This window comes from Notamacropus eugenii, chromosome 1 (assembly GCF_028372415.1).
Source record: "Notamacropus eugenii isolate mMacEug1 chromosome 1, mMacEug1.pri_v2, whole genome shotgun sequence".
NCBI classification, from domain to species: Eukaryota; Metazoa; Chordata; class Mammalia; order Diprotodontia; family Macropodidae; genus Notamacropus; species Notamacropus eugenii.
Genome location: NC_092872.1, coordinates 220516738 through 220588826, shown reverse-complemented (window position 1 = coordinate 220588826; position 72089 = coordinate 220516738). Strand labels below are relative to the sequence as shown.

Here is a 72089-nt window from a genome sequence, read left to right as displayed (position 1 = left end):
TGGGATCTTCCCTTTTTAGACTGATTTTTTTTGAGTAGGTAAAAGAGGCCATCTTTTTCCTCATTTCTTACCTAGACTTAATCATAGAATGGGTATTGCCTCAGACAAACTGAGACCTGGGAAAGACCTTAGCTTACAAAGGCCAAAGTTACCTACTACATCTGGGGGCATTTCGAGTTGTCCTGATCTATACCTTGCCACTGAATCCAGATGGTTCTAGGGGGAAGAGTAAGGCTGGTGACTTTGCCCAGTCCTACCTCACTTAAAGCCAATTCACTTGGAAGTCAAGACATCACTTTCCTGATGTCAATGGTCCTTTTCGAGAGGGAAAGACAAATAACAACAAAGATTGGAAGAGATATAGTTAGACTTGTATCTCCTAACTCAAGGAGGCTAAAGATGTTCAGTCTCAGGGGTCTTTCTAGGAAAAAAAAAATGTGCCCTTCACAGCAGAAGTATGAGAGACCACATAGTGAGGGGGTAAGCCAGAGACAAATGACTAGGAATATATGAACAAAGGCTGAAAGAAAAACAATAACCTAAGAAAGAAAGATTGACCATAAACCCAATTCCCAAATGGGTAAACAGAGAGACTGACTCATAAGACAGAATGAGTAAATGGGTAAGAATTTAAAAAGATGTCATACCATGTTAAAGAAAAGGTAAGAAAACTAATCCCAATAAAAAAAGAGAATTCTGTAGGTTAATGGATTGGGATGAAAGAATAAACTCCAAAATGGCTTGAAAGAAAAATCAGAAATTTTAAAAGAGGCTGTGAGGACAGGAATTATGTTGGAAATCAGAGATCTCCAAGCAGAAATAACCAAGACAAACAACAGAGTAAATAAATCAGAACACGAGAAAGAGAATATCTCTAAAGAAGTAGTAGCTGAAAAAGGGACGGAAAAGACCACAGATGGTCAAGATGGCTGCCTGAATGGAAATAGACCTCTCACATACCTATAGGAGCCAAACCCTGAAATTTGAACAAGGCTACGATGACTGAGAAATTCAATGAGAAATATATGGTAAGTGGTTGCTCCCATCTCATCAATAAGTCATTCAGAAGGAAGTGGACAATATGAAAGGTGAAAACTAAGGGAGTTAGTTTGCTAAGCATGGCATATGAGTATAGTGGAGCATTATTGTGCCATAAGAAATGGTGAAACTTTCAGTGTATATTAGGTGGTATGAAATGATGCAGAATGAGGCAAGCAGAACCAGAAGAACAATTTATAGAAGGATAATATTGTTTAAAGAAAAACTGCTTTGAAAAATTTAATAACCCTGATCAAAGCAATGACCAAGCAATCTGTCTCTGGAGGATCTATAATGAAGTATGCTATCCACCTTATGCCAGAAAAGAGATGAAGAAATTAAGATGAAGAAATTTTTGACTATGGCTACTGTGTGCATCAATTAGTTTTCTTAACTATGCTTATTTTTTTAAACAAGTTGTTTTCTTTTTACCTGTGATGGTGAGAAAAGAGGGCTGTTGACCCATTTAAAAAATGTGTGTAGGAGAACAGAAGAATGTAAAAATAAGATATTTTTGAAAGTAGTATGGAATTTATTACATGATTCAAAGGTGTTATAAAATGAGGATTCATGGTTTCATATGCAAACCTCTTTTCTGTTCTTCTGTGAAAATGTAAATGCTGTTTTCATTGTATTAAAGTTTGAAATAAAAATTTATATGAAGAAGGATGAAAGATTTGGACCTCAAATATATGTGGAGAAAATTAGGCAGAAGGGGAGCAGAAGACAAAACTTTTAAAGTTCACATGAATTGTACAAAAGGTAAAGTAGCTAATTTTGAAAACAGGATGCCAGATAATTTAAAGATCAAAGGTGTTTTAGAAAAACAAGATAAATTAAAAACAAAAAACAAACCTCTGAATATAATGCTATAAAAATAGTACAACACAGCTTGAAAAACACTTTAATACTGATGAAAAAGAACTAACAGATTGAAGCCAAAGACTGCCAACAGAGAAAAAAATTAAAAATTTGAGATTTCAAGGCATATATTCAAGGTTAAATTTCAGAATTTTGATATGAAATGACAAACTTTGCAAGCATCTAAGAGAAAGACCTTCAGTTACAAAGTGATACTAATTTGAATACTACTGTATTTCTTTCCAATCATGAGAAATCAGAGAAAAGATTGAAAGAATATTCCAAAACACAAAGGAGCTCAAAAACACACCAAAATATTCTTCAAAGTCAAGTCTCATTCTCATTAAAATGATTGGCCTTCAACAAAAGAAAGGCATCTCTGGCATTAATATTTTTTAAAAACAAAAAGTTAATTATATTAAATGGAGAAATAGATAGATAATAATTGGGGACCTTAATGAAGTCTTTCAGAGATAGAAAAATCTAACAAATTGATAAATGATGAAAAAGTTGAGGACCTTAAGAAAATGTGAAAAGAGTGAGATATGATAATTATTGACTAAGAATTAAAAGAAATATACACACATCTCAGATACACACAGTATCTTTAAAGCTGAACAAGTGTTAGAGGGCTTAAACTTCTTATAAAAATACAGAAAACTACAAATGTTAATTATATCCCATAGTGATGACAATTAATAAAATTATAATCAATAAAGGACTTTTAAAGAAAGGATTCAAACTTAAATGTAGCTTCAATATTCTAATGCTAAATAATTGGTGGATCAAAGAACAAATCAGAGAAATAATAGGTAATTTCATCAAAGATATTGAAAGCAATGAGACATGTCAAAACTTTTGGGACACTTCAAAAGCAATATGTAGGGGGAAATGCACATTTCAAAATACTAACATCAAAGAACAAGTCACTGAATTGATCACATAACTAAAAAATCAAGAAAAGAAATTACAAATGAGCAAAAAAGTAGAAATTTTGGAGATCAAAGAAGAAATAAAACAAAACAAAAAATTCAGTTTTTTCTTTCGAAAAATAACAGCAGCAACAACTATGACTACTAAAATAGGTATGCAGTTAGGTAACCTATTAACAAAAAGGAAACTAGATAGAGAGGTGAGAAACTCATGAGGCATACTTTTTTGGACATCACCACTGGCTTTTTTTGTTGTTCCACTATTTAAGTTTTTAATGGGGTTTTGCTTTTATTGCTTTCTAGATGGAGGGGAGAGGAATTGGGAGGAAGTGAAGAAAGTTTCATTAATTGAAAAAAATTAAATTTAATTAAAAAAGAGAAAAAAAAGAGGAGAAACCCAACTCCAATGTCAAAAATAAAAAAGGATTCACATCTGAAGTGGAAATAAAATAAATTTCTAGAAATTATTTTGCTTAATCATATGGTTACAAACTAATAAATTTTCAATGAAATGAATGTTTGCACAAATATAAAACAGCTGATTAACAGAACAATGATCAGAAAGCTTAACACAGTCTCAGAAAAAAAAAGAAATTGAACAAACCATAAAGGAATTCTCCATGGAAAAGGAAAGAAATCAAAATTCCATCAAATATTCAAGGAACAATTAGTTCCAATATTACATGGATTGTTTGCAACAAAAGGAAAGAAAGCTTCATATTGAATAGAAACAAGACTCTCTCTGTGAAATAAATATGGTTCTGTTACTTAACCAAGAAAGATATAAATCAGAGAAAGAAAACTATTTACCAATATCTTTAATGAATTTTGGTCAAAAAATGCCAAGTAAAATAATATCACTACAACATAATTAAAATATTATGGATTATGATCAGGTTGACTTTATCAGGAAACTGGATTGTTCCTCTCATATAAAAGTTATAAATATAACAGATAATATTAATTTTTGGAAATCTGATCATATCAATGGGTACAGAAAAAACTTTTGAAAAAATACTTTTAAAATATTTTTTAGCATAGGAATAAATTGCCTATTCTTTAATAAGCTAAATAGCATCTATATAAAACCAAGAGCTAACTATTTTTAATGAAGTAGGGCTGAAGATTTTACCAGAAAGATCAGTGGTAAAGTAAGGATGTGTATTGTCGCTATTATTATTTGATAGTATTATAGAAATCTTCTCTATATCTGTAAGATAAGTAACAAGAAACTGAGGAAATAAGCATAAGTGAAATGGAAACAAAATTTATTACTTTTTGCAGATGATATGATGGTTAGCTTAGAGAACCCTAGAGGCACAACTAAATATTTGAAATAATTAACATCTTCTGTTATATCCAAGTAAAGAGTCAGGTTAGAAACAACACAAACACACAAAAAAACTTCACTAGGTATCACCCTTTCTGTGTCGTCTTTATCACCCTTTCTGTATCATCTCAACACAAAATACTTGGAAATCACTTTAGTTAGAAAGAGGAGAAGCAATTGTAAGAGGAAAGCTAGGGATTTTTATCTTAGCCTGGAGGTGAGTAGAGAAGGGAAAGAATTCCACAGACGTATGGGGTTATAGGAGAATAAGATAAGAGAGAGTAAGTTAAGAACTGTAAAGTGGAAGTCCCCCACAGGAAAATGAAAGGATGGCATTAAGTAATTTTCTTATGTATGTCTGTGATGAGAGACAGGGATCACATAATGAATTCTGACTGGAGACCAATCTGACCTAAGCAAGATGTCTATGCCTTAAGTTTCTCTTTGGGAAAGGAGCATATGGTTTTCTTGGGACTAGGATAGATCAGAGTGACTCTTATTACACTTCACTGTATCCTTCATGAATTAGTATCACTAGGAGTAAAACATAGTAGAAGGTCTCACCAAAAAAAAGAAAAACAAAAGGAAGGGAGGATTGTGTTGACATCTACAAAAGCATTAACATAGAAATGGGTTACAGAAGGTAGTTCACATTTGGTATTTTATAACTTTAGTGAAGAATGTAGAATAAAGAAAGAATATATAAGTATATACAATAAGTGCTAGATTAGGTGAACAACTTTGAAAGATTTAAGAACTTTGATGAACACAATGGCCAAACATTATTACAGAGGACTGATGAAGTGTGCCACCCACTTCTTTTTTTTTCAATTCCAAACCTTTTTTTATTAGACTATATATGCTTTTTGTTTATGTACATACAAAAGAACATATGTTCTTTTGAATTCTATGCACTTTCAATAGCACAGATTATTAACAGCTGACTATAAGGTATTATGTTATACATGTTCATGCTGTTAGAGTTGGAGTGTTGGGAGATCCACCACAGAGAAAATTTTAAAAGTCTAACAAAGATGGATATCAAAGATGACTTTAATTCTGTGAATTAGATATGATTATTGGGGAAACAAGATTCTTCTGCCACCTCTCCCATGAGACTTAGCAAAACCAACTAACTTCCCTAATCATTTGCAGGCTTCCACTTGGATAATAGGTAGTGTTTCTCGTTCTCTTAGGCAACATTTTTTAAAACTTGTATTTTACCATTAGGCTTCTTTGCAGCAGATGAGACAGATCACAAGTGGAGTATAATTGAGAATATTCACCTATTCACATAGGTGAGTTAGTTCTTGTTGGGGAGAGATACCACTTACCTCTAAAGAGAAGTGTGATACACTCAGGTTGAAGATTGGGGTACATATTTTTTGGACATGGTCAATGAAGAAATTTGTTTGTCATGGTTATGGATCTACATGGTTACCATGTTTTGCTTTTCTTTTCTTTTTCCAATGAGAGGAGGAGTAGGAGGGAGAGAAAATATATTTTGTTAATTGAAAAAATAAAATTAAAAAATTTTTTTCAGACCAAAAGGAGACAGAAATAAGAAGTATGACAAAGTAAATTAACACTTCTTTATAGAGTATACTGGAAAAGAAAATTATCAAAATTAAGAAGCTGGACGGGGAAAAGCATAATTCAGAATGGTGGTTGGGAATGAATCAACAAGTAGACTTTTTAGAAAAGTTTTTTTAAATAATGTTTTGTTTTCCCCCAATTACATGTGAAAGCAATTTTTTAGCATTTGTTTTGGAAATTTTGAGTTCCTAATTCTCTACTTCCCTCCTTTCTTTCCCCACCCTCTAACTGAGATGGTAAGCAATTTGATACAGGTTATACATGTGCAAGCATGCAAAACATATTTCTGTATTAGTCATGTTGTGAAAGAAAACACAGACAAAAAAACCCCACACAAAATTAAAGAAAATGAAAAATAGGATGCTTTGATTTGCATTCAGGCTCCATCAGTTTTTTCTCTGGAGGTGGGTAGCATTTTTCATCATGAGTCCTTTGGAATGGTCTTGGGTTATTATATTGCTAAGAATACCTAAGTCATTCAGAGTTACAATAATACTGTTATTGTGTACAATGTTCTCTTACTTCTCCTCACTTTATTTTGCATCAGTTCATGTAGGTCTTTTAAGGTTTTTCTGAAATCATCCTGCTTATCATTTCTTAATGCACCATAGTATCCCATTCAATCATATACCACAACTTGTCCTAATTGGTGGACATCCCCTCAATTTCTAATTCTTTGTCACCACAAAAAGACCTGCCATAAATATTTTTGCACAAATAGGTCCTTTTTCCTTTTTGGAGGATCTCTTTGGGATACAGACCTAATAGTATTTCTGGGTCAATGGTTATACACAGTCTTTACAGCCTTTTGGGAATAGTTCCAAATTGTTCTCTAGAAAGGTTGTTTTAGTTTGCTTCACCAACAGTGCACTAGTGTTTCAATATCCCTATATCCCCTCTAACATTTATCATTTTCCCTTTTGGTCATTTTAGCCAATCTGATAGGTATGAGGTGGCACCTCTGAATTGTTTTAATTTGCAGGTAAATAGACTTTTCTAAAAAGAAGAGAAATGGGGGGGCAGAGCCAAGATGGAGGAGTAGAAAGACACATATGCAGGGTCTCCCCACACAGCCCATAAAATACCTGTAGAGAGGGAGGGAGCTGGTCTTTGTCTCGCACTGAATGGCAGCCCTGCCCTTCCAGCTTATCTGAAAATCAGCCCCCAGCACTGACTTGGCAGAACTGGAGGCCAGGTGGCCGTGGAGATTCTGGAGCTAAGATTTTGGCCACAAAAATCTCTTCCTGCTTCCAGATCAGCGTACACTCTGGATTGTGCCACCTTGGAGGAACTGAGATCTTAGAGATTCCCAGAGTATACCCTACTCTTGACAAAGGACCCAAAAGTCAAGTAACTGGTTGAGAAAATGCCCAAAAAAGGGAAAAAAAATAAGACTAAAAAGAAGAGAAATGAACAATTTAAGTAAATTCAAGGAACTTGGGATAAGGCAGGTAAACTGGATGGGAGGGAGAGCCTATGGGAATAAACTAATTTCAAGTTAATGCATGCAAAAGTAATTGCAGGGGCAAGTTGTTGTCTTAAAAGAGGGATGGGGGAAAATAAATTCAAAAGATATAATTGAAAGAAAAAAATAAATTTATAACCAATATTGACATCAAGCAAGAAATAGAGAAATACAACTCTCTCCTTGTATTGGAGAACTGGACAACTATAGGTTTAGTATGTGCATACACTTAAGACATAGTTGTTCTGTCAATCAATTTTGCTCGACTATTATTCTTTATTAAAAGGTAAGAGTTACTGAAAGAGAAGGAAGAGAGGACAGTTGTACCCTGAAAAAAAAAGAACTGCAATGTAAAAAAAGGCATCAATATAATAAAGTAGAAGAAATAACTAGAAATAATCTCCCAATCACCATGAGACCACTGAGAAACAAGGCTTATGTGTTTGACTTTGAAAGAGAGAATCAGAGGAGAAAATATTTGAATTTTCAAGGTCTGATAACTCCACTTTGCGTCTGCTGTCCTGCCTGGTTCCAACTCCAGGGAATCAGATGCCTCTCCCAGAATAAGCTCATCATTATTATGCAGTTAACTCGAGCCTTGATTGGCACCATCTCCCTCAGCCTCTTCTCCCCTCTGTTTGGAGGGTTGGAGGGGAAGAATATCAGACTCCTTAAAATACCTTTTTTTTTATAGTTGGCAGAAACTGGACTCTCAGATCACTCCACTTTGCATCTGCTGCCCTGTCTGGTTTCAACTCAATGGCAGAAGAGGAAGGTACCCCGCTGTTGTTCCATCCTTCTCCCACACCCTTTCCTGACTCCTTTTATGTATTATTTCTACCTTTAGATTGTAAGTTCCTTAATAGCCAGGACTGTCTTTCCTTCTTATAAATGAATCAATTAATCCCCAGTGCTTAGCGCAGTGTCTGGAATATAATAGGGACTTAATAAGTGCTTTTGGATTGGATCAGATTGATAGAATGAGACTGACTCTAAACTATATGAAGCACTGATCTATTGGCAGAGAATGGTTTCTTTCCTTGCTTTTCAACAATTTTTTTGAGGCAGCTGGTGGTGCAATGCACAGAAGTGTTATGTTTAGAGTCAAGAAGACTTGTATTCAAATCCTGTTTCATCTTGTTCCTAGCTGTGTGACTCCCAGTAAAGACTCTTAACTTCTCAACCTCATTATCCTCATCTGCAAAATGAGGGTAATACTAGCATCAACCTTAGTAGTTATTTTTTAGGAACCAGTGAAATAACACATGTAAAGCACTATAGATTCTTCTCTTTTCTACCATAGAATCACCTCTTGAAAATAGATCATTCATAAATCGAAGTATTTTAATAGGGTTCCAGGGCTTATTGAAAACAAATGAAAGATACAGGGTTTGCTAGCAAGTGAATCAATAAAAAAATCAAGACAGTAAAACTGTAACTACTAAAAAGAGGTACATGGAGAGATGTTTGTAATATTGGAAGCCAGGAGCCTATATCAGCAATAAAGGATAATTTGACTATGGCTATGATTGTGACTATGACTATGAAACCAGCAGTTGATCATAGACTGTGAGGGTAAAAAGGTAATATCTACTTCTGGTCTTGAGTCTAGCTCCTCTCTCTGAGGATGGTAGACCTGTTTTCATAAGAAAGACAGGTCCTTCTGGCAAGAAGCATGATTTTTATAAACTTGCTTTGATTTATGGTCTTATCAATGGGGTTACTCTGTTCTCTGATAGAGATTGGAATCTCTTCTCATCCTGTGCAATTCTCATGGGTTTCCATGATTCTTTCCCCCATAGAGGATCTACCCAGAGGATTAGAGGCCTTCATTTAGGTTTTCCAATATTTTTGGAGTATCTACGTAGCACTTGGTCTGTCCACTAGTTTTCATGACCAGCACATCTTTTCTGGTCATACCTATTTTTTCTAATATGTTTTGTCACTTTTCTCGTGCAAATCATTGTTTCTAACTTGTGGTAATCTGCCTTGCCATGTGTTTTTCCATGTTCCTTTGAGTTATTTGTACTTTTGATTTTTTCAGAGACCATGATTTCCCAAGATTCTCAACTATATAATTTCACCAGGAGAAGACATACTCAGAGGCAGCTAACAGTTGGATATCAGCTTCTAGAATGGAAACTAATTTATCTCTTCTTGTTCTTGTTCTTATTCTTCTTTTTATTCTTCTTCTTTTACTCTTCTTCCTCCTCCTTCTTTTCCTTCTCCTTCTCCTCCTTTTCTGTCTTCTTCTTCTCCTCCTCCTCCTCATTCTCCTCTTCCTTCTCCTTCTTCTTCTTCTTTCCTAAAGGATGGGATGGAATTCAGGGCCCAATGAATCTCTAGAGTGTTGATCTGGACAGGTTTATAGGGAAAGCTTTTCTCATGCCTTCCAAGTAGGCATAGAGTAACGCTATGGTAACCAGACTGATATCTAGCATGACTTCCTGGGGGCTTTGCTTCAGGATTCTGATGTTAAGACCATGCATCTTCTTCCTGCCCAGGGTGTCAAGGCAAGAGGAATGAGTTTCCTGGTTGCAGTAGTCATGCCAGTAGGGCTGGGGTTAATGGGGCATGGAAGATAGCTGCCCATGGAAGTGGCCCTGGCTGCCCATCTTAGTGCTCTGGGTGGAGGAAGGACTTCAGTCCATGATAGAGATTGTCTTTTCACAACTGCTCCATTTCATACAGCTGGGACAGGCTACTGGGACAGTAACAATGTCTATTCATTGCCTGGCTTGGGGACTTGTGCAATGAAGAAAGTGCAGGGTTGGTGGTGATGGTGTTACAGGTTAGCTTTGGGGTATCCTAGCCTCTCTGTCTCTGTCTATCTTTGTCTCTCTGTCTGTCTCTGTCTCTATCTCTATCTCTATCTCTCTCTCCCTCTCTCCCTCCATTTTCCTTGCTAAACAGATTTTGCTCCAGATAACAGGATTCCCAGTGACTTCACTGCTGATGGCCAAGGATGACAGATAAGATGAACTCTCATCTTAGAGAAACTATATGAGGGTATGGGAGATGAGGAAGAGGTCCCTTCTTCACTCACAGAGGAATTGAAGTACCCTGCGTTCACAAGAGTAGGAGAGGGCTTTCAAGCTATGTGTTCCTCTAGGTCCTCCATTCATTTCCCTATTGTGGTATACAGGGCTACCTCAGGTTGACCTCCAAGATCTTGGAGGAAAGGAAGAGTTTTTCAGGGCACTGACAGAAAGAGAGGTGAGCGATCTGTATCTCAAGTTGGGGCTTTGATGGGCGGTGGCGGAGAGAGGTGTTTAGTCTGCCATGCCTTCTCTAGGCCATCCGTCCTCCAGATGTAGGGGAGAGGAAGACGTGAGACGTGAGACCCGAGACTGTCGTTTGGACCCAGGCAGAGCCCAGGCGGCGGACTGCACGCCATAAAATCTATGAATGATAACCATAACAATAATAAAAAGGTATAGAAAGGCCTTCAAGCCCCGGCCGCTTTGCGCTGTCAGCGTTCAGGAGGCAGCCCCAGCCTTGGTGCCGCCGTGTCCTGGAGCCCAGAATGGCTGGGGCTAGTAAAGAGGCATGCTGGAGCCTAACGGGAGGGTGGGCAGCGCGGGCTGGCCCAGCCGGGAGCAGGCAGCGCACAGTTTTATGTGCGTCGTTCGGTTTTTTATAGTTTAATAGGGTCCCACTATTATAGCATAACAAAGGCCGTCACAGACCCGATGTGGCTTGTTTCCGCTCTCGGTAGCCGTCCTTTGGTGTGGACTGAAGGAGTGTCTGGGAAATGCACAAAAACAAAGGGACGTTTAATACCAGTTTTCTTTTTATATGTGTGCTCTCAGCTTTCATCATTCAGGGCGCTGACCATTACAAAATCCACCCACAGACACAGTGGCTGGGGCTGGGGGGGAAGTGGGGAGGGCACAGATCGGCTTCAAAGTCTTTTCTTTGCAGGGGCTGCTTAGGGATTTACACTCTTAAATTAACTCCTTTCTCCCCAGAGTTAACCATCGTTTCCACTGAAGAGGGAGGGGGTGTTTGCCCCGAAATGGCATGTGGCTAAGCGTCACCAGAGGGGATCATACTGGAGGAGCAGCTCAGCTGGGCCCTGGGAGAGATGCCTCTGGGGGTGGGGGTGGGTGTGGGATGGGGATGGGACTGAGGAGCCAGGATCCTGTGTCTCTGAGTAGACTAGGCGGCAACTTACTGGTATGATTTCCTAACGTCAGAGAAGAGCAGGCTGACCTTCAGAGCAGAAGCCTTGCCTAGGCTCTGTCTTATTCTCTGAGGTCTAAAATTAAAAACAAATTAAAGCGAAGATAAATGACTTCCTATATTATCTTATGCTTGGGTAGCATATAAAGAATGGGCCTCCTAACCTTCTCCTCCCTTCGCTTCATTCACATCTCCCTCCATTCATACATCTCTTTCTACCAGCCCCTAAGGGTGTTTGGCTTGTTTTTGTGTTTTGTAATGTCTCATATTTAGAATAATAATAATTATTATTATAATGACAAAAACAACAATCTCTTGTATGGTTATGGGTTTCTAAACTTACAAAATGCTTTCCTAACCTTTATTTCATCCCATTGTCACAAAAACCTATAGCACAGACAGACCGAGGATTATTATCTTCCCCCCCTTTCCTGCTGCAGGGGCAGGGGGTTCCCCATATTTTACACATGAGGAAACTGAAACTCAGAGATCTTAAGTGACATTAAGACTTGGACTCTCTCCAGAATTTTTTTCCTTCTCACCTGCCACATGGCCACCCTAAAAACACCCAAAAGAATACTCCCCTCCTCAGTAGCCCCACTTTAGAGAAGATCCCAGCCATGCTTGGGGTCCTTCTTGGACTATCTCTGAAATCCTCCTCCCCCTCCTTCCTTTTCCTCTTTCCCCTCTCCAACCCCAAGCTCTCCCTGATAGTCTGTCTTCCTTCATTAGAATGTAAACTCTTTGACTGTCTTAGTTACCTGGACATAGTAACTAGTACTTAACAAATACTTGTTGACTTGATTTCACTTACTTGTAGTTTTATCCTCAAGATTAGTACAGTGCCTGGCACACAGTAAGCACTTAACACATACTTTATCTCTCTATCCATCTAATAACAATGGGGGATTGCATCCTGGGCCATCTCCAGAGGTCCTGATGAATATCTGGCCACTGAACCCAGATGGCTCAGGAGGAGAACGTGAGACTCATGACCTTGCACAGCCCTCTCTCCCTCAAATCAAAGTCAACTGAAGGTCATGGCATCCTCTTGATGTCATGGTCCTCTTTGAGAACGAAGGACAAACACAACAACAACAATGAGGGAAATAGTATATGCACACAAGTAATGTGTGGCAGCAACTTTAGTTGAACAGATCTAAAAAACACCTAAAATTGTTAATTACTCATCAATCTATGCCGAAATATTTAGGATATCCTCTTGTTGCTAATAATCAGTATAAAAGAAGTAGATAGGAAATTGGCCCTCGGGTGTATAGTGCATAGGAGAGGTGTGGACAGAGAATGATCAAGTGGCTTTTACTTTTAGGGCTCTAGTTCCCTGATCTTTAAATTGAGGGAGCTGGATTAGGTTGTTAAGACCAATTCAGTTCAACAAATAGTTATCAGGCACCCATGATGTATGCCACCTGTACTAGGGATACAAGAATAAAAACAAGACAATCCCTGCTCTGAAGTAGCTCACATTCTACTGGAGTGTCTCTTGAGCTGAGTCTTGAAGACATCTGAGGATTCTGAGAGGCAGACATGAAGGGTCTGGTTCTATATATGGGGGGTTGGTTGTGCTGAAGTGTGGAGGGTAGAGATAGGAGGTCAAGTTTGGGCAACAGTTAAATAGTACAGTTTAGTTGAGAATATGTGGGGTAGCTAGGTGGTGCAGTGGATAGTTTGGGGCCTGGAGTCAGAAACACTCATCTTCCTGAATTCCAATCTGGCTTCAGACACTTACTAGCTATGTGACCCTGAGCAAATCACTTTACTTTCTCTGAAAAATGAGCAAAGTCTCATTGTCTTGAAAAACAACAATTAAAAATGTAAAATTGCTGCTTGAAACTCTCCAACAAGACAAATATACATATATATGTATACATACATATACACATAATATAAATTAAATTAAATGTATCACAAGATACATTTGACAAGAATACCACAACTAGACATATGCCCTAAGTAGGCATATAACCCAGAGAAGTCAAAGACAAAGAAAAGATCCTATACATACAAAAAAATATTCATAGCAGCACTGATATAATTGCAGAAATTGTGATATATGAATGCAATGTTATATTATTTTCTGAATCTTGTCACCGAGACTCAGCTGCCTTTTCCCTTTACCCCTCCAGCACTCTTGGCCCATTAGTGAGTTCTCCCTGGTACCTCTATTTTGGGGGAGAGCCACCCCTCATGCTCCAAAAGTCACCACCATGCCTCTGACCACCACGCAAGCACTTCCTTACTTCTTCAAATAACCTTCTTATGTGTATCCCTCATTAGAATATAAGTTCCTGGAGGCCAGGGACTATCTTTCTTTTTGCTTGTGTTTGTATCAATAACACTTATCACAGTGTTTGTTGTTGTAGCATAAGAATAGACTAGCATCAAGAATTAAGAGAAACTTTGAGAAAGTAGTCTGAACTGATGTAGAATGAAGAACATATAAACAGAACAACTTTACATAATGAAACCAAGAAAAATGTAAAGAAAGACAACATTGAAAAACTTCAGAACTTTGATCAGTGAATGAACCAATCATGACTTCAGATGACTGATGGCGAAGTGTAGCTCTACTTCTACCTCATTGTTGAAAGGTGGTAGGTTATAGACATGCAACAAAAAATTGTCAGACTTTCCCTGCGTGCTTTGTTCTGCCTAACCACCCCTATTTGCTATAACCTCTTGGTGTATATATTACCTCTTGGTGGACGTATCACTCAGTTATTGAGAAATTATATATATATAATAAGCTGTATAATATTATATATAAATTATATCTTGAAAGAAGTTATATAAAATATATTTAAAAACTATATTAAAAAAGAAAAGAGCATCAAAACAGCACTTAAAAAACTATCACCACTCCAATCTATTGGTAAAGTGGAATGAAATTTGACAGTAGAAAGAATTACAAAATAACATTGTTAGGGATAATCACAATGCAGTTTGTTTTTCTTGCTATCAATCCATACTTACTGAGGTAAGACTAACTCTAAGCTGCTCTTCCCTATGGAGAGTACTTTCTCATACTATAATTTCTCTGGAAAAATTCATTTAAAAAATAGCTCAAACTTGTGGGTGAAAAGTTTAAATGTGTTTTAGATAAAAGATAGCTTGTCTTGGAGTTATGCTGATCAATTTCCTCTTCAGTTGTAGGTAGTTCAGTGAATGAACTCAGTGGAAAGCATCACATGCAATAAAAGTTATCTCCTTCAGAGGAAAAGGAATTATATATAGTCTTCATTGAACACAATCAGTATAATACAGTGTGCCCTCTACACATTCTGATGGAACATTGCTTAATGGACTCCCCATGCTTTGCAGCATGTCTGTGCTTTGATTTATGGAGCCAAGGTAAATGGTACAGATTGCCAATAAAGATTCTTTGCAAATTCAGTTTTTAAAATATATTTTTTTTCTATATCACTTTAGAATGAATAGGAAAAGAAATGCTAGAGGATTAAAAAAAGTTAAGCACATGATCCAGGTATAAAAATATTTTTGCACATGACTGATGGGTCATTTCAGGAATCAAAAGAAGGTATTTATTCAAGAAAATTTCAGTTGGAGGGCTTGAGGTGAGAGTGGATACTGAACTCAGTGAAAAAAGCATTTCCTATATTGTTGCAGAGTCCCTGTCTAAGAGATACTCACCCAAGTTTTAATGAGAGAGGCGTTCCCTAAAATATTTCATACACATTAATTATAAAAACTGACTCCTTTAAAATGTATTCAGAACTAACCATAAAAAAGAATTCAGAGAAAAGGAAAATGAAGAAACCTTTCATGAAGATAATAATCCACTGACACCATGCAGTTTGCATTGTAAATGTAGATTCCCACTCCCAACAGTCTTTGGGTTGCTCATTATTCACTATATGGGTTTCTGGATGATGGTATTATCCTGACTCTTCCAGGTCCTGGAACACTGCAGTCTTTTCCAAGAGATCCATCATTAGTCATAATAGACTGGCTTAGCTACATGCACAATAGAAAATAAATGAATGAAAAATGCCTGTTGTCCAGAATGTTATTCCCATTTGAATAGACAGTCTGTAGAACTGGTTCAGCTGTTCTTGACAGATGTTGAAAATGGATTAATGAGTTGGATCTAGAACTGAATAAAATGAAGAAAGTAAGTTAGAGTATATTTGGGAAATTTCTTATGCTATTAATAGTCCTGAGGTACTTCATGAAATTTAAAAATATGCTTTTTTTTTTCTTTAAACACAAGCATTCTTCCAACAATATTATATGGCTGTGGCTGATGAATCTTTGAAGGACAAATAAATGTGAGCCACCCAAACAGTGGGTGAGAAGGATGGACGACACAAAGAAGCTATAGCTTATTGGCAACAACAAAAAAAATTTATGTTGTGGAGGGTATTCCACCTATGTGTATGTAATGAAGCATTAATGTCATGGCTGGTAGCTAGATGGTGCAATGGATACAACAGTGGGCCTGGAATCAGTAAGACCTGAGTTCAAATCCAGCCTCAAATTCTAACTAGCCTTGTTATCCTGAGCAAGTTACTTAATCCATTTTGCCACAGTTTCCTCATCTGTAAAAGGAAATGGCAAACCACTCCAGTGTCTTTGCCTAGAAAACCCCAAATGGGCTAATGAAGAGTTGGATATGACTGAAAAATGACTGAATGACTACAAAATTTCTCATGGTGAGTTTAGCTCTTTGATAAGATATGAACTTACTTTGTGGAGGCCTGAGGAATATTATCCTTGTCTCTTGTAGACCACATTAAATTCATTTGATTCAGAACCAGTTCATAGTCCTCTCCAATAGTGGTGAGATCTACAATTAGAGACAGAGATATTGAGAGAAGAGAGGTTCTGGGCACAAAAGCAGGGACTTTGTTACTTAGAGGAGAAGTCTGTACAAATGGTAGGGATAGAGGAAGTGCTAGAACTCTTTATGTTGCTGTACTACAAGACAACAGATAGTGGAAGAAGAACAATGGGATTCTTTGACCAAGTCTCCTTGATGCCATGAAGGAGTTTTGGAACCATGAAAGAACTAGAGCCAGAGAACAAGGGAGATAGACATACTATGGGGAAGCAAATGTGGACTTTGTCCTTAATTAGCACTGTTATATGGAATGTACAGATCTGGCAAAAGAGGTTGACTCAAGTGTTTTCTCTTAGCCAGGTGCCTCCAATTCAGAGTAGGACTGAGATGAAAGGACTATATAGTTCCTTGGGGGGGCTCTCAAACATTCATCAGAGAAGAAATAAGAGTTATCATTACTGTTTATGGGCTTGAGTATGAGACTTTTTAGTTTTGGCAGGTTAAATTAAACCTCTCCTATGTCTGTGGTATCATTAGTCTGATTACTTGACTTGCACCTCAGAGTTCTTTTCTTTTTCGTTATATAGTCTTAGACATGAAAAAAATCTATTTTTTTCCTGGAGGAAAACATTTTAGGGGCAAAATGATGTAAATTTTAATGTTCCTGGGCCAAGGACACCTATTTCAAGCTATGAAAAAAAGTATCATTTTTTTGGGGGGGGTGTGGGAACTCTCAAGACTATACCTAGTCTTTGTAAGCCCAGAGTTTTGGTTGTAGGTCACAGGGTACATGAAGAAAAAATGCTTTGTAAGATATCAAAAAAAAAATGTATTACTGGAAATGGAGGAATAAGAGATTGGTAATCCAAGTGTTAGAGTGGTACATGGGTAATATTATGAAACCTAGAGGAAGACTCCTAACCCTTTGGGTAGACTTTCTGTGGAGAAAGAAATGGACAAGAATCATACAGAGGAGAGAAAATGAGAGTAGGTTACACAGTCAGTGAGATCAACCACACTGACAAGCAATATTTTAAAGTACTGGGATACTGAAGGAGGTGAAAGAATACCTAGAAGGAATCTTAGTGGAATCTCATTTTTCTTCTGTGGTTTTAGAATGGTCCTGAAGACAGTGGCTGTGGCAGCAAGCACCCTAGTATACCCAGGATGACCTACTAATACAAGTTCTTGAATCTACTTTTCTTAAAGGAAATCAACTTTTAAGGGATCAACCATCTTACTTTAATCAAACACATATATTATGCACTTAGTTCAGGGGAAAAGGTCAGCACCCTGAGCTTCAGAGCAGATACAAACAGAAATTACAAAGAAAATAGCATAAAGACCAACAGATAGGGCTTCTAACATAAATCACAGATCAACAGACAGATCTACCTGTCTGACCATCACCTATGTACATAGTTACCAGAGAGAGAGAAGTCTCAACATCCGGGTTTTCAAAACTGGGAGGCTCCTTAATGGCTACTCAGAGGCTCTTCTGGTCAAATCACACGAGCACTCTTTCAATGAGTGAGCTCCGAAACAAAATGCTAACCTCAGAATATATATATGGAGCCAGAAGGCATTACAACCTAGTGCTTCAGTGCCTAATTATCAAAAGGTGTGAAATCCTTTAAGCAAGCAAACTTCTCCATAAGCAAACTTTCCCTTAATGTGCTCCACCTGAGGCCGATTAATGGGCAGGGAAGATCTTTAACTCTCATTAACATTACAGAGGCACACTCACATTGGGTCACAAATAGCATCAGTGACTTCCAATCAAACCCTCTAAAGGACCCTAGGTGATGATATCTGAAAATAAGTGACTTGTTACTCAGTAGGGATGAAAGATGTTGAATAGACACAAGCATAAATATTTCCCTGATAGATATAAACTAGATGATTTCACAGGATCTCTTTTAGTTTCTGATTTTAGATAAAGGTCCTGGTAACTAAAATAATCTTTATCATTCAACAAAATTATGGCATCAATCCAAGGTAGTTTGGAGAGGGTTAAGGGATAAATTTCCTGGGAAAATTCTAGAATGGACCATTAAAAAGATGGTTAGTGAACATTTAGAAAAGGAAGTGGTAATTACAAAGAGACAAGATTGCTTCATCTATAATGGAAAATGCCAGAAAAATCTTATTTTCTTCTAGTCAAGGTTACTAAACTAGAAAGAGGTCTTGCCTCTTCCACATACTGATTATTGACCTGGGGTAAGTCTCTTAATCTATCAATTCCCCAGGCAACTCTCTAAGGAAACTTGTAGATCAGATTCTAGTCTGCCCTGGGAAAGGGAGATTTCCTCACTGAGAGTTTTTGTTACGCCAGTGAAATTACAAATGTCTCTTTCCTCCCTTCTCCCTTCTCCCCACCATTATAAAGCAAACACACAGAGGCAGTCCTGTCTGTGAAACTTTCTTGTTTGAGAATTGTGGGATTTGAGACTGGGAAAATTACTTAACCTCTCACTTCCCCAGGCAATTCTCTAAGAAGTATAGGTAGTGGAGAAGGTCCTGAGGGATATGGATAAGATGAGATTTTTTTTTCATCCCAAATTCCCTGTCGATAAAATCACAGGTTTGGTTCTCTCCAAAACAGCCTCAATGGGCATTTTATAGTACTGTATGATTTACTTTACATACCTCAGCCAAGTCAACAAGTATTTATTAAGCTTCCACTATGTGCCAAGGGGCAGCTAGGTGGAACAGTGGATAGAGTGCCTAGCTTGGAGTCAGGAGAATCCGAGGACTTCAGATACTTAATAGCTGTGTGACCCTGGGCAATTTTCTTAACCCTGTTTGCTTCAGTTTCCTCATCTGTAAAATAAGCTAGAGAAGGAAATGGCAAACTACTCCAGCATCTTTGCCAAGAAAACCCCAAATGGGGTCATGAAGAGTTGGGTATGACTGAAATGACTGAACAGCAACAAGAAATGTGCCAAGAGTTGTGCTACCTGCTGAGGATACTAAAAAAATGGGAGCAAAAACAGTCCTTGTTCTCATGGAGCTCGTAGTCTAACAGGAGAGACAATCTGCAACCAACTGTATAGAAACAAGATGTATACAGGATGAAGGGGAGATGCCACCTAAGGGGAGTCACTGGCATTAAGAGGGGATCAAAAGAGGCTTCTTGTGGAAGGTGGGATTTTAGTTGACATCTGAGGGAAGCCAGGAGGAAGAGATGCAGTGAGGAGGGGGAGGTGAAGTGACTAGGGAGATCATTCCAGGCATGGAGTATATACAGCTAGTGCAAATACACTAATTATGGAGATGGAGTATCTTGTGTGAGGAACATCAAGGAAGCCAGTGTGCCCACATTCCAGGTTATGTGGACGGAAGTAAAGGTTAGAAAACTGGAAAGGTTATGAAGGGTTTTAAAAACCACAGAAAAGATTTTATATTTGATCTTGAAAGTAGAAGGGAGTGCTGGAGTTTATTGAATTATATAATTTCCTCTCTCCCTTAAAAAGTAAAGTAAGTAGTACCAATGCTTTTGTGCCCATTTTTACAGATGAGAAAACTAAGTAGAGGACAGGTTAAGCGACTTGCCCAAGGTCATGTGGCTAGTATCAAATTCAGAACTGAACCCAACGTCTTTTAACTTGTCTTACATTTGTCTTGTTATATGAGATTCCCTACTGAGCTATGCATGCGAGGTCCTGAGAATCCTAGTAGTCTTTCTATGAGGGTCTATTCCCAAAGTGGCAATAAACTCTAAATGGTAGACGGCCCCTGCCATCTACACTAAGAGGATGTTATTACTTTGTTCTTGTGGGAAGCCACAAGATGCTGTAGGTCAAGATGAAAAAGGAAGATTTCTTTTCTCCATTTTTTCACCTTAAACAAATGAAGAATCATTTTTAAAGTTACATTTTGTAAAGAAATTACTAGATTTTATTGTTGGAGATTGTCCTGTTTAGTTTAGATATTCTTGGAAAAGCTTTTTGAAATGTCGGTTGATCTAGATTTCAAGTGATGGATTTACAACCATTCTTGGCATTTGCATAACTGGACTTCAATGACTCTGGAAGAGAAAGTGAGGGTGTTGACTTTGTGCAATTCTGCCTTATTTATATACAGTTCACTCGGAAGTCAAGGCATCAATCCATGATGTGATGGGTCTTCTTTGAAAAAACAAGGACAAAAAACAATGAAAGTTGCAAAATCCTTTGTATAAATTCTCTCACTTGATACTCACAACAATGTTGTGAAATAGATGTTATTAAAACCATTTTATAAATGAGGATAAAGAAACTAAGTTAGTAGCTCATTATCACATCAGAAGCAGGATTAGAACCTAGGTTTTAATGACTACAAATGGGGCATGTCCCTATCCTCTATACAAAACTGCCTCTTTACTCCCTCCCTTGCCAGTTGAAGCCCTTCTATATTACCTGATCTTCTCCAATTCATAAATAATAAATCCAGAGCTAGAAGTGTCCTTAGAAGACATCTAGTTCAATTCAGTTGTTTTACAGATGAGGAAAATGAGACCCAGGAAAGTTAAATGCTTTGTCCAAGGCATTGAGTAGGAAATCTCAGAGATGGGATTTTAACCCAGGTCTTCTGACACCTTCCTTGCATCTTTTAGGGAGGAAGAATCCTATGTCTTTTAGGAACAAAGGAAGGAAAGGAGGAAGAAAAGATAGATTTAAGGAAAAAGGAAGGAAAAAAGGTAAAAGGAAGGAAGGAAGAAACATATGAAAGGAGGAAAGAAGGGAGGGAAAGAAAGAGGGAAGGAGGGAAAGAAGGATGAGAGGGAGAGATGAAGAAGGAAATAGGCATTTTTTTATTGTATGCCACGTACTGTGTAAAGGCATTTAGAAATATTATCTCATACATCCTCTCAACAACCCTGAGAGGTAGGTGCTATCATCATTCCTACTCTACAGTTAAGGAACCTGAGTCAGACCAAGATTAAGTGATTTGCCCAGGGTCACACAGCTAGTAAGTCTCTGAGGCTGGATTTGAACTCAAGTCTTCTTCACTCTAGGTCCAGTTTTCTATTTGTTGCACCACTTGGTTGCTTCTAACATTCTTTGAATATTTTGTGGACGCTATTACAACGTACAGACTGTCTGCCTATTATCCTATGCTTTTTCTGTGTGATCGGTTCACTTCTTTTCCTGGTCATATGTATCATGGGCAATGTCTTTTATGTCACTTTTTGTGCAAAAGTTTTGTACAAAAGTTTGTGCAAAAGTTAGTAATAGGCTGTAATCAATTAATGCCTATTATTGATCTTTTATTAGGAGTGGAAAAAGTGAAGACTCTAAGAAAATGGCGAGGAAGGAAAGGCTGAAGGTGTAAATAAATAATCTCCAGAATTTTAGATAAATTAGCTTTTACATCTGTGGTTAACTTCAAAGAATAGCTGGGAGGAAAATATTAGTTCTAATGACAGGCTAACTCAAGTGAGATCTCAGACTGGAAAAAAAGATTATCATGTGGTTTTACTGAGACCCAGGGGGAATTCCTAACGCTCGAGCTTCCTTCATTTTGTTTTTGTTGTTTTGTTTATCTGAAAGCGGAAGGATGCAGTGCCAGTCAAACTGCCTTAAGGCATTCTCTGTGATTATCAGAGAGAAGTCATTTCCTCTGTAGAATGAGGAGTTAGTTAGAAAGAGCTGAACCCTGGCAGGCACCGTAATGAAGCTTATGCAGTGACGTGACTGTCTGTTAAAACTATAGAAGTTCAGTGGTTCTTTAAAAGGCTCAGTGTTCTTGGACTTTTTTATTCCCAGAACAAAGAACCCATAGGTTCTTATTTGGAAGCAGTTGAAGACAGTGGGAGAGTTTACTTTATTTGTACTTTGATGAAGCAGCATTGGACTGTTAGTGGGATAACTGAGGTAACTGTTGACCTTGGGAAATTGACTTCCCTTCCTGGATCTAAAATAAATAAAATGAATGGATTGACTTAGGTAAATATCTAAAGACTCTTCAAGCACCATAACTTTCATTTATTCCTTCCTAGCATTTCTTAAATTTTAAAATGGTAACCTGTCTCATGGTGGAATTTCAGACCTTACACACCTGTGTTTTTGCTTGTATCTTTAGGTTTATCAAACACTAGATTGCCATGGTAATTTACTACTGTATAGTGTGTGCATCTAATCTACTCTGATGTACCACCACTATTTCTGAATCAGTACTAGATTGTTTTGATTATTATCATTTTGTAATGTCATTTAAAATCAGGTAATGCCAGTCTGCCTTCCTTCACATTTTTTAATCGATTCCTTTGATATTCGTGACATTTTGTTTTTCCAGATGATTTTTTAAAATTATTTTTATAGCTTTATAAAATAACGTTTTTTAGTATCTTGATTGATATGACACTAAATAAGTAAATTCAGCAGAATTGTGATTTTTCTTATATTGGTTTAGCATACTAATGGACAAGTAATATTTCTCCAATTGTTTAGATCTTTATTTGTGTGAAGTGTTTCATAATTGTGTTCGTATAGTCTCCTGGTTTATCTTGACAAGTGGACTCCCAGGTATTTTATATTGTCTACAGTTGTTTTAAATGGAAGTCCTCTTTCTGTCTCTTCCTGTTGGGTTTTGTTGGGCAGTATATAGAAATGCTGATGATTTCTGTGGGTTTATTTTATATCCTACAACTTTGCTAAAGTAGTTAATTGTTTCAATTAGTTTTTTAGTTGATTCTCTAGGATTCTCTAAGTATACTATTGTATCATCTGCAAATAGGGATAGTTTTGTTTCCTCAATTGTCTGTTTCTATTCCTCCATTTTTTTCTTATCTTATTCCTATAACTATCATTTCTACGACAATATTGAATAATATTGGTGATAATGAACATCCTTGCTTCACCCCTCATCTTATTAGGAAGGTTTTAGGTTTATGTCTGTTATAGATAATTCTTGCTCTTGATTTTAGATAGATAGTAACTTTTCCTTTTGGGGCAGTTAGATGGTGCGGAGGATAGACCTCCTGGACCAGAATCAGGAATATCTAAGTTCAAATCCAACCTCTGTCACTTACTAGCTGTGTGACCTTGTACAATTCACTTAACCTTGTTTGCCTCAGCTTCCTCATCTGTAAAATGAACTGGAGAAAGAAATAATATACTACTCCAGTATCCTTGTCAAGAAACCCCTAAATGAAGTCCTAAAGAGTCAGACACAATAGCACTCTTCATTTTAAGAAAGGCTCCATTGACTCCTATTCTTTCTAGTGTATTTAATAGGAATGGGTGTTGTATTTTGTCGAAATTTTGTTGTATTTTTCATCTATCAATATAATCATGATTTTTGATTATTTGTTATTGATATGGTCAATTATGATTATAATTTTCCTAATACTGAACCAGTCTTACATTTCTCTTATAAATTCCATCTGGTCACAGTGTATGACTTTTGTGATATATTGTTGTAATCTCCTTGCTAGCATTTTATTTAAATTTTTTTTGCATTGATATTTACTAAGGAAATTGACCTATAGTTTTCTTTCTCTGCTTTTGTTCTTGGTTGAGGTATAAAACCATATTTGTGTTATAAAAGGAATTTAGTAGGACTCTTTCTTTACTGTTTTTTTCTCCAAATAGTTTATGTAGTATTGCACTCAATTGCTTCTTAAATGTTGAATAGAATTCACTTGTAAATTCATCTGATCCTGGGGATTTTTTCTTAGGGAGCTCATTGGTGGTTTGTTCAATTTATTTTTCAAAGACATGGCTATTTAAGTCTTCTATTTTCTCTTCTGTTAATCTAGGCAGTTTACATTTTTGTAAATATTCATCTATTCCACTTTGTCAGTTTTCCTGGCATTTAACTCCCGATAATTGCTTTAATTTCATCTTCATTGGTGGTGCATTCACTTTTTTCATTTTTGGTTCTAGTAATTTGGTTTTCTTCTTTCTTTTTTAAAATCAAATTAACTAATAGTTCATCTGCTTTATTGAGATTTTCATAAAATTATTTTTTGGTTTTATTTTTTACTTCAATTTTTCTTTTGCTTTTGCTTTTATTATTCTCTTCTCTTATTATTTGGGATTTTTATTTTGGTAGTTACTGAGGAATTTTTGATATGTTCTTTGTCTGAATTATTTTAGTTGGGTGACCAATTCATTGATCTGTTCTTTGCCTCTTTTATTTGCATACACATTTAGGGATGGAAATTTCCCCATAAGTACTGGTTTGAGTGCATCCCCCAAATTTTGGTAGCTTGTTTTATTATTATAATTCTCTTTAGTAAAATTCTTGATTATTCCTATGATCTGTTTTTTTACCTACTCATTCTTTGGAATTAGTTTATTTAGTTTCCAATTAATTTTTAATCTGCTTCTATGGTTCTTTATCGAATTTATTTTTTATTGCATTGTGGTCTAAAAAAAGTGAATTTCATATTTCTGCTTCTCTGTATTTGGTTATGAGATTTTTATTCAGTAATGCATGGTGAATTTTTGTGAAGCTGCCATGTAGAGCTGAAGAAAAAAGTATGCTCCTTTCTGTTACTGTTCAATTTTTTCCAGAGATCCATCCTATTTAAACTTTCAGAGATACTATTTATCTCCTTAACTCTTTCTTATTTTTTTATGCTTAGGTTTGTCTAGCTCTGAGAGAGGAAAGTTGATGTCCTCCACTATTATAGCTTTATTATCTGCTTCCTCCTGTAATTTATGAAAGATACTTTTCAACCGTTTGGTTTTTACCACCACAACCACAACACATAATTACTTGTTTTACTTTGATGGATAGTTAGGTCCATTTCTATAAAAGATTTTTGTTACAACAACTGTGGGAGGTAGGTTGTATAGGTATTTTCAGCCTTATTTCATAGATGAAAAAACTGAAGCTCATAAATACAGAGTGGCTTGTCTAGTCTTTGTGACTCATAATTTCTATTATGTCCCATGATTCTCTTTATATATCATGCTGATTGCCTTAAGACGCAGTCTGATAGGAAAAAAAAATATCCTGATACTGTGGCAGTAGCATGTTACAATGGATAGAATGCTGGATTTGGAGTCAGAGGACCTGAGTTTAAATCCTGGCTCCACTGCTTCGTACTATGCACCTTGTAAAACTTAACCTCCCTGTAAAATGAGGTGCTAAGATTAGATGGTCTTGAAGCTGTGAATCCTACTACCTAATCATTTGAGATTGCTCTTTTTTTTCAAATTTGAATTTTTTTCACTTTGAAACTTTTCTTGACATATCCAGAGACCTTCCAGAATGTTAGAAAACTAAGATCAAAAATCCCTGCTATGGAAAGGTAACACATGCAGAGAAAGACCTTAGATCACATACTCTCAACCAGGACACATCTTTTTATGCCTCTCTGTTCATGAGGGAAATTAATTGTCTTCCTGTTCTCCCCCCTCCTTTCCCAATGCTTTGTGTTTTTCTTTTCATGGTTTCCCTATTTAAACAGTCATTTATTGCTTTTGTTTTTGCAAAATAAAAGCATATGTGCTCTCAGGATTGGTCTGCATAGGCCAGGCTTCAAGACCACAAAGTTTTTGCTGTCTCTCTAGGCCTCTTCCTCCCTTCTCTTCCCCCATTCTCTATAGAAAGTGGTAAGGATAAGGCTGGGTGGGCATATGACTCAATGAGAGTTGACAGTTGGGAAACTTTGAAAGAAGACATCCCTAAAGAACGAATATAAAAGAATTTAAAGATTTAAATTACAAAAACTCATAAGGCACTTTGAAAAGAGACCAAGAATACCGTCTTATGAAGCTCACAGAAAAGTACAAAAGGTTTAAGACCTAGTTTTTTAAGGGATCCCAGACCCGGAGTCTATACTTTTTGGATCCCGAAGTACCATATTTTGACTTGCAATTTCCCACATCTAGCCCTAAAGGGGCTGCTCTGCCCCCATAAAGGTAACATAATTTCAACCCAACCATCTTGTGGAAACCACATAGAATCTACTTTGGTTTGACTGAGACAATAACTCTATGACCTACGACAAATCCCAAAATCATTCTGCACCTTGGTTCTTTATTTATTCTGTGGGAGGGCTGGGAAGGGATGAACTCCGAAATCCTTCCCAGCTCTGATATACCAGGCATCTATAAGTTTGATTCTAAGTCAAAGGCAATTAACAAATACCAAGCAGATAAAGTGATAAAGCAGAGAATGAAAGTAAGAAAACTGAGTGTAAAGCAGGAGTTCTTAACCTTATTTGGGGGTATGGTGGTGATCAGGAAACTTTTGGCAGAAACTATAGGCAGTGAAGCCTATAGACCCCATCTCAGAAGAATGTTTTTAAATACATTAAATAAAATAGGATTGCAAAGGAAACCAGTTTTACTGAAACATACTTACTAAAAATTTTAAAGGATACAAATTCAGAGACCCCCTTGACATCTATCTTCTGACTCCCTGGGATCTGTGGAACCCAGGGCAAAATGTACAGCTAGGTAGCTTGGAGTCAAAGTCAGGGGTAAGGAAGACTGCTAGTACTATATTCCTTTCCAAATTCTCTTGTATTTAAACACATTGCATTTATTTACTTTATAGTTATGCTGAATACATATATGCATGTGCATATATCCTCACACAATTATATAATATACACATACATGTACACACATACATATACATATATGTATATATGATGTATACATTCATAGACAATATATTAAATATTATGTATACACGTATATATGTATATATAACATATGTGTGTGTGTGTATATATATATAGACACATATAATATGGGGCGAGGGGGCCAGCTAAGTGTCACAGTTATAGACCCTGAGTCAGGAAGACCTGAATTCAAATCTACCCTCAGACATGCTTACTTACTGTGTGTTCTTCAGTAAGTCACTTAACATCTATCTGCCTCACGTTTTGTGTCTGTAAAATGGGGAATGTAATAACACTTACCTCCCAGGGTTGTTGTGATGACAAAATAGATCATATTCATAAAGTTCTTTGAAAACTTTAAACACAATGTAAATGTTTCTCCTCCTCCTCCTCCTCCTCCTCCTCCTCCTCCCTCTCCCCCTCCTCCTCCTCCTCCTCCTCCTCCTCCTCCTCCTCCTCCTCCTCCTCCCTCTCCCCCTCCTCCTCCTCCTCCTCCTCCTCCTCCTCCTCCTCCTCCTCCTCCTCCTCCTCCTCCTCCTCCTCCTCCTCCTCCTCCTCCTCCTCCTCCTCCTCCTCCTCTTCTTCTTCTTCTTCTTCTTCTTCTTCTTCTTCTTCTTCTTCTTCTTCTTCGTACTTGTATTCCTACGATCTAGCAAATACCTGCCACACAATAAAGGCTTAATAAATACTTGATTCATTGAGTGGTCAAGAAAACTGTATAAGCTGTGAGAAGTGTCTACAAAGAACCCCCTGGGACCTTCCTCCTGTGGAAAATTGAGAGTCTGGGACCCATCTTTCCAAGCTATGTGGATTCCTGGAGTTGAGGACATGCAGAAGGGAAAGTATCACATTGCTGCTCAAAACAGGAAGTGCCATCTGTGACCGGATGGTCCGTTTTTGTTTTGGAAGGTCCTGGGGCATGTGGACCCACTGAGTGAAATTCCACTGGGGGGAAAGGGAGGATCTGCTTTTTTTTTGGACAGGGTGTGGTGTTTACTTTTAGAGTTTTTCAAACCTTCCCTGCCTTTGGGGAATGGGAAAAAATGAATCATGTCTATTTGAAATTGGAACCCTCATCCTGATTTTTGGTGAGGCAGGAAGGCATGTTTTAGTGCTAGGCCATTCTTTGTTTGGGGAAGTACTAAGGGACAAAGACCATTCATGTGGGTTCTGATTACAGATCTCAACTCAAAAGGCTCGAGGAGGTAGTAGAGGCAGGGTCGATTGACGGAATGACTATCCAATTGTTCCAAGCTTGTTCCATCACACAGGATGGCCTACCATGCCAGCCTCAACCTGAGGTTATTGATTACTGCTCTTTGGAAGTGGACAATGTAACCCCTTCTTTCCTGGCCAGGATGGTTGAGCTGCCATTCAACAGAGACAGAGATCAAGCTAGATACATGTCTTAAAATGGCTGTCAACAAGGATAATGAGCACAGAAGTACACAGAAATACATGTCAATAGCCTGGAATCAGCTACAAGTTATGACTCCCTTTAAGGGATGATTTCAGTTATGTCCACAGCAGAACTTCACAGGGATTGGTGATTGTCAAAACATCCCATTTTTGGAGGGTGAGCAGGTACCATAGCATCATTAGGAGCATTTTGTGGATGGCATGTTGAAATGTGGTAGGGGCATCAGGGCTGCTTCCAAATGTATGATGGTACCAGGCTCTGTTCTATCCTTTACTTCATATATAAAGTTTTATATAGCTTCCTGTAGTTCTCTATAGTGAGAATTAAGCTTTCTACCTTCAGAGGTTACTTTCATTCACTTTTGTGTTTTCTATCAACCTTCATGTCTTCTAACTTTCTTTGTTACCCTGACATATCTCATCATAGAAAAAGAATAGGTGATTAGCCATAAAATCCTACCCCAGCTTACCAGGAAGTTTGCAAGAGTAAACACATTTAATTCACATAAAGAACAGGTCAAGTCAATGACATCATAGTTACAGTCATAGACTCATAGAGTCAGAAGGCACGTAGAGGTCACCTGACTCAATCTCCTTGTTTCATTGTGAAAGGAAACAGGCCCAGAGGGAAGAAATGACTTACTTAGGGTCTTATTCAGCTAATTAGTGGCAAGGTGGGAGCCACTAATCACACTGAGTGATGGCCAATGCTTCTTTTCAAATAATGTAATTTGAGTGAGTTTCAGTCAGGAAATGACTTGTTGGTCTTGGAGTATGAATATTGCTTTGGATATGAAAAGATTTCATCTATAAAATGAGGGTTGGAATAAATGATCTTTAAGATCTAAACTCTAAATTCAGTGAGATTTCAAGAGCATCATTCTCCTGAAAACAGTCAAGCAACTGAAATAATCATCTACTAGTTGGAATGTATCTACTTCTCTCCACTCAAACAGCCTCTATCCTTGTTCAGATCGCTCATCACCTCTCATGTGTATTATACACACACATATATATGTATATCTATACATATTATATCTATCTATCTATCTATCTATCTATCTATCTATCTATCTATCTATCTATCTATCTATCTATCTATCATCTATCTGTAATATTGTACTGCAAAAGAATTCTATTTGACCTCCCTGTCTGAAGTCTCTCACTTCTCCAAACCAGCCTCAGGCAGTCGGCAAAATAATCATATCACTCTCCTGCTCGGTTAACTCTAGCTGATTTCCTATTACCTTTAGAATCAAATGTAAACTCCTTCATTTGACTTTTAAATATTTTCACAACCTTGGTCCTTCCTGTATCTCCAGTCTTCTTACACTTTTTTATTCTCATGCTCAGCAATCCAGCCATATCTGCCTCTTCTCTGCTACATATACTCTCTTTCTCTTTCTCTCTGTCTCTCTGTCTCTCTCTCTCCGCATTTCCTAGCTCTGCAGTTCCCCTGCTGTCTCCTCTTCCTGCTATGCTCTCCCTTCTCATTTCTTTCTTGCACTCTCTGGTTTCCTTCAAAATTCAGCTTAAGCATTACCTTCTCCATAAGGTTTTTCTGATTTCCCTAATTGCTAATATATCCATGACCCAACCCATCTTGCATATATTCCATGCATATTCAGATGTGTACATGTCATCTCCCCTTTAGACCGTAAGCATCTTATAGGCAGGGATTGTTTTGTTTTCATCTTTGTATCTCTGGCATTTAGCACAGTTTTTTTTTAAAACATTTATTTAGTTCTTATTGGTTGGTAGATAGAACCAAAGTTCATGAAATGGAAAAGATATTCCTGGAATCCAAGAGTTGGAGGAGATCTGAGATGTTATCTAGCCTAACTCTCTCCCTGTTCCATGAATCCCCTCTACCACATCCTAAGTGCTTAATAAATTTGCATGGACTGACTGTTGACAAATGAACTCACAAGGGAGTCCATTCTGTTTCTATGCATGGAATTCTTCTGGAATCATTTTGCTTTTCTGGGCTGAAAAATCTTCAGTTTCTTAATCAATCATCAGAGTCTGTTACAGAACCTCGTGTCCTTCTACCTAAGAGAAGATGAGTTATCTATCTTTTGTCTTTTTTTGTGTCTCCAGCACCTTAGCACAGGGTCTGACTGTGCTTAATAAATACTTATTGACTGATATTTGAATGTTTGCCCAAACTGGAAAATACTCTCCCTTCTATACTTTGGTCCCTGAGGAGAATAGGGTTAAAATCAAAGGGGATAGAAACAGACATTCTCCCCCGTAATTGCCTGACATGCTAGCTATGTGATCTGTCTAGTGTCTTCAATACATAGAATCACCTTCCCTCTTCCTTTCTTCTTACCCCTTAACCTGCACCCCCCCCCCCAACACCTTGATGTTCTGCCAAAGACAGAAGGGAAGAGTAAATTTGCAGTGTCATGACTCAGAAAAATTCTGTACATTGTTTTGTTTTCTGTTGCATGTGGGGTGTTTGTTGTGCCTCCACTTTCTCATGCACAGATCATCAGGCATGGTCCTATGGAATGAATAGTTTCTTCTCTGAACTTCATGAGTACCTCAACAGCAGTTACCCTTGTGGGAATGTGGCCAAAAGTAATCTAGGGAAAGAAATGGGCTTCATCAAAATATTAAAAAAATACCCAGAAGAAAATAGAAGAAAATTCAGAAGGGGACATAAACAGGTAGAGTAAGAATGATAATACACACACACAAATGCATGTATACATGTATGCGTGTGTGTACACATACACATGCACACACATACACATATACATATATACTACATATAATGTGCATGTGTGCATATACATATATGTGCATGTGTATAGTCTATGTAGAAGAATGGTTTCATAAACCATTCTCTTTTTCTAGCACATTTTCTATGTGGAAATATTCATTTTGTTGATGATTTTCTAGTTCATAATTCTGAAAAAAAAACCTAAAAATTGAATCTAAGTTATTTTGTGACTCTTGCTCTGTTCTTTATGTCTTTATGTTAGGAATGATAACTGAGGTAAACACACTGGAATCCCAACTTGATTTTTAGGACATCACCCCATGATGAGTATTGTTTGTAAGTATTTTTTGCTTGCTGTCTCACTCATTAGATTGTGAGCTCATTGGGGGCAAGAATTATCTTTCACCTCTCTTGGTATCCCCAGTATTTAGTGTAGTGCTTGACGCAGACTAGGTGCCTTAATAAATGTTCATTGACTGACTGGTTTTTACTTGTGGCAGCATTCTTTCACATTTGGTTTTCTAGACTGCTCAGGCTGATACTTTCTGCCACTGATGGATCTTCTTTGCAGCTCTGGAGTGGCATCTTTGGCTGAAATGTAATTACTGGGTGAGTTATTTGTTTTCAAACTTGGTTCTGCTTTTCCTCCCTAGAGTTTATAACATTGTCTCCAAGGAAGCTGTAAATAAATGTTGAGTTGAACTGAATTCAGTTCTTGATTTCATTCCTGATTTCAATTCTGTGACTGATGTTACAATCCACTTGGGTTTACTCCACTCTACTGTGGTCCAGGATATTTAGTGTGATTATTTCTTTTCTTGGGGCCAAATGAAGGGAAAGCGCATCAGGCTAAACCATGTAGAGGTAGCAGAGTACGTTGGGATGAGTACTGGATTCAGAGTCTGAGAGCCTGGGTTTGAATCTCAGCCATGATGCATTTGGCTGATATGACCTAGGCATTCCCTCCTTTTTCTGTGCTCCAGTTCCCTAAGCTACAAAATGATAGAATTAGATCAAATGCCCTACCTTTTTTTGGCTCTTTTCAGCTTTAGTTCTAGAATCCTATGACTGATGAGCCATTTTTCAAAGGAAACTTTATAGTGGAAAGCCTTGTATGAAGAGTCAAAGAGATTTGGGCTTGTACCTTCCCTATGATCCTTTTGTGTGGCCATGGGCAAGTCACTTAACTTGAACCTCAGTTTCTTGGTCAGAAGAATGGATACAATAATGACTAGACTAAACTATCTCACTGGGTTGTTATGAGGCTCAAATGAGGTAATGACTGTAAAGTGTTTTGTAAACTTTAAAGTTCTAGACAATTTGTTAAAGTTGTCAAGCTGTATGTAAAAGTCAGCTCCAAAATCCACCTCTGTGTGCTTAGGAGTATTTTGAGTCCTGCTAAAGGTATGAGAAATACTGGATAGATGGGTACAGGACTCTTCTTCCCATGAAGGCATTCTGTCAATTGTTAGTGCTGATCCATCAGGGGAGTAGTATTATATGGGCCCTTCCATAGCTTGGGGATTTTGTTGTTGTTGAGTTGTTTTAGACACGTCTGACTATTCATGATCCCATTTAGGATTTTCTTCGCAAAGATACTGGGGTGATTTACCATTTTCTTCTTCAGCTCATTTTATAGATAGGGAAACTGAAGCAAGCAGGGTTAGGAGACTTGCCCCAGGTTCATACAGCTAGTAAGTATCTGAGACCAGATTTGAAATCAGGTTTTTTGACCCCAGGTCCTGGTGCTCTATCCACTGTGCCACCTAGCTGCTCAGCTTGGGGCTAACAGGAATCAGATGAAGGGTTATTCCCTGCCTTTAGTCAGATACATAAAGCATCTTTTATTTGTGTGATATTGGACAAGTTAGTCAATTTCTCTGAACCTCAGTCTTTAAAATCCAGTATAATGAACAGCGTGGATGAAATGATCTCCAAGGTCTCTTCTAACTCTCGCTCAACAATCCTATGATCCAGGACAATATACTACACATAGGGATCTAGTTTATTTACTAAAAGAAAGTGACTGATAGCACGATTGTTTAACTTTCTCCTTCCTTCTGCCACTGGTGTACTAGTAAGAAGTAGTGATAAGGGGAACTTCAGAGCTAAAATCTTAGATAAGAGTGTACCAGACAGATGTGTGACCAGTTCTCATCAACAAGGACTTCTCTTCCTCCTCTGGGTAACTATAGCCTATTTCTCATGTCCCATTTGCTAGTTACAGATAGGCACAGACAAGCAGTTTCCCTGCCTCTTTAAGGCTAGTGCTTTTTCTCTAGTTTTTTTCTATTGATACATCTCCATTTTATCACATACACATATTTAATAGAAATTTTTGTATACAATTGTTTTCACTCTGTCACCACTATTAGAGATTGTGAACTCCCTGGGAGTAGGGACTGTCTTTTGCCTTGCTTTGTATCTCCATTGCTTAGCATAGTACCCGACGCATAGTAGGTACTTAATAGATGTTTTTTGACTGACTGGTTACCAGAGATCTGCGGTCTCCTAGGGAAATACAGAGAGGAGATATTGCTTCCAGGGTCCATCCCATGTGGGCTGGCTCTGAGGGAGCTAAAAGTAGGGGGGTTGCAACACTGTGGGCTAAAAGTTTGAATGTTCCTATGAAGGAGATCAGTCAGATCAGGGGATGATAGAATCACAGAGTTAGAAGAGACTCTAGAAGCTGACCAGCCTAACTTCTGTATGAAGAAGAATCCTTGCTACATTATTCCTGGCCAATGGTCAGCCCCTTACTTAAAAACTTCTAACAAGAGGGAACACACACTGTACCTCTCAATCATACCTCATTTTGTGGAAACAGTGTTAGGCCATGATTGGTGTGAGCTTTTCTTGCTGTGGTACATGATATGGATACACTTATCCAAACCTCTTCTTAAATTGTCAATTTGGCTACCTCTTCCCTGAGAATTCTAGGGAAAGCCCTGAGGGGTTGGGGGTGGTTTCCTAATGTTATAGCTCATGAACCCACAACAATGTATTTCCCTTTATGATTATCAATTGAGATCAGTCAGCCAGACTAAATAACCTTTCAGAAAGGGGTTATGGTAAGGTGGTATAGTTTGATTATTAGTATAATCTATATACTTTAACTATAATATATATATATATATAATATAACTGGCATGCATATAACACATTAAGGGTTGCCATGTGTCATCCATTTGATAAATTCTTATCTCCCCTTAATGGGCAGCTCATGCAGTTCCCTTTAGTCCATTCTCCTGGGCATCTCTTAGATTCCTAAACCTACCTTCCCTTAGCCTATTTCATTTGTCCTAGGGTTCTGATTCAGACAATGCCACCTGTCACTGCTGTCCTGTCAACTGTACTAAGATGACTATAGTGAAAGATCTAATTTTTCCACCTTCTGAAGTTCCGAAAGTTCTTTTTTGCTTAAGAGGTGAAAGGAGTAAACTGAGTCTTAGGCTGAGATCAAGGCTCTTCCCTTCCCTTCCCCCCCCCTTCCCTAAAGTGATTTCTTCTTAGAGGCTTAACTGGAAAGGCTCTGTCCTTTCTCCAGACCCTCAAATGTCTGACAAATTGGCTTACCATTTTATACAAGATTCACATGGCCAAATCTCTTCAGTCAATTGAAATATCTTTTTGATGCAAAATCACTCCATTTCATTCAATGGTTTTTAAGGACTTTCACACCTGGCCTGGAGTCTTGGATTGATTGACTCAACAGAATTGCTTGGTTCTTAATAATAACAACAACCAATAACTAACAAAGCACTGTCTATATCTTATCTTATTTGATCCTCACAAAAACCCTGTGAGGTAGGTGCTATAATTATTTCCATTTTATAGATGACAAAACTGAGGCTGAGGGAGCTTAAGTGACTTGGTGAGGATCACACAGCTAATAGATGTTTTAGGTGAGATTTAGTCCTAGGTTTCCTGACTAAAGTCTAGCACTGGGTGTTATCCACTCTAGCTTCCTTGTTGAAACCTAATTTACAACTCTAATTGTTGGATCCTCTCACTGGAGGTGTTCTCACCTGATAAAAGGTATCTGGGCTTACATTTTGTGATTAAAATGAGCTGTTCCAATTGGATTCTTTGACTAAAAAGAACCTCTTGTCCCTGACATAGCCTTGATGAGGAGGGGGATGCACCAGCTGCCTGAATAGCTGCGTGCTTTCTAACAGTTTTCTTTTTTACCTTCACATAAACAAGAGTATATTTGTGTTTTCTCTGAATTGGTGTGTTTTGACAGATTCCTCCCTGGAGATCCTTTGCGCTGGGGAGTGAGGGTGAACACAACCTGCCAACTGCTCTGACATCTGGAAGAGGGGGCATGCCGGGGATGAATTGTTGATGCTATCTTCAGATGCTAGGTACGATGTCCATTGTTTGAGAGGCTTTTCCCATCTCTACCTTTTACATATTGGATGAAACATGGCACAGTGTAAAGAGTACTGAGATAAGAGGAAGGATTTGTGTTGAAGACTTGGTTCAGTCACTTTCTGTGGGAACTTGAGTGGGTCAACCTTTCTGGGTCTTAGTTTCCTCATCTGTCAAAAGAAGAATGCAATTAGATGATCCCTAAGGTCTTAGGTCTTTCTTGACTTAAAGTTCTTTAATACTCAGGTTCTTCCTAGTTTTTCAATCTACTTATGTGTTGTTCTCCTCCATGAACTCCTGGCCTGTTTGTTTTGTTTCCTATGCAACATTCTATCTCCCAACTTTCTTTTTGTGCTGGTTGGATCTCATTTCTGGAAGGCTTTCTCTTCTCTGCCTGTGAGAATTTCTGGTTTCCTTCAAAACTCAGTTTAACCATCACCTTCTACATAAAACATATTCCAGTTTCTCTAGGTGCTAGTACCTTCTGTCCCCAAGCTACAAACTAGGACTGATTAGTGGGAATAGCGAATGCCCTGAAGTGCTCGCATTATTTGAATTGTACTGCATATTTCCATTGGGCTAGAACCAATGACCATATTTTACATAATTATAACTTTAAATAACATGAATTCAAATACATATGACCACATGAGGGGGATTCATTTTTCTTACTAAATAAGACCTAGCTGTATAATGTATTCATTTTGAGTATGTCATGTATATATATATATATATATATATATACATATATATACACACACACACACATATATATATGCATACATACTCCTATATGTATCCACATACATGTTCCTCCCCTCTCCCACCTTATAATGTAAGTTCTTAGAGGGTAGGATTAATTTCATTTTTGTCTTTGTCTCTCAGAGTTTAGTATAGTTCTAGGCATGTAGGAGGCCTTACTAAATGCTCATTGATTGATAGACCTATGGATCTTATGATGTTAATATTACAATAGTAATACTAGTAACACTGATAATGTTAATGGATTTTTCTATATATGTGTGTGTGGCTATATATTTTGGGACACCTTATGTTTATGTATGTTATACACATACATATCTATTTATACACATATGTGCATATGTATATATGACACACACACATATCTAAAAATCTTAATGTCCTAAAAGTCTTAGTGCTGATTTAAGCTTTAATAGCAGTGATCTCACATGGTTTTCATGGGGATCAAATCAGACAGGGAATGTCAATTGTTCTGCATACCTTAAAGTATAATATAAGGTGTCCCCAAAGTCTCAGTGTAGTTTTTAAGCTATTAAAGATTATAGATACACATCATTAAAACTTGTTTAAACTGTTAAAGCTTAACATTGCACTAAAACTTTTGGGACATCCCATATTATATGTCACTACTCAAAGCACTTGATATACACCGTCTCATTTGATCCTGGCAAAAACCCTCTGAGGTGGATGTCATTATCATTATCATAGTACGGAATGAGGAAACCAACTCCTAGAGGTTCAGTGACTTGCCCAAGGTCACACAGCTAATACATGCCCTAATAAGTAGGATTCAAACCCAGCTTTTCTTGACTTCATGCCCAGCAGTCTAGCCACTGCACCTGGCATCATCCCATAGAATGTCTTCATAGTCATCACATGGTGGTTGCCATCTCACTTCGTTTATCTCCTTATGGCAAAACAGAGATAAAGAGATTTTCTCAAAGTTCTATGTGGCTGACACACGGTAGAACTGAGACCAGGATCCAGATGTCATGACTCTTAATTCAAGACTCTCTTCCTAATGAAGCCTGCTGCCTATCTGTATTTGTAATTTTTTTATTTGTTTAGAGTTCAAATATCCACATGAGAGAATGTCTATGAATATGCTTTGAACACTATAAACGTTTATACAGATACCTTGGTTAGATTCTTGGCAGTGCCATTTACTACCCATGTGAACTTGGCAAAGTCAATTCACTTTTGTAAGCCTCCGTTTCCTCATATGAAAATGGGGATCATGATTACACTATTTCATGAGATTATTTTGAGAGAAACACTTTTAGAATGCTAGAGTACTAGATATACTTGGGTTATTATGTGTATGATGTTTTAGTGGTAACCTGAGATCTCTTCCTCACATTTTAATAATTTAAGAAAAATCACACGTTAGATGATTGAATATGGACTCTGCTATTAATCTGATGTGGAAGGAATAGATCAGAGAGAAAGAAAGGAGAAAAACTACTGTTGGAAGGAGGAAAACCCCCAGTCCCTGATGCGGGTAATAACAATGGAAGGTGAGCCAAGTTAAGGAGCTTGCTTTTTGGGAAGCCCCCAGCCTCTTTCATCACAGTATGCAGGTGAGAAAGAAGCACAGCAGGAGATGGAGGCAGCAGAGAACTAGAGAACATAGGCATCACTGTGCTTGGAAATGTGCTGGCTGCTGCTCAGAGAGGCTTCTCACTGGACTTGGGCTATTGAGAACAGCTAAGGGAAAGTCACTGACTGTTTCATCACTTCAATGTCAGTCTGTGGGGGATTTAAGTGGAGCAGATAGAATGAACACTTCTGGTGGATTTTGGACAAAGATGGCCATTCTGTTCTGAGGCTTTACAAGGAGTTTGGCTGTGAAGATGGAGACTGAGGGGAGCCAGGAGAGGTTTGCAGGGGAGACTAGGCAGGACAAAGGCCATGATCAGGTGTGTTCCCTATGGATGTGCTCATATCCCCTTCTGTTTCCTCTTTTTTGGGGGAATGGTGACAGGGGACTTGGGTTAGGTGTTTGTGCCCATGGGGGTCAACACGTTTCTACCAAGGGAGGAGATGTGATGAAAAGATACTGCCAGTGGATGTTATATCCCTTATCCATATCTCTGTCTTAAAGATTAAACAAATATCAGAAGTACTCCATCACCAAACATCTACTCTGTGTCAGGCACTGTACTAGGGACTGGAAGTACAAAGACAATCCTTTAAGAAGGTTACATTCTGTCAAGAGAGAAAACATAAATATGTAAAGAGATACAAAAATAGCGACCAATATAAAGTAAGGAAAATTTATAGGGGAAAGGCAATAGCAGTGGTGGAGGCTAGAGGTGTCAAGAAAGGTTTCATGAGGTCGTTTGAGCAGAATTTTAAAGGAAACAAGGGATTCTTAAAGACAGAGGTGAGATGGAGGCAATGCCTTACAGACACAGGTGACAACCAGTTCAAAGGCATTGAGACAGGAGAGAGAGTAGCATGTATGAAGAACATTTTGACTAAACCATGAAATTCCAGGAGGGGAGAAATATACTCATGTAAGCTAGAGGTTAAAGGGCTATAACAAAGATGAAATCCATCCTTCTACCACATTTTGCTTACATTTCCCTCTGTGGATGAGATATATCTACTGTTATTGGTCTAGTCTCTGGGTAGCTGCATGTTCCAGACATTATTATAAAAAATGTAAGAGAGAGAGTACCAAGCTCATGTTTCCTATCTCTCTCCATAGCTCTCCACATCAGGAAACTATATCAGAAGGGAAAAAGAGAGGAACCAGTTGCTGCAGGTAAATATGATGCCTCTCCTGGGTCAACAGTGCCACACCTAGCTTATCAGCACTCCTACTGTGGATAATAGGGAAGAGACGATGGAATGGATCCAAAAAACAGGGCATAAAATCCTGCTAGATTCCTTATTAATGATGAGGAAATTAATACAAATTAATGTGTCCTCGTGTTTTTGTCCTTGGTGTAAGGGGCCAGCTTTCCAGGGATCCCCAAATGTGCCCTCTGACCATCATCCCTGCTTGGCTAAAATGGTTTTCTACCACACCCATATTTTTCTGCCTTTTTCTGAAACCACAGAGGCTGACCTTAGGGCACAGGGAAACCAAAATGTGGCCAACCTCTATCAGATAAATGCCCTATTGGGAGTCTCCTTTGGACTAGTTGGTTATGGGTCAATTGGAAAATTTGGATGGCAGCTGAGAGGTGGTTTGCGGGAAGGGGCTAACCAGTATGCAGTCCAGGACAGTGCCAGAAAAAGGTAGCTTATTCCAATAAACAAAGGATTAAACAAAAACCAATGACAAAACATAGGAGTGGAGTTAGATGTCCTGCTTGAGACTCCACCCCCTCCACACATTTAATAATGTCTTATTTTTTTTCCATTCACATGTAAAGATAGTTAACATTTCTTTTTATAAGATTTTGAGTTCCAGTTTTTTTCTCCATCCCTCCCCTCCCCCTTTCCAAGATGGTGAGCAATCAGATATAGGCTATACATGTATGATCAAATTAAACATATTTCCACATTGGTCATGTTGTGAAAGAAGAATCAGAACAAATGGGAAAAACAATGAGGAAAAAAAAAAGAGGAGAAAATGGTACTCTTCAATCTGCATTCAAACTCCATAGTTCTTTCTCTGGATGTAGATAACATTTTCCATCATGACTCTTTTGGAATTGTTTTACATTATCTACCTGAGTCTTTTAAAACCAACCTTTTGTAGGAGGCATGGAAGGTTAGGAGATAAAATCCCATTTGTTCACCTAGCTGTGCAGCCTGATGGACAAAGTTCCAAGGCTTGGAGTGAAAAAGATCTGAGTTTAGATCCTGACTCCTTAGCTGAATGACCCTGAGCGTGTTACTTTTCGTTCCCTTATCTTCAAAATGAGGATAATAAAAGTACTTACATCAAAGCATTCTTGTGAAGATCAAATTAGATAATTTACATAAAGTGATTTGTAAACCTTCAAGTGCCATATAAATGCTGGTTATTATTACAAACAGGTGATACTAATAGAAAAGGAGACAGTTAAGAAAGCAGAACTGAGGGGGACCAGAAGGCTTGTGCAAGGACTTTTATTGGTAACCCAATCTAACTTCATGCCAGATGCTACAATTCCCCCTATCACATCCCTAACTGCTTCTGAGTAAGGACTCCCAAGGACCAGAGTGCTCATTATGGTTGCTTGCTGAGAATTTTGAAGGAAACAAGGGAATATTAAAGGCAGAGGTGATATGGGGGCCATGCAATCCAGGCATAGGTGACAGCCAGTTAAAAGGCATTGAGATAGTAGAGAGAGCATCCTGGCATTAAACTCCAATAGAAATGGGGTGGAAGGGGCACTAAACCATACATAAGGATGCTTGATGGCTCCACATTGACTTAGAAAGCCCCGTGAGAACGTTATCTATATTCCATTTTATTCTCATTTGGTTTCTTCCATATTTCCCAATTACATTCACCTTGATTTGATCCTAACTCAGGAATGGCCTGTGAGCTCTATATTTGGTATTACTGATTTGATAGTGCTCTCTGTTCAGAGCTAGTCTCATTCTAGAATGAATGAATGAAAAAAGCATTTATTAAACTCTTACTATCTTCTACTACTCTACTAAGTTCCAGGGATATACATTAAAAGCAACAATACCAAGGGAAAAATCAGATAGCCCTTGTCCACAAAGACCTGGCTTCTTAGTACATCCTAACTCTGTGACCCCAAGCAGTCACCTGAATTCTCAGTGTCCCGGGCACCTCTCTAACACTATAAACTGCAGATCTTCATCAGTAGGAGACCTCTTTGGGGGGAGTTCTTTAAACCAGCGAAATTGCAGACTTTAACAAATATAAAACCAAGGAGAGATCCCTAGAATATAAACTCTTTGAAGACAGGGATTATTTTATTTTTGTCTTTGTACCTCAAGCACATAGCATAGTTCATTGCTCTTTGTGACCCCATTTTGGGGATTTCTTGGCAGAGATATTACAGTGATTTGCCATTTCCTTCTCCAGCTCATTTTACATGATGAGGAAATGGAGATAAATGGGGTTAAGTGACTTGCTCACACAGCTAGTATTGGTCCAAGACCAGATTTGAACTCAGGAAGATGAGTCTTCCAAGCCCAGTGCTGTATCCACGGCACCATCTGCCTGCCCTTGCATGTAGTAGGTTCTTACCAAATGATTACTGAATTAATAAATGAATGCTTGGCCAAGAGTAGATGCCTATCAGTCATTCTTAGATTCAGATGAATTCCTATAGTCATGTTTACTTTTCTCCTAACAACTGACTGAATCACATGTGAAGAATATTTGAAGGAGAAAGTGAAGTGAGTAATTTTGGGGCATAGAATATTGGGAGTAATGGTGGAGCAGATTTACCCAAAAATAGGAATTCACTTTACTGTTTGATATGTATAGTTCCTGTAACTCTGGCTCCAACTTACTTTTTCATACTAATTGCAATAATATCTCACACATTCCAATGACCAGTCAAATTGGCTCTTTCCTCACCTTGGGAATGTACTCCCTCCTCACCTCCACCTCTTGGAATTTCTAGTTTCCCTCAAAGGTCAACTCAAGGTTTCATCTCCTACCTGATGTCAATCTTGATTCAGTGAGGTGCTAGCTTTTCCCCTCAAAAAAATAATTACTTTGAATTTAATTTGTATGCATTTTGTAAATACCTACACATTGTTCCCCTGATAGAATATTACCTACTGAGGAGTAGAGACATCCTCATATTTATTTTTCATATTTGCAGTGTTGATCTCTGTGCTTATTACATAGTAGACTTAATAACTAATGGGGTTAAATAGACTTTTATGAACTATCCTATACAGCTGGGGGTGCAGTGGATATGTATCCCAGACCTGGCATCAGGAATTCATGAGTTCAAATCTGAAGCAAATCACTCAGCCCTGTTTGACTCAGTTTCTTTACCTGTAAAATGTACTAGAGAAGGAAATAACAAACTACTCCAATATCTTTGTCAAGAATACTCCAGATAGGGTCATAAAGAGTCAGACATGACTGAAAAATGACTGAACAAGAACAACGAAATGCGGATGACAATAACATCTACCTTGTAGGGTTACCGTGAACACCAAATGAGATAATATTTGTAAAAAGTATTTAGTATAGTGCCCAGCACATAGTAGACAGCATATAAATATATATTCCTTTCCCTCCTTCTATTCTGGAAATTTGACCATCATTTATAGTATGGTTTCCAGAAGCAAATGCAAAAATGTGTGCCCATTTCCAACAAAACTAACTCAAAAGTGAATTTTTGGACCTTAGCCTGCTGGAATCCAACTGGGGATAAGCTTTTGCTATGTAGGATTGCTATGGTTCTGTGTGTGTGCTTGGGGAAAGGGTTGATGATGGTAGAATTTGAAGCTATGGTATAGCTAAAGGTATATAATAATGAGTGGTATCATGGGGTTTGATTTTATGGACTATTTTTTTTAAGCCTCTAACTTAACCCTCCCTAAGGCATCTACTTCCTAGGCAGGACACAGATTTACATACAGGAAAGCCCTGCAAATTAAGAACCTGACAAATTTGCAATAATTGTTCACACCCTCTGGGCATTTGTATCGTAGGCCAGATGTGGTTCAAGGGCTAAGGAGAGCAGACTCCCACAGTTGGAGGGAATGGGGGGAGTTTGTGGAGATGAAGAGATAAGCAGTTTGAAGTAATTTAGACATTATATCTATATGCACATATATTTTAAAATATATATATATTTATATATTGCTGCTAGAAAATTCTAAAAGCAATATATTTTGCTTCTAGAAATCAGGCTTTAAATGATGATCAATATATATGCATGCATATATGCATATATATTTATATACATTGTTATTCTATTACTTTTTAAAACAGTATTTTATTTTTCCCAATTATATATCAAAATAGTTTTTAACATTCATTTTTATAAGATTTTCTGTTCCAAATTTTTCTCCCTCCTTACCTCCTTTTCCTTCTTCTAAAAATGGTAGGCAATTTGATATAGGTTATACATGTGCTATCATGTAAAACACATTTCCATATTAGTCATAGTTGTGAAAGAATAAACAGATCAAAAGAAAAAAAACATGAAAAAGAATAAAGTAAAGGAAAAAAATATGCTTCAATCTGCATTCAGAGTCCATCTGTTCTTTATCTGGATGTGGACAGCATTTTCCTTCCTTGTCCTGTATTTGCCTTGGATCACTGTGCTGCTGAGAAGAGCAGAGTCATTCATAGTTGATCATCACACAGTGTTACTGATACTGTGTACAGTGTTTTCTTGGTTCTGCTAATTTTACTTTGCATCAGTTCATACAAGTTTTTTTAGGTTTTTCTGAAATCCACCTGTTCATCATTTCTTATTGCATAGTAGTATTCCATTAGATTCATATACCATAATTTATTCAGCCATTCCCCAATTGATGGGCATCCTCTCAATTTCCAATATTTTGCCACTATGAAAAGGCTTTCTGTAAATATTTTTGTAGCTTCTTTCCGCCTTTTTATGATCTCTGTGGGATAAAGATCTAGTAGTGGTATTACTGGCTCAAAGGGTATGAACAGTTTGGTTGCTCTTTGGGCATTGTTCCAAATTGCTCCCCAGAATGGTTGGATCAGTTTACAATTCCACCAACAGTGTATCAATCTCCCAATTTTCCCATATCCTCTCCAATATTTATAATTTTTTATTTCTTTTGTCATATTAGCCAATCTGATAGGTGTGAGGTGATACCTCAGTTGTTTTAATTTGCGTTTCTCTAATTAAAAGTGATTTAGAACTCTTCTTTATATGTCTATAGATAGTTTTGATTTCTTCATCTGAAAACTGCCTATTCATATCCTTTGACCACTTCTCAATTGGGGAATGGCTTGTATTCTTAAAAATTTGACTCAGTTCTTTGTATATTTGAGAAATGGGGCCTTTATCAGAGAAACTTGCTGTAAATATTGTTTTCCAGCTTCTCTGCTTTCCTTCTAATCTTGATCGCATTGGTTATATTTGTGCAAAAGCTTTTTAAATTTGATATAATCAAAATGATCTATTTTATATTTTGAAAAGCTCTCTATCTTTTATTTCATCATGAACCTGTAATTCACTTAACTATTCCTTTAAAAATTTGGATGCTAGGGGAGGAGCCAAGATAGCAATTTAAAAGCAGGGACTTTCTTAAACTCTCCCCCAAATTCCATCAAATGTCTTTTAAAAATGACTCTAAACAAATTCTAGAGCTACAGAACTCATAGAATGAAATAGTGAAACTAATCTCTAGCCCAAGACAATCTGGAAGGTGGAGAGGAAGGATCTATCACACCAGACTGGGAGCAAAGTTCAGTCTGGCATGGTCTGTGCCAGCACAGATGGGCCAGAGCAGACCTCAGGGGACTGAACCATTGATAGCTGTGGGAGTTTCCAGACTTCTCAACCCACAAATGCCAAAGACAGCATAGAAGTTCAGTGAGAAAACTCTGTGGGACCTGGATGAAAGAAGAGTGGGTCTTACTGGGGTCTGCCCCAGCCCCAGCATGGCAGCATCAACAACAGCAGTGGCAGCAGGGACTGTTCCCAGACCTCTGGGCCCACAGAAGGTGGGGGAGCAAATTGCTGATTAAAAAATCCCTGAAGCTTGGGACAGTATACCCATCCTCACCCCTACCCCCAATGGAAGCAGAGTCCTACCTTGACAAAGAGTTAGAAAGTCAAGTATTTGTTTGGGAACATGAGCAAACAGCATAAAAAATTTAAGACTATAGAATCTTACTTTGACAAAGAAGATCGAAACATGCAACCAAAAGAAGACAACAAAGTCAAAGCTCTTACATCAAAAGCCTCCAAGAACAATATGAATTGATCTCAGGCCATGGAAGAGCTCAAAAATGATTCTGAAAATCAAGCAAGAGAAATAGAGGAAAACTTGGGAAGAGAAATGAGTGATGCAAGAAAATCATGAAAAATGAGTCAATGCCTTGCTAAAGAGATGCCCCCAAAATACTGAAGAAAATAGCATTTTAAAATATAGACTAAGCCAAATGGCAAAAGAAGTCCTAAAAACCAATGAAGAGAAGAATGCCTTAAAAAGCAGAAATGGAAAAGGAGATCCAAAAGTTCACTGAAGAAAATAATTCTTTAAAAATTATAATGGAGCAAATGGAAGCTAATGACTTTATGAGAAATCAAGAAATTATAAAATAGAACCAAAAGAATGAAAAAATAGAAGACAATGTGAAATATCTCATTGGAAATACCACTGACCTGGAAAATAGATCCAGGAGAGATAGTTTAAAATTATTGGACTATCTGAAAGCCATGATCGAAAAAGAGTCTAGACATCATCTTTCAAGATATTATCAAGGGAAAACTGCACTGATATTCTAGAACCAGAAGGTAAAATAGAAGTTGAAAGAATTCACCAATCACCTCTTATAAGAGATCCTACAAGGAAAACTCCTAGGCATATTGTAGTCAAATTCCAGAGTTCCCAGGTCAAGGAGAAAATATTGCAAGCACCCAGAAAAAAACCAATTTGAGTAGTGTGGAAATATAATCAGAATAACACAAGATCTAGCAGCTTCTACATTAGGGGATTGAAGGGCTTGGAATATGATATTCTAAAGATCAAATGAGCTAGGATTAAAATCAAGAATCACCAGTCCAGTAAAAGTGAGCATAATATTTCAAGGGAAAAATTGATATTCAATGAAATAGTGGACTTTAAAACATTCTTGCTGAAAAGACCAGAGCTGAATAGAAAATTTGACTTTCAAATACAAGAATCAAGAGAAACATGAAAAGGTAAGCAGGAAATAGAAATCACAAGGGACTTATTAAAGCTGAACTGTTTACATTCCTACATGGAAAGATGATATTTATAACTCATGAGACCTTTCTCAGTATTAGGATAGTTGGAGGAAATACATACATACATACACACACATACACACACACACACACACACACATATATATATACATATATATATATGTATATATATACAAACTATATATATATATAGATGATAGATAGAGGGCACAGGGTGAATTGAATATGAAGTGATGATATCTAAAAAATAAAATTAAGAAGTGAGAGAGAAATATATTGGGAGAAGGAGAAAGGGAGAGGTAGAGTAGGGTAAATTATTTCACATAAAAGAGGCAAGAAAAAGGTTTCATAATGGAGGAGAAGAGGAAGGTGGTGGGATGGAATGAGTGAACCTTACTCTCATCGGGTTTGGCTTAAGGAAGGAATAAGTTATACATTCAGTTTGGTATCTGATCCTACAGGAGAATAAAGAGAAAGGGAATATGGGGGAGTGATAGAAGGAAGGCCAAATTGGGGGAGGGGGTAGTCAGAAGCAAACACTTTTGAAAAGGGAAAGGGTCAAAGAAGAAAACAGAATAAGTGGGGAGCGGGATAGGATGGAATGAAGTAGTTTTTCCATAGGCTTTGCATAACTACACATGTATAACCTATATTGAATTGCTTGCCTTCTCAAAGAGAGTGGGTGGGAAGGGAAGAAGGGAGAGAATGTGGAACTCAAAGTTTTAAAAACAAATGTTAAAAATTGTTATTACATGCAACTGGGCAATAAAATATATAGGCAATGCGGTATAGAAATCTATTTTGCCCTACAAGAAAGGGGGAAGGGGATAAGGGTGGGGGGGTGATAGAAGGGAGGACAGACTGGGGGAAGGGGTAATCAGGATGCATGCCATCTTGAAGTGGGAAGGAAGGGAGAGATGGGGAGAAAATTTGGAACTCAAAAATCTTGTGGAAGTGAATGTTGAAAACTAAAAATAAATTAATTAATAAAAAAGAATTTGGATGCTATACCACTTGGTGCATATATGTTTAGTATTGATATTACTTCATTGTTAGTGGTACCTTTTAGCAGAATGTAGTTTCTTTCCTTACCACTTTTAATTAGGTCTAATTTTGCTTTTACTTTGTCTGAAATCAGGATTGCTATCCCTGCTTTTTTTTTAACTTCAGCAGAAGCATAGTAGATTCTGCTCCAGCCCTTCACCTTTACTCTATGTGTGTCTCTCTGCTTCCAGTGTGCTTCTTGTAAACAACATACTGTAGAATTCTGACTTTTCATCCACTCTGCTGTCTGCTTCCGTTTTATGGGTTCATCCTATGCATGATCACAGTTATGATTGCTAGCTACTCATTTCCCTCAGTCCTGCATTTTCTCTTGTTTTCTTCTCACTCCTTTCACCTTTTTCCTCCTCAATAGTTTTTTCCTGTCTACCTGTCTACCTGTCTTGGTCTTCTGTGTCAACATAATGTTCTATGATCAGATTCTTTTCTTTAGATATTTTTTGTTCATCTTTTTGATCTTTTTCTTTTCTTTCAAATTTGAGCTCATGGTGGAAAGGGCACTGTTTTGGGCTTCTTGTGCCAGTGACTATAGGCCCATACTATTTACCTGATGTCGCACTCATATTTCCCTGAGGCTCATGGGGGACCCTTGTGTCTGATGCTGCACTGAAGGATTGGGGTGGGGGATGGCAAGTGTTGTTGGAGGTTGTAGAGGGTCTGGCAACTTACTTGGTGCTGAGCAGGGTCCCTAGTGCTAGTGTCTGGCATGTGCTGAGACCAGTGGGGTGTTTCTGCACATGGTGGTCTGGCCACTGATGGCTGCCTGTTTGCCTAGGCTGAAGCTTGGCTGGCTGGTGCTGGAGGCTGTCTGTTTGCTTAAGTTCCCGTAGGGTTGTCATCTAACTGTTTGTCTGGGCTATGCTGGAACACATGGAGGTCTGGTTGCTGGGGGCTATCTGTTTGCCCAGGGCTATGCTGAAGCACATGAAGGTTCTCAGAGCTGGAGTCTGCCCATTCCCCTGGCTATGCTGAGGCACATGGGGGATCCTGGTGTTACCTTTTGCCTGCTCCCCTGCACTAGGGCTCAGGATCTCCCACCCATTTGCTGCTGGCTTGCTGGGATGCTTCCTGTCCTGGACTGAATTCTTCTTTACCTGAGTAACACAGACCTTTCTTGCTGATCTTTCAAGTTTCTTGGGCTAACAATTTGCTTTATCCTGTCTTTTTGGTGGCTCTCATGTCCCAGGATTTGTTTTGGGGCACTATTTTATGGCTGTTTGGAGGTGAGTATGGGAGAGTTATGGTAATTTGCTGCTTATTCCACCATCTTGGCTCCCAGAAACCTTTATTTTATTACTTTTGAATAATAAGGTGACTTTTTGAGAAAAAAAAGTGTGTTAAAAATCTAGGTCTTGTATAGGGTCATGACCAGGGATAGGCACCTCTCATGCATTGTGGCTGGGGATCTACCATAGTATAGGAGGTAACATTACAGTCTGGGAAGTTGGGAGGTCCCTACTCAAGGAGATGCCAATAGTTCTAGGTCAGTCATGGAGAGCCAGAGGTCAAGTCCCAGAACTCTGGAATGCCTGACAAAAGATGTAGGAAATGGGGTCCAGATCAGAAACATGCAGTGGATTCAGGGGATGAAGGAAATCTAAAGAGCAGGAAAAGTGATATGGTCTAAGGTCAGCTAGAAGTTTCAGATATTGAAAGACTGAATTTGTCTGACTTCTGGTGTTGTTTTCATTTACATAATTCTCTTGACTGTTCATTCTGCACGAATTTATATAAACCTTCACATTGTTTTCTGAAGCCCTCATAGTCACTGTGTCTTACAGAGCAATGATTTTCCATCAGTTCCATATAGTAGAATATGTTTAGCCACTTATCAAACAAGGGTATCATTATGTTTCTAGTTCTAACACAGAAAGTCCTGCTTGGAATATTTTGGTATAAATGAGATCATTCCATCTTCTGATCTAGGAGCTGTGTGTGCATGTGGGCACTTCTTGTGACCTGAGAGGGATTAATATATTGCATTTCACAAATCTCCCTTTCCTTACCTCAAAGTTTGAGCACTTCTAACTTCTTTCAAAGCAGAGCTCAGGTTCCACCTTCTATTCAAGGCCTTTCGTGGTCTAACCCCACTCTATCCAAACCTAGTCCCTAGCATTTTCTTTCTCTTAAAGTAACTCTTTTAATACTTTTGTGCAGACATCATTTATTTACCTGTATGCATGTATCCCCACAGTAGATTGAAAGTTCATTGAAGGCAGTGACCTCTAGCATTAGCACGGTGCCATCTTTATAAACTCATAAATATTTATTGAATTGAATTGAGGAGAATTAAAAGACAGGAGGCAGAGCATGGCTGGAACAATTCCAGAAACCTTAAAAATAGGAGCAACATATACTCAGGAGATATTAGTAGAAATTTTCTTGCAGCCTTCCAGCACGTCCCACGTGAGATGCCCACAGCCTGTGAAAACCTCCAAAAACAGCTGCCTCACACCAACTCTAAGAAAGGGTCAATAGAAATGAAATCATTTTACAAGTGGCCAGACAGAGTCAGTCACACGGTCCATTAACAGTGGAAAGAGAATTGATCTCTGTGGAAAATGGTTTGGTTTCTTTCTGTAGACTCAGCCCTTTAGGACTCGTTCCTTCTCACAACCTGCCTCTTGGCCCAATGCGTGCTGTGCTCTGGAGAAACAAACAAATCCCCAACAGGTGGCAGTGGGATAACACTTTGTTCTTCATCAATTTTTTAAAGGAGGAACCAAAAAAAATGTCCTCCTTGCTTCCGTTTCTGTAGGACTTTCCCTTCTCCAACATGTGTGCCAAAAATAACATTTTACACCAGCCTAACACCTTTTATCCTCTGAGCCCCAAGCACTTTACAAGCAAAGGGATATTATTATCTTCCCTGTGCTCTCTCTGATAGAAAAAAACAACTGGGAGTCAAAGAGTAAAAGCAATGACAGACCGGAGGGCCCTGCAGAGGTCACCTGTCTCCAGGCATGGAGTTATTCCAGGTATTTTAGACTGTCTGGCATTATTTAAGATCTCTGAGGAAGGACAGCAGTCAGTTAATAAGTATTATTAAGTGCTTATTGTGTGCTAAGCACATAGATCCTCCAGTCTGCCTCAGTATCTCATTTCAGTGGTGCATGAATTTAATTTATTTTATTTTTTTGGACTTGACTTGTTAATTCTTTACTATAAGAAACTGTTGGTGAAGAAACTCCCTGTACCTATGCAGATTTGTTATTAACTTAATAATTTATAACTTTATGGAGTTGTTTTGGGAATTGAGAATCTAAATGACTTGTGTGGGGTCACAGAGCCAGCATATGTCAAAATCAGGACTTGAACCTGGATTGTCACTGGATCCTTTTCTCCTCATCTTCTTTTCCTACTCTTCCTAGATTCTTTCAAGTCCCACTAAAGTCTTCTACAGGAAACCTTTTCAATCTCTCCTAATTCTAGTGCCTTCTTCTGTTGATTGTCTCCAGTTTATTCTGTATGTATCTTATTTATACATCGTTTATATGTTATTTCCCATCAGATTGTTTTTTTTTAAAATTCAAGTTGTTTTATCCAAACTCCACAGAGCAGAACTGATTCTTTTTTAAAAATATTTAATATATATTTGTATTTTCCCCTAGTTACATGTTTAAAATTTTTTTAACATTTGTTTTTTTTAAAGGTTTGAGTTCTAAATTCTATCCCTTCCTTCTTACCCCTTCACCGAGACAGTAAGTGATCAGATACAGATTATACATGAACAATCATGTAAAACATTTTCATATTAGTTGGAACAAGAAGACTCAAATAAAAGAAAAAGAGTGAAAGAAGGTGAAAAATAGCATGCTTCAATCTGTATTCAAACAGTATCAGCTCTTTCTCTGGAGGTAGATAGTATGCTTCATCTTTACTCCTTTGCGATTGTCTTAGATCATTGTATTGCTGAGAGTGGCTAAGTCATTCACAATTCTTCATTGTACAATGTTGTTGTTACTGTGTATAACGTCCTCCTGGTTCTGTTCACTTCACTTTGCATCAGTTCATGTAAGTCTTTTCAGTTCACTTAAGTTTTTTCAAGTTTTTCTGAAATCATCCTGCTTGTCATTTTTTATAGCACAATAATATTCCATTACAATCATATATTACAACTTCTTCAGTTATTCCTCAGTTGATAGACATCCCTTTTATTTTCAATTCTTAGCCACCACAAAAAGAGCTGCTAGAAATATTTTTGTCCAGATAGGCTCCCCCCTCCCCGCCTTTTTAAATGTCTTTGGGATATATACTTAGTAGAGATTGTGAGCTTCTTGAGAGTAGGGAATTCCCTCCACACACTTAATAGGTACTTAATAAATACTTCTTGACTTGATTTATCTCTCCATTAGGCCAGGCTGACCCTCATTCCTGAATTCTTACTCTAGCCCTAGAATTTAGTCTTTGAAAGTTCTCTCCATCCCTATAGATTTTTCCATTGATTGCATGACTTCTCTTAGAACCTCTATTTTGGGAAGGTCCCTAGGATGTCCATGTCCAACTCCTCTCCAGGATATACCCTGGACCTTCTCTCCCTTTGTCTCTCATTGTCTACTTCTCTGCTTCTTTTTGCATGTTGTTTCCCCCATCAGAATATAAGCTCCCTGAGGACTGGGACCATCTTTCTTTCAATATGTATATATATTCTCAATGCTTACCATAGTGCCTGGCACATACTAAGTGCTTAATAAAATGCTTGTTGACTTGTTGAACAGATAGAATTTAATTGTTAGTTTGTATGAGTGACTGGATCAGGGTGAGTGAGCTTTATACAACCCTATTGCTTCCCTCTTAATTCAATAGCTGTAGCCCAGATGCCATGAAGAAAGGATTCACAATAAGATAAGTACAGACATAACTGGTTTTATTGAACTTGGCTTTATTGTGCTTAACAGATATTGCATTTTTAACAAATTGAAGGTTTGTAGCACCCCTGTGTTGAATAAGTCTATCTGTGCTATTTTCGACATGCTCACATCTGTGTCCCATTTTGGGAATTTTCACAATATTTCAAACTTTTTCACCATTACTATATATGGTATGGTGATCTGTGATCAATGATCTTTGTGTTACTATTGTAATTATTTTTGGGCATTACAAACGGCCACCACATAAGATGAGAAACTTAATCGATAAATGTTGAGTATGTTATGGCTGTTGTTTGTTGTGTCTCCTCAGGCTCCTTCTTCCCTGAGATACAATATTGAAATTAGACCAAATTAGGCCAATGACTTCTAAGTGTTCAAATAAAAAGAATAATCACAGCTCTTTCCCTTTAAATCAAAAGCTAGAAAAGATTAAGTTCACTGAGGAAGACGTCAAAAATTAAGATAGGTTGAAATCTAGGCTACCCTTTGGATCTGTCAGCTGCCATCATCTTTGAGGCAAGACCCTCCACCAGTGAAAGATTACAACTCGCTGAAGGCTCGTATGATGGTTAGCATTACTTTTAGCAACAAAGTATTTTTTAATTAAAGTACATACACTATGTTTTTATACAGATTACTATTGCACACTTAATAGGCTACAATATAGTATAAACATAACTTTTATATGCACTGGAAACCAAAAAAATTGTGTGATTTGCTTTATTGAAATATTTGCATTATTGTTGTAGTCTGGAGCTGAACCTGTACTCTCTCTGAGGTATGCCTGGAAATACAATGCAGAATGAGACAACAATATGTTTATTTTACTTGCTGGATCCTCTACCTTTTTCCTTTGATGTTGTGGGAGAAAGAAAGATTTTGCCCCCATTTTGGCTTTCATGATGACAATTTTACAATTCTTTGAGAACCTCATCCCCACCTATTTAGTAAAATATAATAGATAAACCTCAACTATACAACAGAATCACAGGATGTGAATTGTAAGGACCCTCAGAAGACCTCTAGTTCATTCAGTACTCAAGGGATTTTGCCCCTTACATCACCAATGAGTGATCATTCAGACTTGATCTGCCTATAGTTCTCTAATGTGGGGGAATCTTCTGTTTCCCAAAGCCTACCATTCTATTTTTGGACAGCTATAATTCTTAAGAATCTTTAGTTTGCCTCTTTGCCATTTCTACTTACAGCTCTTGGCCTCTCCCTCTGGGGCTAGCAGAATAAGTTTAATCCTTTTTCCACATGTCAATTCTTCAGATCCATGAGGACAGTTATCCTGTTACCATAAATCTTCATTTCTTCAGAAGAAAATAGTTCCATTTCTTTCAATTGAACCTTATATTGGATTGTCTCCATCCTCACGGCCTTCTTTTGGATATATTTCCATTTGTAAATGACCTTCCTAAAATATGGCACCCTGAATGGAGCATAATACAAAAGCTGTACTCTGACCAGACTCTTCAACTCCCTCATTTTGGACAATTTTTCTCTCAATGCAGCCTAAAATGACATTTGATTTTCATTTATTTTGGCTGCCATGTCAAACCATGGATTCATTTTGAACTTGTAGTCCATAAAATGCCTAATTCTTTTTCAGAGGAAACTAACCATACTTCCTCCACTCTGGACTTGTGAAATTATAATTTTTTTTAACTCAAATGTTGGATTTTACATTTATCTCTATCAAATGTCATTTTACTAGATTTGGTTCATTGTTTTAGTCTCGAGACATTTTTGGTTTCTATGTTAACTACTCATATCAATTTGGTTCATTTTTAATTTGATAAGCATTTCATTTATGCCTTCACTGAAGTTAGTGAAGATAAATTGTGAACTTCATAGGCCGTATAGAGGGCGGAAACTATGGTCATTGCACTAGACACCTTTCTCATAAGGGTGAAACATTTTTCTTTGACATCACTGACATTAAATGACTTCTTTTGGGGTATAATAATTTCTGAACCTATGTAACCATACTGTCATCTAGCCAATATCTTTTCATCTTATCCATGAGAATAGCAGGAAAGATTTTATCAAATGCTTTAGTGAAATCAAGGTATTTAATGTTTTTAGCATTCCCCTGATCTACTAATCATGTTTCCCTGTCAGAAAAAGAAATGAGGTCAGTCTGGTATGACCCCTTCCAGAAGAAACCATGCTGACTTTTAATGATTATAGTTTCCCTTTTAAAATGCTCACAAGCCATTGCTTTAATAATGTGTTTGAGAGTATTGCCAGGAATCAAAGTCAAGCTCTCTGACCTATGGTTTGGTTCTATCATTTCTCATTTTTCAAAAACTAGGGGAAAATTTCCCCTCTCCATTCCTGCAGAGCCTTCCCCATCTTTCCATGATCACTGACAGTGGCTTGGCAATACATCTGCTAGTACTTTCGAGACTCTAGGATGCTGCTTATCAGATCTGGTGTCTCAAACTCAATGAGAGCAGTTATGTACTCTCTTGTCATCTTTTCTCTTATCTTCCTTCCCCTTTTTTCATTTTGGGGGGTTATTCTGAATTTTACAAACAATAAGCACTTGGGTTCTAGTCAATGACTTCTACCTCTTCCTGGTTTATTTGCTATCAGGGTCCTGGTTAGTTTCCTGTCCTTGACCTAAATCATAATGTCCAGGCTAAGGGGTCTATAAGGTCCTCTGTAGTGATCTCAGGTCGGATTGCACTATCTCAAGTTCAGTCACCTTTAGACAGCCTTTGGGGAGCCTTGTCAGAGCACTGGGTTTCTAGCATCAAGTCCTCAGGGTCAGAATAACGAGGGTCTTTGGTTGCTCTGTCTTCCCCTTGTTTCCCTTGTTGTTTCAGGATTCCTACCCCTTGGTATGGATCACTGTAGGCTTTAGGTTCTTTTGAGTTCCAGTCCCATAGGATTATCACAGTCAGAGCAAGGATTGCTCCCATCACCATATTCTAAATCCAAGCAGTCAGAGTGCCAATGGTTTCTGATTCTCCCAGGTAGCATGTACTGCAGGCTTCAGGTACCCCTGAGGTTTCTCTGGTCTAAGGTCTGGCAGACCAATGGCTCATTTACCTGTGCTTATCCTAACTTCCTTGGTAGAAGGGTACAGAAGACTCCTTTGGTCTTGGGCTGGTAAAGATGCTTATCATGGTTTTACTTTATATTTATTAACCAGTATTGTATCTAATGCTATTTTTCAGTCTTTGTTGGATTACAAGCAAGAGAACTAGGTCGCTTTGTGACTTTTTCTGCCATCTTAGGGGATCCCTTTTTAATGTAAAATTCTTTTTTATTATTATTAATGATATATTTATTTTCAGTTTTCTACAATCACTTCTATATGTCTGAGATTTTTCTCCCCCTCCCCAAGATGGCATGCAATCTTATATGGGTTCTACACATACATTCTTATTAAACACATTTTCACATTAGTCATATTGCATAGAAGAATTAAAATGAATGGGAGAAACCAAGAGAAAAAACAAAACAAAACACAAGAGAAAATATTCTGCTTCATTCTGTGATCCAGTTCCATAGTTCTTTCTCTGAATGTGGAAGGCATTTTGCCTCAAGAGTCCAATGGGAATGTTTTAAGGTCCTTGCATTGATGTGAAGGGCTAAGTCTACCAGAAAAATTTCTTGCACTCTGTGGTTGTTACTGTGCATAGTGTTCTCCTGGTTCTGCTCCTTTCACTCAGCATCAGTTCACATAAGTCTTTCCAGGCCTCTCTGAAGTCTTCCTGCTCATCATTTCTTATAGCACAATAGTATTCCATTACATTCATATACCACAATTTATTCAGCCATTCCTCAACTGATGGACATTCCCTCAATTTCCAGTTCTTGGCCACCACAAAGAGAGCTGCTATAAATATTTTTGTACATGTGGGACTATTTCCCATTTTTATGATCTTTTTGGGATACAGTCCCAAAAGGGGTATTGCTGGGTCAAAGGGTATGCACATTTTTGTAGCCCTTTGGACATAGTTCCAATTTGCTCTCCACCATCAATGAATTAATGCTTCAACTCTCCTACTTCCTCTCTAACATTTATCATCTTCCTGTTTTGTCATGTTAGTCAATCTGATAGGTGTGATGTGTTACCTCAGAGTTGTTTTGATTTGCATCTCTCTAATCAATAGTGATTTAGAGCATTTTTTCATATGACTATAGATAGCTTTAATTTCTTCCTCTGAAAACTGCCTGTTCATATCCTTTGACCATTTATCAATTGGGGAATGACTTATATTCTTGTAAATTTGACTCAGTTCTCTATATATTTTAGAAATGAGGTCTTTATCACAGACACTAGTTGCAAAAATTTTTTCCCAGTTTTCTGCTTCCTTCCTAATCTTAGTTGCATTGGATTTTCTTGTGCAAAAACTTTTCGATTTAAAGTAATCAAAATGATTACTTTTGCACTTCTCTTTCTCTTGTCTGGTCTGGGGATCCTTTTTAAGTCCTTGCTAACCATTGTGTTCTAAACCAGTCAACCCAAAAATCATACTTTTGGGAAAAGATAATCAAAATAAGAGAGAAGTTAAGTCTTCTCCTTGTCATCTGTTTCCTCTGACTCATCTGCCCCAAGTACTGCCTGTCCTGATCCTTCATGTGAGTTTAACAAATGAGTGAATGAATAAAGCATTTATTAAGCATTTATCATGTGCAAAGCTCTGGGGATAAAAATAATGAAGTGGGAATCATCTCTGCTGTGAAGAGTTTGATTCTAATGAGGAGACAATCTAGATGGCAGGTTCCAGCCATAAGTCAGATGGCAAGTTCTCGTGGTTCTTAGGGTACAAAAGCAAAGGTAACACCTCTTCTTTAATATCACTCTTCACCGATAACAGTTTTTGAAGTTAAGCTATTTGACAATGCCAAGAATTTTGGTGACAAGATCTTCCCCCCCCCCCCAAGTCTTCAGTAGTTATGCCTGCAATATCTACAGAAACAATTTCTAGGTTACATCTCTGTGTCATGGGTTGCTTCTAAGCATGGTGGCTATGGGGGCTGGGTTGAGAGGAGAACCAGTGATCTTTCAAAACTTTGGTTGCTTACCTGCCCATTGGTGGCCTCTGCTCAACAATTGCTATTAGTGAGAGTGAAGAAGGTGGGCTCCTTTTTCCATAGTGCTTTCTCAATAATGGCTATGGTTTTTAGACTAGAAGGAGGCCTGATGATCCGAAAAGGAAGAGAGATACCACTCTTACTGATGCTTTTTCATCCAATTTTTCATTCATTGGTGTCTGAGCATGTGTGGTGGCCAAGATGGTAGAAGTAATTCCACTTGTCTAGAGATGCCACCTCTTGTCTTTTTCTCAGAGGGCCTTTTTCCTTAAGCTAGCCTTATTTGACTGCCCCATAGATGGCAGTTGGTGGGGATAGCTGGTTCCTTTTCCCCAGCACTTGCTTTTCTGAGTGATGGCCATTAAAGCTAAAAAAAAACCCCTGTTTTGTTTTCCCTGGCATTCCATCAATGATCTCAGCTCATTCTGGAGTTAAATGTTTAGATTCTCTTATTACAAATTCTTTTATTATTACCTGGATGAATCCTCAGTTACTTGCTCTTGTTTATATGTTCTGCACAAGTCTTTTTCAAATATGAATAGGTCAGTAAGCTATCTATGTGGCTGTATGTCCTCATCAGACAGCTCCTTTCTCTTCTTAAGACTCACATTTGTTTGTGTCTTCCCAATTTTATTCTTGAGTTTCCCATCCATCTTGGCCTTTCCTTTCCCATATAATTTTAGCAACAAATTTAAAATTTAGTAACAAATTTAAATTAAATTAGAAGACATAGTTTCTGCCCTTTCCATGCTGCCCCAAAGAGGGTTCCAGACAGCATTGTTCTCGTTTTCCATTGTGACTTTAAAGGGAAACTTTCACAAAGTCTGGAGCCCTAGATGTCTTGCAGATGAAGGAAGAGGATGTCCTGAAATTTCTTGCTGCAGGAACTCATTTGGGTGGCACCAATTTGGACTTCCAGATGGAACAGTACATCTACAGAAGAAAGAGTGATGGCATCTATATCAACTTGAAGAGAACTTGGGAAAAGCTTCTGCTGGCAGCTCATGCCATTGTTGCCATTGAAAACCCAGTTGATGTTAGTGTCATCTCATCCAGGAACACTGGCCAGTGGGCTGTTCTGAAATTTGCTGCTGCCACTGGTGCCACATCTATTGCTGGATGTTTCACACTGGGCACCTTCACTAACCAGATCCAGGCAGCTTTCAGGGAGCCCCGCCTCTTGGTGGTCATCGGTCCTTAGGCGGATCATCAGCCTCTGAATGAAACATCATATGTTAACCTCCCAACCATTGCACTGTGCAACACAAACTCCCCACTTCACTACGTGGACATTGCCCTTCCATGTAACAACAGGCGAGCTTACTCAGTGGGTCTAATGTGATGGATGCTGGCCCATGAAGTTCTACATATTCATGGTACCATCTCCCGTGAACACCCATGGGACATTATGACTGATCTTTACTTCTACTGGGATCCAGAGGAAAATGAAAAGGAAGAGCAGGCTGCAACTGAGAAGGCGGGGACAAAAGATGAGTTTCAGGGTGAATGGACTGCACATGCCCCAGAATTCATTGTTACTCAACCCGAGATTGCTGATTTGTCTGAGTGAGGACAGGTGCTTTCTGTGGCCATTCAGCAGTTCCCAACTGAAGACTGGAATGCTTAACCAGCTACTGAGGCCTGGTCTGTGGCTCCTAATGCCCAGGTCACTAGTGGGTAGGAATTACCACAGAGTGCTCTTAAGTTTTACCCCAGATACTCTAATAACGTTGGAAAAAATGATGATGGAAAATAAACATTGGTTTCTTACAAAAAAAAAAGATATAGCTTCTAATAATTCTTCCTCTTCTTTCCCTATTTGTCATTTAGTGTTTTAAGCAAGGAATTAGGATAGCAATACCATGAATTAAATTATCAATATGTGTATGTCAGCATGTTTGCTAAAGTGATAGATAACTAATATTTGCTTTCCTTCTTTTTCCACTTTCAATTTGGGGGCATAGTTAAGTTGGTCCAAGGAAAAGGGCAAGGCAGCTGTTGCAACCTCAGCTTACTAGTTTTGTATTTCCCTCACCAAATGCTCGTTGATTTAGTGATCTCTAATCAGGGTTGGATGGTTTTGGAACCTCAAGTTCCATGTATTTGGATACTTCTGCTCATCAGAAATTTCTCTAGTTCTTTGTTAGTCAATGTTGGTCAGTATCAGAGTTTTAGTTCAAGTAATCAGGGGAGGAGACAGAAAAAAACAGGAATGGGACATACAGGTGAACTAAAAGGAGAAAGAAGATTGCTTGTTTCCCTCTTACTGTTGTGGCAGGAAAAGTCTTTTTTTCTCAGCTAACAGCTGTTCTTAAAGTTCCCAATTTGGACTGAAAAGTAACAATTTTTGAGTTGGAAGGGATTTTGGAAATCATTATTTTATTGATGAGGCTACTGAAGCCTGGAGCTGTTAAGCAATTTGCCTGTAGTAAGTAATTGGCAGAATCCTGTTTTATTGCGGATGTAGTAGCTATGGCTAAATTGGGAGCAGGAAAAGAAATGTATATATTGGACCAGAGTTATGAATTATATGGGGTAAAACATTTTCCCTATTATTTTATATTCTATGTGGTAGAGAGGGAGAAATATGAAGTTAGGGTGAGGGCATGATATATAACTGAACAAATACTACATTATGTGTACAATTTAAAATGTTTAATTGAGGTGGAGAACAGAGAGGCTCATGGGAGAAGGGTGTCTAGAAGCCATGGATATTCAGGTCTAGATACCATGTGAATTAGAGAAGTTGTCAATTTTCTGCTGGCTATCCTTGGTAGTGACTTTGAGTTACTGTTCTCTTTCTTTCCTAGTCTTCTTCTCCATTCGGTGGTCATCCTGACAAAACTTTCAACACACACCTGTGTATATACCCACACACACATGCGTCCGTGTTCAGTCTGATTCAGCCTCCTGGCAACCAAGGGATATTTTTCTTACAGCATATGGCTCTGCAGATGACCAGTCACATTGTATAACTGACTCAGAGACTGGCAGGGTTATTGACTTGGGGAAATGTTCTCTGGCATTATTTTTAGCTCTGGCTGAGTGATGAGTTGACTTGATGGATTTGTCTTCTTGGGTGCCATTTATTTTTGAATTCTCCTTTGTGAGTTGTGGGTGATGTGCTTAGCTCCCACTGTTTCAGTGTCTGTGCATCTGTCTGGCTCTGTGTATGTGGATGTGTCTCAACACTAGGGACAGCAGGACACTAATTTTTCCTTTGTGAAGAGGAAGGAGCATGGCCTTTCAGTTAGCATGTAGGCCTTGGCACAGGTTATTCAGGGCTTCTCTCCCAGCCTAAGCCTTACTCACTGTGTGGTCTTGGAAGAATAGTTAGTGTCTCTCTAAGCCAGTTATCAATGGCACAATCACAAACCAGGAGGACAGAAGGAGTGGTATTTTGCAATGATTGGCCCAGGGCCCAGAGCTAGTTAAACCATGTAGCAATAACTTGGGATCAAAATGAGAAAGTATGCACACCAAATTTGTGGATGTCACCAAGTTGGGTGGGACGGCCAGCAGGACATTAGAAGATAGAATTAGCATTCCCAAAAGCTTTGACAAGCTGGAAAAATAAGTAGAGACAAGTGGGCAGAATTTCAATAGAGCCAAAGTTTGGAGGACCTCTACAGGGGATCCTTCAACAATTCTACTCTTATTGATGTGATTTGAACTTATAGTATCATAGAATTAGAGATGGAAGTCATCAGGTCCCATCGCCTCATTTTACTGATAAAGAAACTAAGGATGGGAGAAGTCAAGTGATATATATGTTTTCCAAGATAGCTGCTATCAGGGCGGGGATGACCTCTGTCTTCTAAGTCCCAATTTAATATTTTTTCTTCCATTATTATGATTCTACCTACTTATTCCTTACTATTTACCTCCCTCCACAAGTATTCTGATTAGTTTATTAGACTAGCTCTAATTATGCTCCAGAGAATGGGACACAGAGTAGAAAGATTTAGATTAGGGAGAGGACGAGGATAGGTACCTTGACAAAAGATGGCAGATTGGGATAGGAAATCGTACCAGGGGTGGGAGTGGGAGGAGAAACAATTAAAATATGGAGAGCAGCATGGACAAAGCTGTCTGACTTGGAAGAATGAGATACCCTAAAGGAAATGAGAGAGAAAATGAAAAAAAGGAAATTAATGATAAGAACCCCTATTTATATGGTGTTTTAAGATTTATAATATGCTTTCCTGTGTGGAAGCTAGTGCAAATATCATCATCTTCATTTTATAGATGAGAAAATTGTGAGTCTACTCTTAGTCAGATGACTGACCCGTGGCTATCAAGCTGATAAATGTTGGAGACAGGATTTGAACCTTGGCCTTTTGAGTCAAGATCTGGTAGTCTCTGCCTCATTACAGTGAAGACAGATTTAGCCTGTATCATATTTTGCCTTGGGTTGGTCCTGCTTCCCATGATTCTGTTTACTGTTCAGTCCCTGATACAAATACTGCATCCAGTTTCCATTTATAGATGCTAGTCTTTCCATTTATAGATAATATTTTATAAGATTTTGGATAAGATTTGCCTATGCGTATTAAAAAAAAGAGAGAGGTAAGAAGCATGACACACTGATGGATCTCCTCTATGGATTGTTCATCTAACTGTCTATTACAGTTTGAACAATAGACCTTCTTCATCAATATGTTTGTTTCCTGGGTAGGACAGCTAGGTAGTACAGTGGATAGAGCACCAGTGCAGGAGTCAGGAGGACCTGAGTTCAAATCTCACCTCAGACACTTGACACTCACTAGCTGTGTGACCTCGGCCAAGTCACTTAACCCCAATTGTCTCATCCTGGGTCATCTCCAGTCATCCTGATGAATATCTGGTCACTGGATTCAGATGGCTCTGGAGGAGAAGTGAGGCTGGTGACCTGCACAGCCCTCCCTCACTCAAAACAAAGTCAAGTGCAAGTCATGTTATCATTTCTCTGATGGCATGGTCATCTTCCGCAAAGAAGGACAAACACACTTGCCTATTTCCTGTGAGGATACTTGATCAATTTCTTTTGACTGCTTGTGGATCTCATTTGGGAGGCTTGATACAATTAGAACAAAGTGACCAGTAAACAGAAGCAGGTGTGGCAAACAGGGCCTCCGTACTTCTAGGGAACTCCTGTTCCATTTGGATGCTGAGCTGACCAACCTCCATGATGACAACACACATCTTCAGAATGCCTACATCTTTCTGTTTTGTGTGTGTAGCGATCCTAATAATCAGGTCATTAAAAGAAGAGAAATTACTTAGAAACAATGCTATTATTTTGTGTAGCTTTTCTAGATAATGGTCTTATTTAAATCTCACCACAACCCTGGGACAGAGGCTGGACCCAAATTATTATCCTCATTTTCTAGATGAGGAAACTGAGGTTCAGAAATGTGAATTGTCTTTTGTCCAGCCACATTAAGAGTTAGTGCTAGATCTGGGATTAGAACCTAGATCTTTTGACTCTTGGACCAGGTGTTGGTTGTTGAAAGGTGAGATAAAATAGCTTGTGTGTGTATACACACACACACATCTATGTACATAGAGGTGTGTATATTTGTGTGTACGTGTGTGTGTGTGTGACTGGGTATCACCTTGAAGAAGTGTCTAGGTTATACCCAGAGCAGGTCTTAAAAAATACAAAGTTGGCATCTTCATTTCTGGTTACAAGTATTCCTCCTTTAGATGGTTAAGAGAAGTCAGCAATAAAAGCTCAAGTCTCTCTGCAGATACAGAACTAGGGAACCTCTGAGAAAAGCATTTAAAAAGCACTGACTAGCCAGTTTACCCCCTTCCTTTGCCCCTTGGGTGCTACAAAGTACTGGGTGACATTCAAGGAGAGCCATTCTCTTTAAACTGTGTTTGTTGGCAAATTAGCCAGTTAGAGTTCCAGGTTTGCGAAACCAACCCTTCAGAACCTAGTGTCAGGTTCCTTGGCCGCCCTAGAAGGGATTCAGGATGGGAGTGGTCACCATGCCTGTATATTCTGTTGAAAGGAGCTTACAGCACATCCTTCTTCACTGCTGGAAGAGTTGTCTTCTGGAGGTCTAGCCCTCAGCTCCTGTTCAACTTTTCCATGTTCTTGACACTGAGATGATTTAGCTTTCCTTTCCCCACTAAAATTTCCTTTTCCTTTTTCCCACTAAAGCTTAATTATTTCCTCTTGATATCACTGTCTGATATCCCATTCTGCATGTGGCCTGCCTATTTCAATTGGAAAGGGTAGGATTTTCTCCTTCACATGACCAGACTTCCAGGAGCCAAGGCAGGCAATGAATTTGGCTCCTCTCGTGTTTGGGGCACCAATTCTCACTGTTCTACTTTAAGAGACCCTGTTCAGACTGGACACAGTTCTTGTCTCCTAGTTTTTGCAGAGACTGTGGCCTGTTGATATCCCCAGCCAACCTGTAGCCTCTAACCAAGCCCTGATACCAAGACATTGTGTTTACCACTGGTATTACCAGGATTTCTTCGGAGAACTATGGGTGGGAGGTGACAGAAAGCAAGCCCTCCACACCTCCTAGGAATTCCTGGGTTCTTTGACATTTGGCCAAGGATGCAATGTAAATATGACTTAGCCCTCAGATAAAACACATAAATTTCCTTGAGAGACAAGGGCTTCCTTATAGAGGATTAGCATGAACACAGTCTATTTTTGGAAATTTTAATTTTACACACACGGGCAAATCTTATCCAAAATAACATCTATAAATGGAAAGTCTACCATTTAACATGAGGACTAATGATTCAGACTCAGACACGAAAGATTATATTGGATTGTACCCCAGAAGAGTTCCAACACCAAACGTCAAGCCTAGAATTCAGAACCACTTTATAGCAGATAGCCTCAAGCCTACCTGTGCAAGGCTGCCAGCAGTCTGTGTGTTTTGCAAGATGAGAATGTAGACTGTTGTGAAAGAAGAGACTGTGTTCCATTTTCCACTGAGAGAATATAATAGGTAGCATTTACGTAGCACTTTGCAGTTTTGTAAGGCTTTTTACATGTTATCTCATCTGATCCTTAAAGATACTTTGAAGTAGGTGATACTAGTTTACAGATAAGGAAACTGAGGCTGAGGGAGGTTATACAACTTGAAGAGCAGACAAAGCATTTCTCCCAGTTAAGTACCTTCACATGCAGCCAGCTTGCATTCACTCTTATGCCTTAGACATCAGGCAGCATCTGGATTCATCTTCCTATAAGCTTCAGACTCAAGAAAACCCCAGTATAGCCCAAGGTTATCTAGACTAAATACCTGCTTCAGAAGTTGTAATGGTCAGAGATTTTCAGCTTCATTTGTGGGGTTCTATGCACTGAAAGATGCAGCTATTAGCATCATCAACTGAAAGTCACCTTATTGAGCTAATTACATTGACCCAATGATATTCTCACCAAGACCTCCTAGTGGGGATTGAACATTGTAGGTGTCTCATTAATAAGCTAGGATGCAGAAATCAGAATTTGTTAATATTTCTATTGATATTTAAGAAGGCAGATTCCTAAAAAGTAGATTTCCATCAGGAGGAATGGTGGTTTGTGAATTTGGTCGTGTGGACCAAGCTGTGATCTTTTTCTAAGACATAGATATCTAAGTTTCAGATTACATGATGTGTGATTCAGTCAATTATACTTCCATAAACTAATGGTTTTTATTAAATAAAAATGACTAACTAGTCATAAACTAACATTAGAATACCTTTTTTTCATAGTGACATGTGTTATACAACAAGATTTCAGCAAATACAAATACCCATGTAAGACTTCCAGATGTTTTAGAATGTGGTTTATACTAGACACTAAATAAGATGGACCTGCCCCTTTTCTTCCTTCTAAACATTTGCATAGTTCTACTCTGATGCCTCATCATGGCAAGAGGTGATGTGGATTCACAAAGACCATGCCACTGAGATTCAGGGTCTAGCATTCTTGAGCTCACAAGTCTCTAGGTTCAGCCTGAGGACTGGCCAATCTAAGGGTGAAGAAGCTTGTCACCAGAAAGCTGGCCACCTGGTGATGGTGATTTTTTTCTTTATCCAAGCCAATTCATGATAATTATCTACAGAAACATGGAGGGGTTTGTAATGAACACCTGCCCAGAAAGCATCCAACTTTTGTTTTTCAAATATTCAAGTCCAGTGTCAAAGAGGACTGAACTGTTTCTGCAGTTAAGTTAGAGTGTTGAATCTGGAGTTAAGAAGATATGGGTTCAAATCCTACCTCAGACATTGACTTAACTATGTGATCCCGAGAAATTCACTTCACTTTTGTCGGTTTCCATATCCTCATCTGTAAAATGGGAATAAAGAGGTAAGTAGCCACTCCCTCTTAGAGCTGTTATAGGGATCAAATGAGATAATATTTGTAAATGACTTGTAAACCTGAAAGCTCTATATAAGAATTGTTACTATTATTTTGGGGCAGCTAGATGGTAGAGGGAATAAAGTACCAGGTCTGGAGTCAGGAAGACCCATTTTCTTGAGTTCAAATCTGGCATCAGACACTACCTAGCTGTGACCCTGAGCAAGACACTTAACCCTGTTTGCCTCAGTTTCCTTATCAATAAAATGAACTGGAGAAGGAAATGGTAAACCACTCTGGTATCTTTATCAGTAAAACCCCAAATGGAGTCACGAAGAGTTGGACATGATTGGAAATGACTGAACAATAAGCTCCCAATCTCAAATTTGGATGGTGGCTTGAGCCAGATAACATTAATATAATTATGCAGAAAAGCGCTTCTCTGAAGACAAGTGCATATGACACCTTTGGTGTAAAGCTTGTCAATCCCTTCTCAGGGCTGCTCATCCACCATTGGTGTCCACCTGGCACTCAGCTCTCACCTGTGACTCCAAAAAGCTGTAGCCTGTACAACAATCACACCCTGGTAAAACTATCTTGGCAGATGGGCTAAACCAGGTTAAGGGTAACTTACAAGCCTCAAAGTTGTTGATGAGTTAGGGGGATGTATACTCCAAGCATGCTAAGACTTCCCCTGGCAGAATGGACCTATGAGAACAATTTATTTCAATGGCCATGAAGGTGGCTGAAACGTGTTGTGAAAAGCTTAGAAGTTGGTCAGAAGTTGAAAATGCCAAGGTCATCTATTGCATCCTGGGCCATCACCAGTAGTCTTGACTTTTGTCTTACCACTGGGCTTTAAGGACCTTGGAAGAGAGAGAAAGAGGCTAATAATGATTCTGCACAATTGTACCTCACTTAAATCCAATTCTTATCAACTAATGTTTAAAGGCAACTGAGGCAGTTCCAATCAAACTAAAGCTCTAAGACAGGGAGGAGGAGGAGAGGGGGAGAAAATTTTAAACTTATGGAAGTGATTGTTGAAAACTGAAAACAAATAAATAAATTAGATTAAAAAAAAGAAAAGAAGAACCTCTGTGCCTTTTCTGAATAGACCAGGACAAAGTGAGTAAGTGATTCAGTTAGAAGATGTTTGCTGGGCAAGGTAGTGATGGGAATTGGACCTGGCATGTCATCAACAAAGGAGTAAATGACTCATACAAGATCAGTTTATGCCAGAAATAGGATCTGAACCCAGGTCTCTCTAAGTTAAAGACCTCCTCTTTACCCATTCACTATCATGTCATTAACTCCCAATAACCTGGGTCACTGATCAGTTCCATTTCCCTCATATTTCTGGGATTTAGCTGAGGAAGAGATTATATCTAAAAACCTTTTATTATATGTAAAAATCATTACATTATATATAAAACATTAGAGGTGTGTTGGTATGCCTTCTTACTCCCTGTACCATTTAGGAAACTCCTCCAAAGGCTCTGTTGCTATCAGGCTGAAGCATTTGTGAACTCCTCCATATGAGTCCTCTGACAAGAGGCATCCTCTCCATTTTAGGACCTACATAGGAAACCATGACCTTTTGGGAGGACTATGCTTATCTAAGCTTTGTCGGGGGCCAAGATGAGGGATTTTGTGAGACTTCTGGTAACACCTTGTAAAATAAAGATCTAGTATTTTACTATCTGATGTCTTTTTTTTTGTTTTTTAAGGAGGTTACCCCTCTCCCTCACTCAATGACATATGGGTTGGTCTTTCAGGACCTATCAGTCTGGGAGGCTGAGCTATATGGTGGGCTGTTTGGGTAGGAACTGTAACTTTGAGGTGGAAATAACAAGCAGCCAGAGGTTCTGATTTTCTAAGGTATCTGAACCCTCCTCCCCCTTTCCAGACCTCAAAGCCTGAGCTGGAGAGAATGACAAGAATAGGGCTTCTTGACAGGATTACTGATCCCCTAGTGAGATATAGGACCGCAGGAGATGGGGGAGATCCAGCTAGCTTAATTCCTTATTGAGCTGATGTCCGGAGCAGTATTTTGGTTTAGGTTGGGGGCTGGAGTGGGCTGTGGGGTAACGGGGGAGAGTTGTGGAATTTTGGTGGGGTTTCTGGAGACACATTCCCCCCCATCAAATTAAAGGCCTGTTTTCCAAGGGAAATTTGATGGAAGGAGCTCCATGTTTTTCTAATGAAACGGAAGCCTGAGCTCAGCAAACAAAAGGGATTCTTGTTTGAAAGTAATTCTTGCCCCAGCTTCTAGGACTACCAGGGGAATCAAATTAAAAAGAAAAAAAAAACAGGCAGCAGTACAGACGCCAAGCAGTGCCAGATTCAGAGGGAGCTCAAAGCTCAACTGTTCAGACCCCACAGTTTGGGGGTGTGGAGGGGAAGGGATTGGGGGCTGGGAAACTGCTATCCACATTGGCCAACCCAAGGTTCTTTAACCCTTTAGCCCCAAATAAGTCAAGAGAAAGCATTGTTAGGTCATCTGCTCAATCTCTGCTGTAGATGCTTATTCCTCCACCACAAGCCCAACACCTCTATCCCTCCATAGCGCCCCCCCCTTAGATTTTCAGGTACTTATAATCGCAAAGTCTCAGTCCTTTGCCAACTGAAACTTGGCACGCAGGCCCTCAGCTCAGCAGGGGTTTGATCGCCAAATCTGACAAAAAGTACTGGCGTTTTCAGGAGTCACTGGAGTCCAAAACCAATAGATTTTTGCCCCCCATTCCCTGCACTTAAAAAAAAAGATTGTGTTTTTGTAACTGTCAGCCTTGCTGACTCTCCAACCTACTGAGTAAGTCCTTACTGGCCTTAATGCTGACAAATGGTGGGTTTGTCAGGAACAAGATATTACCCTTATGCTCTAAGTGATTTTGGGGGGGGGGCTGGCAAAGGGGTTATTAAAAAAAGAAATAAGATTAGGGTACATATGTGCAGTAGCTGCAGCAAGACTGAAGTGTTTACTGAAGATCTGGCTCTTACTTGGATTTGGGAGTTATAGCCAGAATGGGAAAAATGATAATGACCAGAAGGGTCTAGAAACATTTAGCCGGGAAAAGAGAAAACTTAGAGGGGATGTGATAATTGTCTTTAATATCTGAAGAGATCAAATAGGGAAGGGAGTTAGATTTATCCTGTTTGGTACCAGAGGGAAGAATTAGGAACAATGGGAGTGAATGGGGAAGAGACAAATTTAAATTTTTGTCAAGGAGAACTTAACAAATAGTTATATGAAAAAGTGGAATGGGAGACATAGGGCTTCAAGCAAAGACTGGTTTATTGGTTCTGGTTTGTTGAATACTGGTATGAATTGGTCTAGATACCCACAAAAGTGCATTCCCATTATGAATTCCTGCATTCTGTTATTTTGTGATTCTCTATTATGCATTTAGGGTGAGAGAGGCTTCCTGGTGCCAGTTCTAAGAAATAGCTTAGTCCTGAGTATTGGGTGTTCTTTACATAGTCCTCAAGATAAGTTTAGACAGGTTGACTTCAGCACAGTTTGATTGGAGGAAAAGCCCTGCTTTGACCTTGGTCTCCACTTTCTTCTCCCAGATGGTAGAATTGCATTTACCTCTGATATTTTCTGGAAGTAGTAGTGAGATAGTTCATAGATTGATCTGAGAGAAGAGAGTCCTTACTACTGAATGTGGGACACAAGAGGCTCATTAGGGGTGTGTGTGTGTGTGTGTGTGTGTGTGTGTGTGTGTGTGTGTGTGTGTGTGTGTGTGTGTCTGTGTCTGTGTCTGTGTGTGTATGTCTGTGTCTGTGTCTGTGTGTGTGTGTGTATGTGTGTGTGTGTCTGTGTGTGTCTGTGTGTCTGTGTCCGTGTCTATATGTCTGTGTATATGTACGTATATAAACTCTCCCTGTGTAGCAGAGTGAATTGTTAGTCGTATGTCAGGAGTGATTTGGTAAGTGTTTTTCTCTGTTAAATCCAATTTTCTCAAATGTTTTTTACTTCGTAGATGTTGGTGTGTACTACTGAAATCCTTCTTGTAACTGGAAACATTCCAATTAGCCAGATAGTTTTTGCTACATATGCAGTGAGCTAAGTTTTCACCCTGAGTGTGGAAAATTTGTGTCTCTAGTTAAGAAAGCATTCAGATTCTATTTTGATGATAAAATGAGGGTTTAGGCTAAGACTTGGGCTTCTTACTTATGAATCACTAGGTTAGAATATGAATTGATCAGATGCATAGATCTTAACACATGCCTTTTGTGATTATGATTGGAAGAGATCTCAGTCTAGGGAGCAATCATTAAGGGTACAGAAACAATGAAGCTTAGCATATAGGAGTAGGATACCAGTTAAGTGTGGAGATTCCTCCATTATCTAAAGTTGTCTGTCCATCATTAACTCTTATTTGGTTACTCAACAAGACCTACAGGATTTCACCCATGACTATATGGTGATAGTATTTATAAGGCAGAGTGCCTAGCACATACTAGTTGGGTTGTTAATAAATGCTTGTTTTGAAAACCCTCGTCAACAGCCTCCATCTCAAAACCAATCTGAGTTTTTAGCATCTAGATGAAAAAAGTGGAATCTCTTGCAAGAAGTCAACAAAATATGAAACTTCTCTTGAGAAAAATCAAGATTTGTTCTTCTATTGACTTAGAATGTAGTGCTACCAAATGCTACTGCTTTATTTGTGAATGGTGGTGCAAAATATAATACTATACTGTGTTAAAAGAATATTGGCTTCAAAGAAAAGTATGTCAACAAAGAAAAACATGTTAAGTAGCTTTCTGGTTAGCGTTGCTAAATTATATCTCATTGTATATTAATCTTGGCATAATGAAAAGTTGTGTCAAAGTGATAGATTAAAATGATATTTTTAATCAAAAAAACTCCCTCAATTTCCAAGAGTCAATTAGGCTACAACAGAAAAAATCACTTTTGTGAATTCTCAATGAAGAGAAATGACAAAAAAGCAATCATTTTTAAGAATAGTTGAGCAAAGTTGAAGGAGATGCATAAAATACTTTTCAAATGACCAAAAACTGTCCAGGAAACTACAAGGCAGAAAATTAACAAGACATTGCTAATCATCTTTTCAAAGCCTATGAAGTCATGGGACTAAAGCTTGTCATTAAAGATCTCTTTGTTAGGTTTACATTTAGACTTCTTCCAAGCAAATCTAAGTTCTATCAGTGATAAGCATGGAACATGCTTTCATTTAAATAATACCACAGAAGAAAAACAACATTCGGGCAGGTGGAGTCAAAGCATACTTGCTACATACTATTAGTTACTGAGGACGGTTGCTCTAAAGGCAAAATATAACAGGAAATCAGTAATGATGATGTTTTACATGAGGAAAAGAAGCACAATTTTGTTTAGCAAAGGACAATATTTTAGATTACAAAACTGTGATTTATATAAAGATAAATTAGATGATAAAAACAAAATAGGTGGTAGATAAAATGTGAAGCCATATCTGAAATCAATACAAACATATACATACACAGATACTATAAGATTCAACTTATTTTATGGTATGATTCAAAGGATAGCTTTTTTTGTGTGCATGTGACTGTTGTCTAGTTTAATCAAACACAGAAGATAAAAGGAAAAACGGGGGTATTCTCTGGAGAATTTCTGTAACACCCTCTTAAATAATGTCCTGTCAGTCAGGACAAGAACCCAGGTAATCTGACTACTAGACTGTAATATTTCTACCAAATATCTCACTGCTACTTTATTAGAAAGCAACATTCAATGTTAGCAATTCAATTTTGGGGCCACTAAGTGGTGCAGTGGATAGATCACTGCACCAGGAAACAAGGAGATTCTTCCTGAGTTCAAATCTGGCCTCAGATGTTTCCTAGCTATGTGATTCTGAGCAAGTCACTTAACCCTGTTTGCCTCAGTTTCCTCATCTATAGAATGAGCTGGGGAAGGACATGGCAAACCACTCCAGTATCTCTGCTAAGAAAACCCCAAGTGGGGTCACAAAGTGTAGGACATGACTGAAATGACCCAACAAAGCAAATCAATTTAAGTGTCTAACATGTCCAAGTATGTGGTGGAGATATAAAGATTAAAAGACCTATGAAACATGGGTTTGTAACCTCTCTTTCCCCCATCTCCATCCCCTGCCTCCCCATTACCATTTAGTAGAACCCATTAGAGCTTCCATTGTATTAGCACATCCCTCAAGAACCTGGTTACATCCCCACCAGCTATGACACTGGAGTAGGCCTTTGTAGAGGAAAGAATGGTAAGATAGTGACAAATAGAAGACATCCATCTTGGGGAAATTCCAAGCTCTCTTTCATTTTGCCTGGTAAGGGATTACAATTATCTGTAATGCATTTGGCTCTTAACCCATCATTGCAACCTGAATGTGGGAGTGAGAGAGGAAAAAATGAAGCAAGGCTGGGCATTGGCTTGCTGGACTCAAGGGTCAATGAACCACAAAGGAAGGCATTCTGGGTAAGCATTCATTAAGAGTTTACTATGGGCTAGTCACTCTGTTGGGTGTTAAGGATATAAATCCAATAAGAAAGCAATCCCTGCCCTCAAAGAGCTTACATTTTATGAGAGCAAGAAGGGATAGGCATTCTACTCTTTTGGGTCTTTTTAGTCTTACATCCCCAGGTAAAATGGAAATTCTCTGTCACTATTAGTATAGATGGAGTAAGACAGATGGCTTCGGAAAGCTATAACCCTAAGCACTTCAGCAGTAAGAAGAAGAAGTAGGCAAAGTCTAGGTGCTGTTCAAATTTACCAGGGTCCCATAGGAGTATCTGATAATGTTAAGAGCAAGAATACCTTCATTTGCTTCCAAAAGTCATGTGAATTTATGTACAAGGGATTTATTTGGACTGTTATCTACTGAGCTGAGGGTTCCATCCTCAACCTT

General features: G+C 38.4%; 1 pseudogene; it reads left to right on the top strand.

The window, feature by feature from the left end:
- The first annotated feature begins 39104 nt into the window (after positions 1-39104).
- LOC140512510 (small ribosomal subunit protein uS2-like) lies at positions 39105-58581 on the top strand (annotated as a pseudogene).
- The last annotated feature ends 13508 nt before the right edge of the window (positions 58582-72089 follow it).